The 70,914-nt window shown below is 35.7% G+C and overlaps 5 protein-coding genes and 1 long non-coding RNA gene across 19 annotated transcripts; 3 read left to right on the plus strand and 3 right to left on the minus strand.

Annotated features, from left to right (window-relative positions):
* The first annotated feature begins 2,203 nt into the window (after positions 1-2,203).
* On the plus strand, positions 2,204-6,025 carry LOC112289876 (two-component response regulator 24-like). Of its 5 annotated transcripts, none has more exons than XM_090252634.1 (6): positions 2,204-3,139; positions 4,137-4,329; positions 4,501-4,848; positions 4,935-5,114; positions 5,278-5,427; positions 5,536-6,025. In XM_090252634.1, the coding sequence occupies exons 4-6, from the start codon at positions 4,977-4,979 to the stop codon at positions 5,749-5,751; spliced, it is 504 nt and encodes a 167-aa protein (XP_090108760.1). In that variant the 5' UTR covers positions 2,204-3,139; positions 4,137-4,329; positions 4,501-4,848; positions 4,935-4,976; the 3' UTR covers positions 5,752-6,025. The 5 variants fall into 5 exon arrangements, with proteins under 5 accessions (XP_090108760.1, XP_024391342.1, XP_024391333.1 ...); XM_024535574.3 differs by having other exon boundaries at positions 2,205-3,139; positions 4,935-5,141; XM_024535565.3 differs by having other exon boundaries at positions 2,205-3,139; positions 4,954-5,141.
* A 207-nt stretch (positions 6,026-6,232) lies between these two features.
* Positions 6,233-12,761, minus strand: LOC112289861 (uncharacterized). Of its 2 annotated transcripts, none has more exons than XM_024535533.3 (10): positions 12,152-12,761; positions 10,371-11,915; positions 9,748-10,120; positions 9,383-9,575; positions 8,727-9,251; positions 8,403-8,581; positions 8,018-8,243; positions 7,276-7,833; positions 7,039-7,121; positions 6,233-6,892 (listed from the first exon to the last, which is right to left on the minus strand). In XM_024535533.3, exons 2-10 carry the CDS (start codon positions 11,725-11,727, stop codon positions 6,823-6,825), a joined length of 3,564 nt encoding a protein of 1,187 aa, XP_024391301.1. In that variant the 5' UTR covers positions 11,728-11,915; positions 12,152-12,761; the 3' UTR covers positions 6,233-6,822. The 2 variants fall into 2 exon arrangements, with proteins under 2 accessions (XP_024391301.1, XP_024391309.1); XM_024535541.3 differs by having other exon boundaries at positions 8,727-9,248; positions 12,152-12,760.
* Positions 12,762-15,600: 2,839 nt separating this feature from the next.
* Positions 15,601-20,021, minus strand: LOC112282916 (sphingosine kinase 1). 4 transcript variants are annotated; one of them, XR_016504566.1, is made up of 10 exons: positions 19,317-19,766; positions 18,901-19,023; positions 18,542-18,642; positions 18,210-18,282; positions 17,799-17,885; positions 17,601-17,678; positions 17,183-17,253; positions 16,678-16,965; positions 16,390-16,505; positions 15,601-16,171 (listed from the first exon to the last, which is right to left on the minus strand). XR_016504566.1 is itself a non-coding variant. In XM_024521221.3 (10 exons), exons 1-10 carry the CDS (start codon positions 19,624-19,626, stop codon positions 15,977-15,979), a joined length of 1,449 nt encoding a protein of 482 aa, XP_024376989.1. In that variant the 5' UTR covers positions 19,627-20,021; the 3' UTR covers positions 15,601-15,976. The 4 variants fall into 4 exon arrangements, 2 of the variants coding, with proteins under 2 accessions (XP_024376989.1, XP_024376897.1); XR_016504563.1 differs by having other exon boundaries at positions 17,601-17,681; XM_024521221.3 differs by having other exon boundaries at positions 16,390-16,512; positions 19,317-20,021.
* A 1,788-nt stretch (positions 20,022-21,809) lies between these two features.
* On the minus strand, positions 21,810-30,157 carry LOC112292128 (kinesin-like protein KIN-13A). Of its 6 annotated transcripts, none has more exons than XM_024540280.3 (13): positions 29,994-30,141; positions 28,857-29,139; positions 27,191-27,424; positions 26,616-26,810; positions 26,149-26,256; positions 25,916-25,993; positions 25,741-25,822; positions 25,233-25,395; positions 24,651-24,947; positions 24,184-24,402; positions 23,134-23,803; positions 22,781-22,846; positions 21,810-22,388 (listed from the first exon to the last, which is right to left on the minus strand). In XM_024540280.3, exons 2-13 carry the CDS (start codon positions 29,040-29,042, stop codon positions 22,200-22,202), a joined length of 2,487 nt encoding a protein of 828 aa, XP_024396048.1. In that variant the 5' UTR covers positions 29,043-29,139; positions 29,994-30,141; the 3' UTR covers positions 21,810-22,199. The 6 variants fall into 6 exon arrangements, with proteins under 6 accessions (XP_024396048.1, XP_073392192.1, XP_073392194.1 ...); XM_073536091.2 differs by having other exon boundaries at positions 28,857-29,029; positions 29,994-30,127; XM_073536093.2 differs by having other exon boundaries at positions 28,857-28,972; positions 29,994-30,126.
* A 2,491-nt stretch (positions 30,158-32,648) lies between these two features.
* Positions 32,649-35,088, plus strand: LOC149989924 (uncharacterized). Its single transcript, XR_016504577.1, has 3 exons — positions 32,649-32,780; positions 33,243-33,337; positions 33,603-35,088. It is a non-coding gene; the product is annotated as an uncharacterized LOC149989924 (long non-coding RNA).
* Positions 35,089-45,795: 10,707 nt separating this feature from the next.
* Positions 45,796-47,531, plus strand: LOC112280566 (ethylene-responsive transcription factor WIN1). The gene is made up of 2 exons (XM_024516199.3): positions 45,796-46,022; positions 46,442-47,531. Exons 1-2 carry the CDS (start codon positions 45,943-45,945, stop codon positions 47,019-47,021), a joined length of 660 nt encoding a protein of 219 aa, XP_024371967.1. The 5' UTR covers positions 45,796-45,942; the 3' UTR covers positions 47,022-47,531.
* Positions 47,532-70,914: the final 23,383 nt, after the last annotated feature.

Genomic DNA, 70,914 nt, shown 5'->3' on the forward strand with positions numbered 1-70,914 from the left:
ACATTATAAATTCTCAAAGAATATTGCTCATAAAATTTTTTATATATATATAGGGAAATGATAAAGTGACTCAAAATTTTACTAAATCAACCTTGATGCTCTATTCCTAGCAATTCTCCATTTCCCTTGTTTCCAACAATTGCCCATGTTTCCAAAGTTCCCAACCCCTTACCTCCATCTTTAGCAACAATTGAGGATAGAAAATGGCTAGAAATAGGGATGGAGGCTCAATGGAGGCTCCAAAGGTGCAATGATGCTTAAGATAGAGTAGGCCACTTTAGTAAAAAATTGGGTCACTTTATTATTCCTTTATATATAAATATATTACATATCTATTAATATGTTGATTTTTTTTGGAAAAAATTGACTATGTTTTAAGTCATGAGAGAGTCTTTCAAAAAAGAATTATGTGCTAGTTGGTTGTGTTAAGATCTAAATTGGTAATTGAAAACATTACCAAGTAATATAGTGAGTTAAGAAAAAAAAATTTGCTTAAAAAATATTATTGACTTTTTAAAGAAAGAATCTACAATAGTTGTAAATGATTTTTTTTAATGTTAATTATTTCAGTTGGAATCTCTAAATTGAAGTAAAAATAAGATGGTATTTGTAATCAAAATTATTATTGCCAACAAATTTTTTTTTATTTTTATTTTAAAGTTCTACTCTACACTTATAAACAATCACACTTTATATTTCTTGATTAAGATGGTAAAAAAGAAAAAAGACAAAAAGGAAAAACCTCAAAATTACAATATCTATTATTTCTACCTATGTGGCTAGAGCAAAGAAATTTACGCAATTCACCCACTATTGCCCTCTTTCAATTTAGAACTTAATTTACTATCTCTTCCTTGCCAAAACTAGTCAAGTTCTTGTATCATACATTTTTGTATTAAAATAAAATCAAAACACCATCAATGTCACCATCAAAGTCAGATATATTTAAAAAATCCGATGACTTGCTATTCCAATAAATAAGCAAATAAATACTTCTTGTGTTTTTCTTCAACAATCAAGTCACAAGTTTCTACCGATAACACCAGGCATGCGATCTGCTCTATCTATCTATATTCATCAACATCAACTAAAATAGAATTTTGTTTTGAATCTGCTTTGCAATGAGTCCAAGCAGATAGCTTTGTCAACATTCTATTTCAGGGAAATCTTGTTGTCCCTCTGCATCATTGCCACATTTCTTCTTCTAGAATCCTGAGTTGGTTAGCTATTATTATTAATGTTTATCACAATACAATTGTACATAGTTCGAATAATACTTTTATTATTATTATTAAGACTAGTAATATGAGTTAGTTGATGAGCTTCAAAGCGCAACTCCCCTAGCTCACCCAATTTTCACAGTGGAGACAAACAAGCTGGAACTGTTGTTTCTCATGATAAATGAAAATGTTCATTTAGGATTGTGTGTTTGTGGGTTGGTTTATGTTTAAATGATCAACTAATGAAGAAAACAGTAAATAGTTAGATATTGCATCAGCTTTTTGGAAAAAAATTGATGTAATGCCAAGCTAGATTTAATATCTTTCTACCTTACATTTAAAGTTCCATTATTAATGTATAAATAAATATTAGTAAATATTCTGACATATATTTATACAAGCCTTGAGCCCATTTCATAAAATACATAAATCTCAACTGCTTTTCTTGTGATAGAAACTTAAAAGATAAAACAGATTGGCAAAGAACATTAAATAAGTAGAGCGTATGAATTTCACTATATAATTAGTCAACAACAATGTCAAAATCTGCGTATACATATATAAGTATATATATGCAGTTTTTCCAAATACGCATGTACATGCAAACAAGTATAAAATTAGTAAAAAATGCAAGAGCATAGTTCAAAGAGGTTAACAAGAGGGCCAACATATGCTACTGGCCAGCCAAGCAAGCAGGAAGGCAACGAACGAAGCGGTGAACGACGACGACGACGACGAAAAGGACGTGGACGAGGATGACGGAGGACGACGAAGAAGGCGACGAAGACGGCGAGGATGATGAAGACGACGAGAATGGGAACCCGTTGACCCGACGTTGCCAGACTTCGGCGCCATCCAACAACCACCCACCCCTGAATAGACGGAAGGACGCCGTGTCTACGAGTTACCAGCAGTTGCTTTTCGCCATGGATACAGAGTCAGGGCGGGCAGCAGCAGAGAGGCGGAGCGGGCAGCCGGGTGGCAAGTTGTGGGCGGTGATCATTGACACTGTCGCCGTTGCCGAGATTCTCCAGCCGAGAAGGGTGATGAAGCTGCGAGTGAGGAACGGAATGAGAGAGCGAGAGAGAGTGTGAGAGCGAGAGAGGGAAAGAGAGCGAGGGAGAGCAATGGAGGGATAAGGAGGGTGCGAATGAGGAGGTACAGGAAGACTGCGGTGCGGAGGTGACGGCTGCGTTGAAGCTGAAGTTGGGTTCTTCCAGGTAATTCCCCCGGATTCCTGTTTGGACAGGAGCGGGTCGTGCGTGGTTACGGCGAGCAGTCGCGTGGATTGCGACTGCAGCGATCGTTGGAGGAGAGGGAGGAGGAGCTGCTGCTGTGAAAGGTCCTGTCGGGAGACGTGCTTCGTTGCGGACTGTTGTTGCCCGAGGTCGGTGGTGGGTTGCGATACTGGTCTCGTTTAAAGCGAGGACGTGGATTTTGAGGGGTGGAGCGGTGGAGCTGCTGATTTGTAGTGTGCAGGGACGGTAGGAACGGGAGGCTAGAAGTGTGGGCGATGCATTATCGATGTTGTTGCGGGCACGGGGACAGGTTTCTCGCGTGGCTCAGTATTGGCTACTCAAGGGATTTTTGTGTGCACTGCGTGGTGGATGTAGATTTTACAAGGTGAACAGCTCGATTTAGTGTATATATCCAATCTCAATTCGCTCGGGGTTTTAGTCTAGGAGCGACGGGGTTGAGGGTTTCAGGGCGTCATGCTTAGGATGAGGATTCAGCTGAGACGGTGATATGAGCGCGGGAAAGAGGATCATATGTTGAGCCATCTTTTAGGGGAGCAGAGTAGGTGTAATATAAGGAGCATTTGCAGCAGGATAAATTGATGGAAACTAATGATTCCGGGGACGCGGAGGCTCAAGGATATTGCTAGTATGCGAATTCAAACTGAGGGTCGAAGTAGTACGGTGAGCTACTTTCACTTTCCACGGCCTCCAATCCTGTTGCATTTACATTGGTCAATCGGTTTTCCAAGGACTGATCTAGGACACCAGAGTATTATCAGATTCCAGCTAATAAATCACATTCTTATTTTGGGAGGTTAAATTCACGGAATCCATGGCTGCGGGGTTACTCTTCCCCTTCGATATGCTAGAGCTTGCTGTAGGTAGCTGCATTTGCCGTTGAAGAAACGATGGGTGGCCATCCTGAGAAGTCCACTCCGACCGGCGTCTTTGTGATTAGATTTCAGCTCCGTTTGCAGACGTTCATAGTCATCCGCTCAAATATCCAGGTCCTAGAAATTCAATGTTTCTGGGCTTGTCCAAACACCAGTGGCAAGGTACACGTTGACGTAGAGGTCTTTTGAAGCATCCCTACAGGAAGTGCAGTTGTGCTCTGTCGAGCATGCAAAACAGGTTTATTTACACTGGGGCGTGGGCGCATGTTTTGGGTTTTCTACTGCCCGGATTTCAGGACTTCCGTAATGGCACTTGCGAAGAATGTGCACTTTTGGCAGGGATTTATCACGCAAAATTGGTTTCAAGTTAGATAATTAAAGCATGGCGAAAGAAAGTTTACTCTCAAGAAGCATATGTCTGAATTATTGGGTTTTGTATAGATTCGTGTCGTCCTACTCGAGATTACTAGATGTGGAGTTTACATTGGTTTTCTACTCGGGCATTCTTAATTTGTGCGCAAGTTTAGGGCTTGGCAGGAATGAACGGTGCAGGTTAAGTGTAGAAGGGATAGTCTGCACCATTGTACCTGGATCTCATGCAATGAGTGTGGACGTGATTTTTAGACTTTGCTCAGAAATCTTATTATGTTATTGGTTCCGATATCAGGTTTTCAAAACAGTTATGTACTAGATCTTTGAAGGGTTGAGGAAGTTAGAATCACATATGTTCGATTACGTTTTTTTATAAGAAAATCCTCTCCTCAAATTTCCTTTTCGTCTTCCAGGAGTTATAAGATTTGCGAAAATTGGTGAAGGATGAATCTTCCCGGTGGGCTTGGTCAGCGGGGGGTTTTCATATGTGACCATGAATCTAAGAACATATATGCAAATTCCGCGTACCATGAGATGACTGGCTCTGAACCGGGGGAGCTGCTTGGTTTGGGATGGATTTCTTTTGTTCATCCAGATGATTTGCCCGTGAGTTTTCCAGTTGTCTTATTCAAAACTCACTTATTCTTAATTTTGGTGTTTCTTATTTTATTTTGGAAGTATTCCATCATACAGAAACCATTGAGTTTCTTATGTGTTAGGTATTTAGGTTATCGACACTTGCAGACTTAGAGCTGGTTGAGTTTCTTTGGGATGCAGAGTGTGTGGGCACTTGCATTCGGCCATTTTTCGCAATCTACTCATGAAGACCGACAGATAATGTTGAAATTTGTGAAGTGGCAATTGTGGATCGGGCGTTAGTTGAACACTTCGGTTACGAATTGCGCAAAGCGTCACTAGGGATACCAAGCTTCAAAGGACCTCAGCTGATTATATTGGGTCACGTGGGGCAGAGCCTTCCCTCTCAAAAAGTCCTAGTGGAGCTCGGCTGTTGCGCTTGCTTCAGCAGGCCTCCTCGGCAAGCCTACTTACGAGACGCGTTGTCGGTGGCTTTGTCTGGTGGAACCAAGCTGATTCGTACCAAACCCGATTTCACACTAGATACAGGTTCGAAATGTGCGACACTGTTTGCTGCTTTAGTGCCTTTGTAGCAGAAATCATCGTGGGGGAGTTAAACGATTTGACGTCTCTAGTGTTATGTCATATGTGCAGGACATTTGATTCGCTCTGCGCCTATGAATGGGAGATACTCAACGGGGTCCTCCCATGAGAGCCCTGTGTCCGCTTCATCAACAAGCAAGATCACTTTGGAGCAACAGACAGATGCCTTGAATATTTCCACTTCACAAATTTCAACATTGGAGATTACTGCTGTAAGAAAGCCAAGGATTTTTGTAGTGGTAAAAAACTCTTTTAATCAAATCGCTTACCTGCCCCTTTTGGTATTAATTTATTGTTAGCTCTTGTTCGTTGCACGTCTGGTTGTCTTCGGTGTTGTAATACAAAGGTCACTAATATGTATCCTTGGCACTACAGGAAGACAACAAAGTGAATCAAATGGTTGCTCAACGCCTACTCAACAATTTGGGGTGCCAGGTAGACGTAGCCAACGACGGTGTCGAAGCTATTGAAATCTTAGGACGGACGAACGACTACGACATTATATTTATGGACTGTCATATGCCAGTGAGTTGCTGCATCTATCAACCCTGTCTTTTGCCTTAAGATGGCCATCACAGACGACTCATTTGACCTATCAGTTTTGTCATGTAATGAAGTTATTTGGTTGTGCAGATTATGGACGGATTTGAAACAGCGAAGATGGTGCGGCAGAAAGGGTGCATCTCACGGAACGTGCCAATAGTGGCGTTGACAGCAGCGACGGCGGAGGGGGAAGTAGAGAAGTGTATAACAGCGGGGATGGACGATTACATTAGCAAACCAGTGACAAGAGGGATTCTACATAGGGCTTTAGACGAATGGGTCGGGAAAAATTCGAGGTGGGTTTAGGTCAGCTGTACATTTTAGAATTCCAATTCCACTGTAGATCTTTTATGAGACCAGGACAAAGGAGCATGAAACTGATGCCGATTGAGAAGCCCCTCTTAGATGAGAATGAATCTTACTTTAGGTGTCCTGCGCTCCTTTGAAATCAGTGCTCCTCAATTGGAGGTCTAATTTCCCTCCTTGAGGTTGTAAAGTAATTTCATTGACGATACTGGGGATTTTTCTACGCTACTGATAATTTGACGGAGATATTTATAATATTGTCCAGATTATCTCACTACTTCCGCTTCCTGCTTAAGCCCAGTGTTATTATGTTTACAACTGTATTTTTCATAGTGTAATATTAGATTGCACGTTGGTATAGTGGTATTTTCCACATTTCATATTTGAAGTGTGTTACGGTACCTGTGGGTTGTTCTAATGTTTAGAACACATCGTTCGCTAGCTCACTTATTGTATACATCAAAGAAGAGAACATCATTCCTTTTCTGTCAAAAGAGTTGCTTTTGCTAATATAGCAAATTTACATTTGATTGGAGTTACTAAAGCTACTGTACATATCCTTGTTTCAACAATCATTGAATAGTACCAGATCACTTGTCTACAGGGACAGGACGATACTCCAACAAAGAAATCAGATGCGGCACCTGCATGTACCATCCTACAGTATTAGTGTAATTACAATTTAGAATACGACAGTGATTTGCCTTCTGTACCCTAATAATCATCTTCTCACCGCACAAATGGTTTGCCCTCCTCATCCGCGGTTGCACTTTTCTCATCCCCGTAGATTTCTTCTGAGATAAAGATTACAAAAGAGCTTGACGGCCGAGAGCGGCTGCTGAAGTTCACTGGTGGTCACGTGGTTGATGAACTTATTTTCTCTTCACTCGAGGAAAGACTAGTTTGTGTTCTTTAACACAGGGTTAGTCATCTGTGGTCGCCACTTCTCTCCAAAATTGTTAGCATGTGTTCCAGAACCTAGTGTCACACCTCACGAAGACTTGCCCCCATCGATCACGGGCTGATTCTGGGTGAAGGTTCACACACTTGCAAACGTCTTCAAATGCCTTTTCATCGCAGGTGCTCCAAGTCCATTCGTAGTGAATCCTGGGTGTAGGTTTTTCTTGTCCATTGATCATGCCTGATAATAAGAACAAACAAAATAGAGAAGTTTAGCAAACAGCAGAGGACGAACCCATGCGCATCTAATTCAAAAGAAACTTTGTCAACCAGGCCGAACAATAATCAATGTAATTGCTCTCGATTTGAGGAATTGAGAATCTGTACATTGCTGGCTTGGTCTCTCGCCTTCCAAAGGCAGCCCTGGTCCTGGAGTCGTCCTTCAAAAGCTCTCTCATCGTGGTTTTGGGCTGCACATGTGCAAGTCCTTCAATCAACTTACACTCTGAAGCAATGCAAGAGTGGTAACTTTGCTCAATTCAGCAATAGAGCATGGAAATAAAACCTGCGCAATCCGATCGCATTTGGAATTGTCCACACAAACAAAGCGAAAAAAACCCTTACAGGTGTTCGTATGGTAGCAGATCCTGCCCAACGCTCGGGAGGGCTCGATGCTTGTTTGGACGAAGTGATCCGCCCAGGAGGTGTCAATGTTTTCGTGGAGCAATATCGTTTTCCAGAGGGCGTTGATGGATTAGTTGTAGACGAGAGCTTGCGCGGAGTTAGAGCTTTGGGCGCAGTGCACTGGTTCGATTTCGAGAGTGAAGGCGACCTTGGTGCAGACGTTGTCTTTGTTGGCTTCGAGTTCCGAAGTGCTCCTTGAACCTGAAAGAGATGACTTCGGACAGTGTCCAGTAACTTGCCCTTACTATGCAAAGAAGGCTTGTAGTCCTTACAAAAACCTAGACTATTTTCCCTCTCCAGCTTGGCTTTTATCGCAGCAAGATTTCTACCGACTGTCTCCGCCCTTTTGTGAAGAGAGGCAAGCTCAAAAGCTGAAGTTTCCTGAAAGAACAAAGGGTTCTTTCGTAAACATAGATCGGACTGGAGGACTGGAGACGATTCTTTCTTCACCTCAATCGGGGGATTCGCTGCCACTTTCCGATTAGATTTTGTCAACCCCTAGAAGCACAAACAATAACAAGTCAGCAGAGTTAAGGGAGGAAACATTTAATCGGCATTCCAACTATTGTTTCTTGCTTTCCAACAATATAGCTTTCTCATAATAAGGGAACAAAACGAGGAAGTGAACATTAGTTATGCACCATTGTAGGAAACGGGCATTGAGGTGACTAACGGTTCTTACAATTTGTTTAGCAAACTGACTAAATTTCCCTGCAAGTCCACAGTATCGATTCGTTTGTTTTTCACCCATCTGTTGAACTGAACCTTTGACGCTCCTTGCTGGTCGCGGAGCTGGTGGCTGAGCATTTACAGTAGAGGTTTTCAATTTTGAAAGTTTCTGTTCTATGCTTTTCACTTCCAAAGCCAATCCCAACACCTGCATGTCTTCTCGTGTGCGCGACGTAGTCCTGTGTGTACCAAACCAAGGTGAGGAGACATTTTTCAAGACAAACCTAAACCCTGAAATAGTTCGGCGGAATCAGACGAAGTTGTATATAAACCAAATAACTAGTTTACAGCTATGCTGTTGCAAGTGCGTGAACACAAAAACAACGGCTGAGCATCACCTAGCTTCACCCAATGCCAACTGATCCTCACTCTCTTCAGTCACGAAAGTGGGGTTGGTTATTGGAATATGAGAGTCTTCTGGCTCATGGAACAAGATGCGTTGAGGCTTGTGATCCTCTAGCACGTCGAACATATCAAGTCTGGCGGGTCGCGTGCTTTTCTTGCCTTTCGAAGGCGCCTGCATGTCATCCACGTTCTCTCAGCAATTGTTCATATGCATGTTGACCCATATGAATCTATGACTACGTAAGTAGACAGAATAAAATTGGAAGTGCATCATCTTCCAGTACATGTTTAGAATTAGAAAAAGGTGTAGGCTTCACCTGTGTGAAAACGGCTTCATCCACAATTGAAGAATAAGTCCCTGCCTGGGGGCTTAAAGGTTGCTTGTTGACAGTCTTCTGTGGATTCGTCCCCATTCCTAGAGGTATCGTGTCCCTTTGGCACGGCGATTGTGGAGAGTTCTTCGAAATAACGACACCCTTATCCTCGCAAACGAAATGAGACACGTTTTCTGGCTGTGATCCCGACAACATTTCACTTGTCTTTGGTTCAGCGATCAACCAGCAATCATCTGACGAAAACACAAAATCATCGGAGCTGTTCAACTCCAGTTGCCTATGAAACCGCACTAAGGCCGGGGGATTGTCCTCTTTCAGGCACATGTCTTTCAGCTTAGTGAGCAGTTTGGCAGAGGCAGAGGCAGAGTCCTCCTGAAGGGCGGACTCTTCGGTGTGTAGTCGCCGTTCAGATACTTTCATTCTTGAATCCACAACGTAGCACGGAGAGGAAAACTGAACATCTTCTGTTTTTGGTTCGTGGAACAAGCCCATATTCGCCAAAAACTTCTTAATCACAACAAATTGACGCAATCAGTTCTAGTTCCTCGACAACAGCGGGTCCCAATCTCAACATATAGTACACGATCAAAACAATACCAATATACAGGAAGTAGCAGACGATGGATAATGTTATTTACCTCCTCTTCACATTTTTGAGATGAAGACATTTCATTAGCCAATCTGACTTCATTAAGCTGCTGCTGCACTTGGCACAACTTTGTTTGCAGATCAGTCAACTGCATATCCTTGTTTTGAAGGTCTGCCTTAGCATTCTCGGCCATCTTCTTAACGATAGAGTTGTGTTCGGCATTTTTCTGACTAAGCTTGTCCCTACACGGCGAAAACACAAGCTTAATCAAAGGGAAATAAAAACAGGACAGTGATCGAGGATGAGAACAAGCGAACCACCAGTGCAGTCTCATGAATATCCCCACAGTTCCATCTCACGTTCAATAGCACGGAATGTAATCCAAATTTGAGTATGATTGAAGCTAAGCCTTACGTGACATTTTTAAGCTCAATCAGTAGCTTTTCCAATGACCTTTGATATGTCATTGCCTCTCCGGTATAAACCGCACGCTCGAGAACTTCCATAAGATTCGGCGAGGTTGATCCAACTTGTTTGCTTTTGATTCCCGTTGTGCAAACCTCCACAGCTGTTGAAGAATCCCACTCATCTCCTTCCTTCCGTGATTGAGCCAGTTCTGACTCGAGAGCTATTAGCTTTGACCTAAATACGGATAGCCTCTCGTCTTTGACTCGCAGTTGCCTTTCAAAACTCTCAATCTGAGTCCAGTGCTTATCCTCTAGGTACATGGTTTGCCGCCGCTTCACCATCTCAAACCTTGCGACAATTTCCGGATCTGATGACGGATCTGCTTTCAATAGTTACTCTTCATTAGAATACCACGAAAATCTACCCAACGATTGCTATTGCGAAAAACTGCTCTGCTATTGAAAAACTCATTAATTCACGACATGGAAAATCCAACGAATCTTGGACCGATCAACCAACAAGATTCCAGGAAACAGCTACGCGTAGCACGTTGAAATCTGATCATGCGGTCGGAAAGGATACGCAAGTTACGAGGAGATGTGACATGCAGGATTGTTCAAAGCGTGTACCTTGAATACCTGGCAACAAGGCCCCATTAGGTGTTGAACCTGCGCTACATGGGGCGAGAAGACTGTCTATCTCCCAAGGCTGAAATCTCTGAAGAGCTGCAACTTCCTCCAGCTCTGATGGATTTCCTAAACTGCGATGATTCCGATGTCCGGACCTACCCGCATATGGAACTCCGGCAAAGAGGTTTCTCCGAGTACTATCCTCAGCTACTCTTCGCCATTGAGTTGTTTGAGCGTTACCTAGTTCTTTTCCTGCCTGAGCACCCGCAATAAGCCGGGCAAGATCCTCTTTCTCTTGTTTCTCAACTTCTGAACGCTCCAGCATGGTGGAGATCATAACATCCTTGTCCTCAGTCTCTTGCCGGAGTATCGCTAACTCAGATATGAGACTCCGAGTCACTTCCGAATGCTTTTCGGTTACTAGACTCAAAGCTTGAAGGTGTGTTTTGGTGTTATCGAGCTCCTCTACCGCTTTCGCCAATTGACATTCGGCTTCGTGTTGCCTGTTTCTGACTTCATCAAGGATAGTTTCACGGTCGGCTGAATTAGCCAACTCTATCCTTAGTTGCTCATTCACCTGGACGACAGTCTTAGTAACAGCTGCAAGATTAGAGGTCAGCACACGAATTTCTTCACCTTTGGTTCGTACATTCTCCTTTGCCGTCAACGCCACATCCTCTTTCTCTAGAATGGCCTTCTCTAGCTCTCTTATCCGTCTCTTCTTAGCATCGCACCCTTCGCATTGTCTCTTTCGCAGACTAGCTTTAAGTGTGTGAAGTTCACTTGCCTCTTGAATAGTCGGATCCTTCTTCAGGATATCGATCTCATGACGCAGCTTCTTCTTCTCGAACTTCCATCCCTGTTCTCGAGTAGCGTATATTTGCGCGACTTTGTCATTGGCTTTGGCATCCTCTGCCCTTCTGACCCTCAATTCTTTGATCTCTTCCTCGGCAGTGTTTAATTTCTGCACGAAACTTGCCTTCACGTGATCCCAGTTTGTCAGTCTCTCTTCTAGGTCTTGCGCGTTCTGGGCTAAATACTGCAGCCGTTCCATCGCCCCTTTCAGCATGGTTTGGATAGCTGGTCTCTGAGGTTTCTGGAAATCATCGTTCACTTCTTCTTTCACTGCGGTGCCATGTGCATCTCGTATAAGAGCGCCTAGCGCTGCAAACGCCAACGCAACTCCCAAATACTCAGCCAGCAGAGGCCAAGATTCTCCTCCTGATAAACCGAGGTACTTCCTCATGGTATTCTCGTGATCGGACGTGAGATCCATCAGAGGGTTCATCAGATCAAACTGTCTGGAACTGTAGGGCTCTAATTCACTAAGTAAATCCTTTACCTTCAAACCCGCCATTGCTTCAAAAGTTGATGATAATCAACTGCACAGGGCCTGTTGTGTAGACGACAAACTGCTGTTGGAAGCAATTATGAGGTACGGCTCGCAGAATTTTAGTTTTTACACTAGATCTTTCGCAATCTAGGATTCGGATTAGAGCGTTTGCTCCTCTTCCAAGTTGGGTTGAACGCTTTCCGTCAAAAAATCTGAAAAGGCAATGAGAAATTAGTTGTACATTAAAAAAAATTATAATTTTTGGCAACTGGATCGATGCGGTGCTAAAGCATTTTCTCCAGATGTGGACGCTATCCACATAATGAAACTCACTCCCGTTCACACACATAAACTGACAATGAAGTTAGCATGAAGCGCTACACACTAACCTTCACAGCAGACTCTAGATATTCACAATTGGGGGATGCGAATCATCAGTCCAACATACCAAATGGATTCAATTGTGGCCCAGGTCGGCGAAGCAAGAAGATCCAGTCCGCAGCCTTACAGCGCAGCAAGTGATCTTGTGACAAGTAGCTAACTCACTAAATCCTTCGTCTAGGAACCGCGCACTCAGCATGGCACAAAAACTAGTGACTTCCTTCGCGGAGAAAATTGCTGAAGCGCGGCAGGTTGAAGGTTCCAGAGAGAGGAAATGCTAAGCCTGCTACACTGGCTGCAACCACTAATCAGGTGCTCCCACCACAAGACCGTGAACTGAGACGCCCTGTGACTACACCTACACTCGCCGCATCCCCACTCACTCTGGTTCAGAGGCACACAAGCAATGCACATTCTCAAGAGAACTTCTCCCTATCATGGCTCAAACTCAGAACCAGCTTGATCGCTCCCGAGATCCAGCTTTCCTGAACGTTTACTTGAAATAACAAAGCATCCTCCTCGGTTCTAAACCGGGAGGGTTGAAGCACGAAAAATGAATAATGAAACTGCCTCCGTGCGCTGGACCACCATCGCCATGCCAGAACTGGTGCTCGGCAAAGCATACGCGCTCCTCCGAGCTTCCGTGATTTACCTACACAGAGTTGACTGCTAGTTTCTAAATTTTCCTGGTCATCGAAGGACACCCACCGAAGTCAGAGTCTCCACCTAGGCAGAGCGATGAATCAAGTCCTCTGGGAGAGTGGAAGTCAGCACATTCAAGACCCCTGTTGCTTCCAGTCGATGAATGTGAATGGGGCACACATAAGCCGGTTGCGGAGTCGCCATTTTTCATATCCATGGGCGCTGAGTCTCCCAGACTTCCGCAGCTATTTCAGTTGATCATGCAGAACGTGCTCAGTTGCCAGTGGGATATCTGATTAACCCAACTGCGCTTCTCCTCAATTGCGAGAAGAATCGAGCTAAAGCCAACAGTTTTTTCCTACTTATTTTTCTCTTTCTCTCTTATTTTCATAAAACAGTCTTCGTATACGAGTTGCAACCCAATGTAAAATAAAATTACTGTTGAGTTTGGAATACAAGTAGGGCACAAGAAATATTCACTGAAGTGGCAACAGTCATAATGCTGAAGCTTCGATCAATGAGAAGAGTAAGAGGTGTCGAAAAATATTCCAAACCTGTGATAAAGCACACTTGGAAATGGCCCCACCTCTAATGAGGCTCACTTTGACGATTGACTTGCGTCATTCAAACCAAGGGCTTAGAAATATCTATATATATATATATATATATATATATTACTGTGTTTGTGGGTCTTGGTTTGTAAATCAAGGTAGTTGTACCAAAAGGTGCTCCGAAACAAGTATACAAGTTTCTAAGCCTAAAGGTGATTTATTTCTTTCGTGCGGTTAATTTGCGCTACCACCCAACGGGTTCACTTACAAACATACCGTCTCACAAATTCTATTCACATCGTTCATGCGCAATCAGCAATTTAACTTGTAGTAAATGACTGAATTCGTAATTTTCGGATGCAATTAGACGATGACTGTGACATTAAAGTGAATAGGCTTTAATTGGTCATGCAAACGCCGTCTTTGTTTGAATCGGGACAACAGAAAAGCCGTAACCTATCTCCGATCAGTCCGTCCGCTTTTCTTTTTCATGGTTTAAAGCTTTAATAGAACTACTAACGGCTCCTTGAGAATGGAGCCTTAATGCCAGCTTCATTGTTCTCCTGAAAGCCAGCTTCAAACGGCTCATCCCATACTCCGTTCCAAGCCAAGCCTCATCAACAGGTTTTCTTCTACTCAGGAACTTAGCCGCGTCGTTTTCAAACTTGCCAACATTGTCGCCAAGGTTTCAGAGGATGCTCTAGTGCCGCCATATTCAGATATGACCAGACAATGTATATTGTGTATAATCAGAAACAATCATTTTAATCGATAACCTGGAAACGGAAGAACCAGGTCAAATGTTTCTGGATCTCATCGACGGTATATCATCTTATTGCAGCACACTATGGCAGGAATCTTTGGTCAACTATAGGTCAGACGTTCATAGTTCGGACATACTAATACTCAATTTGCTCCAGCTAGTCACGAACACTGCATGTACATCCTACACCAGCCGAGACAACCAGCTTCATTTCGCTGTTCTTAGTACAGCAGTTTTTGAATCGGTTATCAGCCATGTATTCCTTGGCCACCTAACGTAATCAACGTTGAAGAAGTGTCAGTATTACTCTCGGTTCTATGAATCCAAGCACCCAATTATCCCTGAACCTGCAAGAGCGGCTGGTGTGTTTCCTAAGCACCATTTTACGAAGTGTTCATAGCCAAGTTCCTAAGCTTTCATCATGTCTGGCAGCTTGAGCATGTTTCCTAGCAAGTCATCCATACTTGTCACATGAGGAGAATGGTGGTCGCAAAAGTCCACAAGAAACACAAATGAAGTGAATGTGAAGGGTGGATGATGAGTATCATCTTAATATGATGTCCGTTAAAAATTCTCAAAACAAGAAGACTAACCAGTTCTACCCACTGTTCCTTTCTTCCAACAGAGGGAACAACCATGGCCGAGTTTTGAACCGTCCGACTCTCCCGCAAAAAGTCGGTCACAAGTTAATTGTGTCTCTCTCAACCTGGATGACTAATGATCCATATCGATGTTGCTACAGTTGCAACAACTTGAGTCGAAAGAACTTCGTCGCAGTGTTGTCTTGTCACTGTTGATATCAGAAACGTCATAAATATCAGGTTCCTCGATGGGTTCCTCCCCATCTACATTTAAATGTGCTGCTACTACCATACACTTCAGTGTGAGATCTTGGAGATCAGATATTTCTACCTACACTCCCATCACTGAATACTGACTTGCTGGATTCACCTACAGTCTGAAATCCAGTCGGGTTTGCCTCTAATGGAAGCCTTCTTCTCTGAATACGTGCGGTGTTTCAGAGCGCTCATCTACGGTATCGCACATCTGTTGCATTCCAATAGCTTCCATGTCACGACGTGTACATGGTACGTTGCCACATCCCTTTCACTGTCTCTTTCATCACATCTTGTTATTGCTCACTTGATTTGTTGAGCGTTTCTTTCCCGCAAGGCATATGATTGAGCAGACATGTTCCTATCTTCTTTGTCATCGTCCAAATCTGTTGCACATTCTTCATCCCCAACTGCAGCACGTGAGTTCTGAGTAACAGTGATGGCAGGAACCTTGGAATCGTAATCAGTTCGTAGTTCGGTCACCTCAACTACGGCTTTTGCTGCTGCCACTGCACAATTGGCAGACTCAGCTGCAGAAGCTACATCTGATCTTTTTGTACATCAGACTTGTGATGTGGCATCACAATTATAGAATGCGTATCAGTATGAGTGTGTTAAATTAGAGCATGTCTGACATGTGTAAGATCAACACATTGTGATGCTTGTTAATATCAACTATGCGATAACATCTTTACACCCCAACAAGAGGATTTAGAGGCGCAGGTAACAAGTTTTGGCATAGTTCCAGTATTACGAATATTTCACAATTTTACATAGTGTCCTAGAGGTCTTAAAGTTTCCTGATAGTTCTGAGAGTTCTTGAAGTATTCTTGTTATGAATACTCCTGAACTATGTTCTGTTTGTGAAGGATGATCGCCAAAATATACTTCAAATAATCGTTTCTCTCTGAAGAATGATGAATCAACTTATTCCTGTAGCCGTGTTAAGTTGTCAAACATCTCTCCCGCTTGTATACGAAGCTTGACATGGTGAAATTATTTGCTATAAAGACTTGCCATCGTTCACAAGTCGAGCCGATTGTAAGCTGCAGCATACATACTTGTGTATAAGAAAGCACGCACCGAGCCAGAGAAATTTGTCAAGGGGGGCAAAAGATTGTTGCCAACCCTGGTTCAACCGTAACCTCTATAGGGGGCCCATATGACATTGGGTAGTTGCTTCCATCACCAAATGAGCCTTTGTCTCGTGCAAGAATTTCGCCATCTAAGTCAGTGTAGCCGCCTTGAACGTCACTTGCATGCCGGCCAACAGGATCAAGTCGAAACGTCTTCACCTGTTTTCCGAACAACGGAGTCCACACTGGCCTCATTATAGCTATGCAAAAACAGGAATTCCGCATTCACACAATTGTAAAGGTCTTCCATCAAAATCTGGAATAATACAAATAAGTGACTACGTTGGATAAATGCAGAAGTTTCTGCACAAAATTAGAACAAGCAAGGTGAACATTGTAAATTAAAACGATGAACTCTGCGTAGGGCAGTAAATTACCTTGAGGTAATCCACATACTTAGATTTGATGTGTCCTCCGGTTTGCACCTTAAGAAGTAAGTTAAGCAAAGCCCAGCGAGGACAATCCTTCAGAATTATTAAGTCCAGATATCCGTCTGCGAACTACAAAGCCACGTGAATAGGAAGATTACATCCACTAAGTCTTTTCGATAAAGTAGCGAAGGTGTACGTGTGTGTGTGTGTATATATATATATATATATATATATATATATAAAACCCCTAAACAATGTATTCAAATGAAATCATTAGAGTAATGACCAGAATACCTTGGCATTCGGGGCGGCATTAACAGACTCGCTAACGAACGGTACATTATTGAGCCAAATAAGAATGAAGGGACCCTCCATCTCACGCCACTCCGAAAAATTCTTTTGCAGGGATCCAGGGTCCCCATGCTTCTGCAAGCTACTGTCGCTGTTAGCTTCACCAGATGTCATCAAGGTTGTTCTTGCAAATTCTTCATTGAGAGGGGTCCCTGTCCCTTCATATCCAGGCGCTGGAATGTAGTAAAGCTGTCCATTGTACTTCCGTAGATTGCTTATCCTGATCAACGTCTGCCAAAAATTTGAAGGCATGCAACACGTTTTTCTAGATTGGGCGCGTGAAAGAAACAAGTAGGTATTTCCAAACCCTGATGGCTAGTTACAAGTCATGGAAAAAATATTCTAGAAGAAAAAGAACCAAAATTTTCATGTATAATATCTATTCAAAAGTGAAGACCAGGAGAAAAGCAACGCATGGCATGTCTTGACAAAGACTGAAATCACCTACGTAAACGTCCAGACGTAATGCACCCATCCACCTCAATCTTTCGGATTCGATGTCCACATCAGCAACAAGACCTACAACAACCAGATCGGAGTAAGTTACCAGCTAACTGTTGCAACGCAAAACTGAACGATCCGTGTCATGGTAGACTGCACACAGCGCTCTTGTAACAGTTGAAACAATTAGGTTTCAACCATGAAAATTATAGTGAAGAACTAGAAATCTGTAGATTTCTTTACAGCAGGAAATATGCTACCCAAATCTAGTAGTACATAAAAAAAATAGTTGGATATTAAAAAAATAATAATGAAAAACAGAAAATAGGAAGAAAAAAAATGAAAAACGAGAAAAAGAGTTGTCGTAGCGTTGAAGGAAACACGACCAGGAATATACAGCAGGTTTTAGTGAATAAGAGTCGTACCCCATGTTAGCATCAGAATGCTGTGAAACTTGACATTTGACTGCTTCGCTGTAGCAACGTCAAGCGGCTGCGTCTGCCCTGCTATGCATCTTGTATCATTCAACTAAGGGCAAACAGAACTTAACAAATCATAAGTTAACCTGAAAAGTAATTACCGCCACGACATTGACAACTACGTCAAGAAATATATCAAGTTACCTCGGATGACGAGAAAAGTAGCACTTGCAGCATCACAAGGCTCCCCTACATGATCCAACACTGACTTCGCCAAACCATTTCCCGTCCCTGTATCAAGAAGAATTTTGACCACAAGATCAAAAAGAGTGCATGAAGCAACTTCAAGGACCTCAAAATCAACAAAAAGGATAGTACAAAAAAAAAATGAAGCCATATATTGCAAATTCCATTCTCTAGCACTACTGTCTACTTGGTTCACAATTGATAAAATCAAGTTTATGGTATCCAACAAAATAGACAGTCCTTAAAAGTGTTTAAAATGACAAATTCACAGGATCCAAGCTCGCACACGTGAAAGAATGCCTGCAAATGACATTCTAAGCTGCAGGTTTGAAAGAAAACTAACGGAAGAGCCATTCACAGCAACTGTACCAGCGGGAATGATGCCAATCGGCATCTTAATAGCGCGCTCCCAATCAGATCTTTCCAGCAGACCATTTAACACCTGCACTTTAGACCGATCTCACATCAGTGACTTGCCAGAGAAAGGCTACGTCAAAGAAAAAGTTAGTATGTGCTACTGCACTCACACAACATCAAAAAAAAATACGCGTATACACACACACACACACACACATATATATATATATATATATATATATATATATCCTTTAAAATATGTGAAATTTTTCAAGAGAGAGGATCTACACATCACACTTTGTTGAAAGATCAAGCAGACTATCTCAGTCTGAAGCGAAGCACACCTCAACTAACACTCCGTCTCCACTGACGCAGACGATGCCATCCAACTGCGAGAGATCCGATTCTTTGGCCAAGTCTAAAGCATGACGTTGGAACTGCGTTTCTGCATGCAGATATTCAGCAACTTCAGAACTCCTTCCTCAGGCTATTTATAACGAAATCATCATTCTTTTTCATGCCACAAAGTGGATGCGCGCTTGCTTTATAAGATGTGTAAAGCTTAGACTGAGACCCCTCAGACAAATATTCCAGCACTCATAAAATAGAGACATAACTCACTCAGTCCCCAACATCTTGTGACATATCATGAAGAGTGTGATTGGACAACTTAACCAAGCCAATCTGCGAGAAAGGATCGCACCTTTCACGGTGTAAGTGATGCCAGCCGCTTTCAGTAAAGGCTCCACACTTGCACTAAACACTTTCCTCCCAGTTTTCCTTCCACCAAAAGGGTTAACAAGCACTAGAAGCCGCTTCGGTCGCCCTGACACAATCCAACTCATTACTACTTGAAAGTACCTGCGCATTCCCTCAATTCTCCAGAATCTCGAGTTGATATTGGGAATTCGTTTCGTACGGGCAACTCATTTCTTCACAAGAATCCTTTGGTTCTTACTATTATGAGATTTAAAAATCGATGGCCGAGTAATTACTCAGACTGTCACCCAAAGCCTTGAATTCTTAGCATGTTACATTCTTAGTATGTCAGGGAATTCTCGAACGATTGCTGGCTCGCGAGTATCATGGATTTGGAAGGAAAAATCAACGAGACCATACCAGCTTTGTCTAGAATTCGCTGGAGGGAATCACACCAAAGCCTGCGAGCCCCGTCGTTGCTAAACTCCACGACCATGTCCTTGCGTTTCCGTCCTGGTAAGCCCTTCCCACAATAACTCGAGCTCTTCGTCATTCTGAACGTGTACAAACAAATGCCAGACTCAGAGCTACAGAACCCAATTAGGTCGTTCTGCAGAATCAACTGGCCATCCCTCTCTCCGCGCCATTGGAGCACCCCAGCAGCCGAATCCAACGTAACCAGCACCCGCTTCCCATCTAACACGACTTGCTCGTTCAAAACCTCCTCCATCCCTTCCCTTCCAGAATCCCCGACTCCAATCCAAAATGCCCACAAACCACCCTATCAGCTCTCCAATAGGCCACTCCACCTAAGGAATATATACATTCTTTGTGAAACGGAACGACGAGTCCATGAAGCAGCGCCCAGTGGTTGCGACGTAGGGAAGAGAGGAGTGAGTATATGAATGTGTGTGTGTGTCTCTCTCTCTCACACACTCTCTGCCTGTCTCTTCTTCCTCCCACTCCTGCTGACCGCATTTCACTCCCATAGACCAACTCTACTCGCACCCACAAACACGCTCAATCGGAGTCCTCCAGCAACACCACCACCACCACTATGACCAAGCCATGCAATCAATGCATATGACTCTCCGTGAACCCAACAGTGTGAGTGAGTGAGAAGAGAGTGAATGAGTGAAGAAATGAGCTTTCCTTTGTTTGATTCTTTCACTTCATTCCTAGTAAAGTTGGAATGAGAAGCTCCCATTTCTGCCTACCCCACTAATGTTACTACTTCCCAGTGGCTGCCCCCTCCCTATTTCCACACTTCACTCTGACTCATTCTCTTCATTTCCTCTTGTGAAACCAAGCATTATGAGGCTTAATCATCACTCTCAAATTTACATTCTGTTGATTTGTGTCAAAATACTTCTTAAAGAGAGTGTACATGACACTCAAATACCAACTCTTTTATTATTACGTGAGTGTTGAAACATTGAGGAACCTCTAGCACGAACTTCTTTTATTTTGAAATAATTTATTCATAAAGTGTTCTAGCCTATCTTAAAAATCAAGTCATGTGATAAACAATAATAATAATAATAATAATAATGATATCGGTGTTATGTATATATATGTACATAAATATTTATATACATTCGGTATATAAAAACAAATAAGTATTTCTTATAAATAAAATAAAATAAAATAAAACTTAGAATGCAAGTTTTATAACATCTAATAATCTTCAAGTGGTATACAATTAATTTAGACATCATCATAAAAATGCTTTTATGTACATACACACATTTTAGCACATAGAAAAGAAAAATTCAAAGTAATTCTTCATTCAGGAAGCCAATTTTGAATAATTGCAACATCCACTCGTAACACACTTGAAAACTTTCGGCCTTTAATAATAATGAAAAAAAAAAAAAAAAAAAAAAAAAAGCCAAGAAGGTCAACATCGAACGATGTTGTCTTTGAAGGCAACTGTGGCAAGCATGGAAGATTTCTAGTCAATTTTTCAGCCTCCGGAGAAACGAGGATACGAAAAAATCATTGTTTTGGACCCCATCGCCAGCTCAGCTCGTACTTTTGTCCACGTCGTCGAGAACGTGGCGCTGTGATCTGACGTGGATACCCGACCACGCTGGACAAGGGCACGGATGTAGGTGATCCTTCCACGGTCTAAGACCCGGAGTACCCATGAGCAACCACACCGCAGTGGGGAGCCTATTCAATCCCATGACCGTGCCCTCCACGTTTTCCTTCCCTTTGTTGCCCTGCATTCAACCTTTGCAAAGTTGAATTGTTTACGACATAATTTTTGGGTATTAATTTGGTTTTGAACATTTTGGATGTTGTGTACCCCTTTTAAGTTCTTATTAGATGACCATTTTGTCTGTTAAATGGATGATCACTACTGTTTATTATCTCTGTTTTGTAAGAAAATAAATAAACAAATCCACTGTGCATTTCCTTGCAAGATAAGGTCATCTCTGATAAATTATGTGTGACAGTCCTTTCAAGTTGGTCATTATTTCAATGTAGTGAAAAATGTGTCTCTTTCAGTAACCAAGATTTTAATAATAATCATTAAATTTTTAACAAACTGTAATTGAAGTTGGTTTTGATCATTAACGTGATAATATCCTCTCTAGATTGATTTTTCTTTTTGAGCTTTTGCGATAGATTGTTAGTTATTAAATGATTATACACACACAAACAAATTGCTTCCATTTATCATTCACCGAAAACGCATCAACCATCAAAATGTAGTATACGTAGTGTTTTTGTACTTAAAGTATTTTACTCAACTTTCTTTAACAATTACAAAAATACAAAAATGATATATTTGTTAAAAAACTGTTCCTACACATGTAGGAGTTCCATAAATGACAAGTCTCACTTCCAGACTTTAGGGGAACAAATTGCCGGTCTCGACAAGTAACAGAAGGATCGCGAAAAGCGTAGCAGTAAATGAGGTTTTGTTTTAATGTATGTTACAAACATAAAGTTTGGCTACTTTTAAGTACAAGCTACGTGGCTGAATGTAAGAACTTCGATGTGCTCCGTGGGCAGGTTCAACGGACACCTTCAGAGGTACTGCAAACTACTGTGACCTCAACAGCTATGTCACCATTCGGGCCAGACTATAGGCCTACAAACGACGCTCTTGGTCCAGTTCAATCACCTTGTCCAAAAGCCCACAACCTTTTACTTAATATCCCAGCATCATGCCTTGTTTCAAGACCCCTAGCCAGATTCACGTCCTCTCTAGAACATGTGGGAGAGAACGTCGGACAAAAGGCATGCCAGACCACGAAGAAAATTATAGCTCCTGAAACGGAACCTGCGAGGTTACATTTGCCGAAGCCCACTAGTGCGGCTCAAGATTTCCTGTTCTTTCATATGCCGTTGGAATCTTGCCAGTCGAGCTTGAAGGTTAACAATACCAGCAGCTTTGCGAGAGAGAACATAATTTAGCTGAGAAACATACCGGTCTATCCGGCTGCCAGGTTGGTCTACCTCAGCGAGCAACTTCATCTCCTGCATGCACACACAGTTGACCTTTAAGGATCCTTGCCAGCACCTGTACCCACAAGACATCTTCCTAGAATAAAAACAGCCATGTCACTATAGTTTTTTCAGGTCATCATGTTTCAGGTATTGCTATGCTGAAGACAGTCTTCTGTGAAGGCGAACGTTTCTCTCGTTGAACCACCAGCATATATTTCAACCGATCAGTATCCGCGCACCCAGTCTCTAGGTGGCAGGTGCTCACTAAGAGAAGATTATTCCGAATTCATTTCATTGTTTCCTAACTCAATCCATACTCAATTCTTCACTCCTTCTGATAGTACAAGTTCAACATAACAAACATAGGACAACACGACGCCACACTCAAAGCTAGCAACTGTAAAAAGGAGACTGACTCGTACCTCTCGTACGATCTCCATAGTATCCTCAACCTCCTTTCGATGGGCTGATATCACCTCTTCCTCTTCCTGCATAAACCAACCTCTTCATCCTCAGTCACAGCAGAAAGACAATACTAAAATAATACAGCATTCTTTCCAAATCTACTCTTTGCTACCAACAAATCTATTTGGTGCTTATCAACCACTGCAGATTGTTAGGTATCCATGTGCTTGACAACACTTCTTAAGGACACTTCCAACACCAGGCAATTTTCTGATGGATAACAGAACTCTTAAGGAGAAACGAATAGTCACTCTCACAAATACCACCTCTCAGCACAAATCCAGGTCAATCAAGGAAATCAGACACAGACCTCAAGAATAGCATTGATGTGGCCTTCGCGATTGTATTGCGCAGGAATGACTTCTGGTTCGGCTTTTGCGAGTGTGAGGGTGTTTGGGATTTGATCTAATTGACGCCTTGAATTTCCATCCGGTTTTGACGCCTCCTCGCGATTGCCGTCATACTGATGCCTGGAGCTTCCATCAGGCTTTAATAGCTCATCGCGATTGTTTTCAGTCTGGCGTTTGAAAACACCGTCAGATTTATGAAGTTCATCACGAATAGATGGACGGTCAAACTTTGCCTCCCTGCCAATTTTGCGTCGTGCTGAAAAAATTCCCTGAGTCCTGTCGACCTCCTGCGGTTCGTCAATCGCACTTAATTCGCTTGTATCTGTTAATCTTTGTCCATCCCTATCATTCCCAATTGAATTCACCCTACTGAGTTCTCTTCCTGAGTAGCTATACTCTATGGATTGATCGCAAAGTTCCCTCTCACCCTGCTGCAAATACCGCCCTGGATCAAGGGGTGGGCGTCTACCATTTTCTACAAGTCTACTATCTTGTCCAAACTCAAACAATTGTAGGGCAACTGGAGCTGCTGACGACAGAGGTGGAGGAGATGAAGCAGATTCTCTAGGCACCGACGTTGATGAGTTCGGATCCCTTTTGGAATTGCTGTTCTTGGACAAACCCTTTACCCTGGGAGTACACCAGTATCAATGAGTAGTGACTTCAGTATTACGAATTAAGATATTTGTCTTAATAAATACAATAGGTAATCACTAAATTTTATTAAATATTACACTTGGAAACTATCTTTCTGCTCTACTTTCAATGTTCTCGACTTATCGTAGGCTTGTTCCGATTCTACATTTTCGCAATCAATAAACCATTATGTCTGTCTATTGATGAAAGAAAGGAAATCTTTACACGCAAGCCACTGTGAGACCTATCATTTACGTGAATAAATGAACCAGGATCTATCCGTATCTAAACCCAAATTCTGAGAAACCTTGATGGAAATAAAAAGCTTGAGGAGCAAGTTGACAGAGCGAACAAGGAAAATACATGTTGCTTACCTATCTGCATATCTGAGCGTGTTCAGTGTGTGTTCGCAAGATCCTGCGTTTGGAGATATACAAGAGATCATCACTGTGCGCGAATCACCCACGAAAGAATCACGGAGGACCTCTGTTAGCTTGCTTCCACGAAAAGGGATGTGACCTTGGTCATTGTCAAGCGCCCTGATACACTCCTTCAAGGCCAGCAAGCTCTTGTTGATCTCTGCTCCTTCCATTCTACATCACAGAGCCAGGTAGCCATCTTACAACCAATCAAAAGAATGCAATGTAAACAAATTACAATAAGCTTTGACGTCACTCAAATATCAGCAAACAGTAATGAAGCATTTGTTTACGAACTAATGTGATGAAAGATAAATCCGTATTATCACAATGTCCCGAGTGACAGATTGAAGGGACATGCAGCAGAGAACTGCGAGAAACAAGAAGGAATTTTACTTGCCAAAAAAGAAGCGTGTGCTAACCTTGTCTGACGGTCATTATCAGTAGTATCCGCACCACGCTCACTGCCAGCCAGATCAATAAATGAAATTTTGCCAACTACTCGACTAACTTCCTTTCCTTCCTGGGCCTTTTTGACAACTAATTGTAAAATAGCATGAGACCTAGAAGATTCCTCATTGGCACCAGTAGAGCCAGTGCTCCGAGATGCGTTGCCTTTGTCAATATACTCCTTAACCAACTCAACGTCTGATACGCGAAACTCTTTCAGACCAACAATGCAGACTTGCTGGCGACCATCCTCACGCATGCAAAGCTTCCTGCATCAGAGTAGAAAGTCATTCTGTTCAAATCAATAACTATTCAATTACGATGGATCATACAGCTAAATAAGCAGAAATCCAAGATACGCCATGCCGATACTAGAATCAACACAAAGCTAGCAGCATTTCCAACTCTGCTTTATAATTTATGTCTACTTACGCGCTCTTAGTCAACTTTTCAGAGAAGAATCTGAACGCGTATATTCGCTAAAAGATTCACTTCAGCAACTTAACACACAAACCAATTTAAATAGCAAATAATGAGTCAGGGTCTGCACCAACCTCCTTTCGTTGAGAAGATCATAAAGTTTTCCACCGTAAATTTCAAAAAAACTAAGCCACAATTGAAGGCCCTGGTTGCGATGACTAGGCTGCTGCATGATGCTCATAATATCTTGGCATGCTCTAAGAGGCAAAGGCTGCATCGTATAAGTCTTACCACTTCCTGCCACCTCCAGTTGAGCATTTGTTAATACTAGTTTCCATACAACTTGAAAAACCAGCACGGCGATTCACACGTACACACGGGATACAGTCCAGATTCCTCCAGGTAAAAGATCATTTCATGCAGAATATATAATAGTGAGTACATAAATCAAACTTGAAAATGCCTGCATGTAAGTGTAACGATCTCTAGTTAATATGACATTAGTCCACGTGAAGATCAAAATCGCTACAAGTTTCACTTGGCCTACCATTTGAAATGCTTCACTTCACATATGTGGGCCTTCAACAGACTTAAGAAGGTGGCCCAGCGTGGCTAATGATCAAGAGTATATAGACGCAATACCTGTTTGTCCGTAAGCGAAGCAGGTTGCTTTGGTGCGGTTGAAGATAGTGGGTACGATGGGCTCAACGGTAGAACGATACACCTACGAAGCCAAAGGCATTAACTCAATGTTCATTACAGTTTTATAAAACAGAACCCAAAGAGATGCAGACCTGCAGAGTTGCAGCATTATTACCTCATCATTGCTGACATGTTGATTCAAAACAGCATCAAATACAAATTCGTGTCTCTCAATATACGCAGTAAGGTCCACCTGTCAAGTAAATAGTTGTCAGTTAAACTGATCGCATACATCACGAACAACACATTGGATAAAAAGTAGGGCTACATTAACACGATGTTTTATAATGGCTTATCAGGAATCAGCCATCTAAGTCATCACACTGACAGGCAGACAGTCAAGCTGACCTTCACTTTAGGCTCGTTAACAGTGAGGGAGCTCTCCACATCGTTTATAGTGATGATATCTTCCTCCTTTCGTGAAAGCTCTTTCTTGTTTAGGGGGCGTTTGCGAACCTATAATCAGAAACCACAATCATTTTACGCAAGCAGCTCACACCTTCTACATCAAAACTTCAACTGAAATTTCTGTAACACACCGCTGATGATGGTCTCTCTGTTAGTGGCTGGCCGTCCCTGCAGAGAGATTCTCCGACAGACAACCAGAACACTAGAAAAGACTAACATGCGCTGCATTTCATATGTTCAAGTTAAGAAACAGCTGCTATTACAGACATGTCCATTCAAATTTCAAAATTCATGTAAGCCATGAACATACTTGTTTGTCCAACAAAGCGCAAAAAATAACAGAGTTGTTGAAGAAGCTTCTCGACCAATTGCAAACAAACTATTACTGGGAGTTGCAGAAAACCCACCACAACTCGGATCCTTGCAAGATTACTGTTGTTCCCAGTTTTGTCCCTCTCATTCGAAGAAGATCTAAGAGGGCTGCTCTGTGATAATCCCTGCATCCGGCCTTTAAAGCTATTCGATGATATATCAGGCTCAAATCCTTTCTCGACAACAGGAACAAATGATGGTGACGATTGAAACGGCTCTGCCATTGCAATCTGCAAGAGAAGTACAAGTGGAAACAAGTACAAGTCCGCCAGATTAAGAACCTGCACATCATCTGAAACTCCGAATTGCAACAGTTTAAGACTTCAACCTGGCAATATGATATCTACTTATGTAATGTGGGCAAGTTAGGTTTCTGGATGTAACCAAAAAGCAACAGACCATCAACTAAATGATTTGAAAGCGAAATTGCTAATACCCACAGAAATGTAGCTATTACTTAAAATCGACTGAGAGAAACATGTGATTGACGTTCCACAAGCAAATGCCACATATTTAACCTATACTAAAGTACAACCCCAAGGATTCACTCTGTTTAAGTGTTCAGGTATGGAAGTTGAAACCAATATTACAAGCGGTTCAAAAGGATTACCTCGGGGAAAAATTCGGTGTCATCGATAGAGTGCAGATCTAATATCCCGGCATTGAAGTCACCCCTTAGTTCCGGAGGAAAATAACCGTCCATCCCACTTTGACTTGCTGAAAAAGAGAAAACAGGTGGGGTCGAGGACTCAGATGCTGATTCCGCACCACTACCAATTGACTTGACCAATTTGAACAATTTCTGCTTCTCTTCTAACGATTGAGCTCCATATCTGCCATATTCCTGCGTCACACATGACGATCCCAACCCACCAGAATCAAAAACCGAAAGCTGGTTATTGCAAAATAGTGGTGTGGTATGCATCAAGTCATACGAATGAAATGCAATCCACATTCGAGGAGAAATACACGAAAGCAATTACAAAGAACATTTTAACAAGAGAAACCCGAGGCTTCCAGTAACAATTAAAAAAGATGACGAGAGAAGGAATACCAGTCCAAGAATTAGCAAAATTTGAAGGTAACAAACAACAAAAGAGATGCATGGTAGAGTCGTGTCACCTTTCAAAACATGTTGTCTAACATATGGACAAATATATCTCAAATCATCAAACTTCCAGGTTTGTGCGCACTACAGGTGGAACAGCGAGAAACAGAGTCTGCAAAAGCTGCAGATTGTTGGAGATCATGCTAATATCCCATGTGTAGAATGTGCTAACTACAAAATCCAACAGAGACAATGACTAATAATAACAATGATAATAATAATAACAACAGTAATAATATTATAAGAATATCTAAAAGGTAGGTAACCAAAGAGTCCTACGTGCAATTTTAACCAAAAGTGGAATGAATAACAGAGAAGAAAACCTCCAGAAAGTCGAGAGAGAGATCAGACACCCTACACTCTAAGCAAACCTTTATGAAAATCTTGAAGAAAATCGAACATGTAGGACGTAGATTTGCGAGCTTCGTTGAAACAGTTTTAATTAAAGCCTCTCAGCAAAAGCTGCAATAGATCATATCCTCGCAACTGACAACCATTAGATCCAAACCAATACTATGTGCAAATGGCCCAAACAGGTCGACCATTATTACCAGAAACAATTTCATTGCCAGTAGCCGTTGAGAATAAAAGTCATATAGTGTGCTTGTTATAAAAAAAGGATTGATAAAAGGAAACTCTAGACCTGATTTATGTTGGATTTCCAGAGGTCAAGTAGAGACTACCGACCACTGAAGAGCCTCGAAAAGAACAATTTTGCTAACTGCATTCTACAGATAAGGCATGTCAAAATGTAAAGAAAACTATGTCGCAACAAACTCCATAAGCACAATCACTTCGAGATAGTCGTATACGCCATGCGATCACAACAATAAAAAAAGTGCAAAATATGACTTTTATACTACGATACGCTGGCAATTAAGCTCTAGAATATGTAAATGGTTCGGAGTGCTGCGAGCGCACTGAGGACGATTAGAACTTACGAGAGACTCTACACGGCCAATCTACTATGTTGAAAGAAAGTCTGAAATTCAGTTTTCAATCGAGATCCATTCAAAGACTTCGATTGTATGGACAGACACTGCCCGAATAATCAATACGACGTGAATATAAACCAGGTATGATCGTGCCAATTGCACCCTACCACTTCAGAAGTAGAAACACATTCGATGAGATAAAGGCACTAAAACATTGTGATTCTGGGAGGCACCTGCATGAGCAGAGAGGGAAGTATCTGATGATCAAGGGCTGCCGCTGATAAAGAAGTTGTCAAATGCTGGAGCCCGGCTGTCTGCAACCAGCGGACCATCACTGCATCTCCACCATCTGATGCGCCCCCAGCACGACTGCTATTGTAATTACGATTCTGTTCCATCTGAACCCCTATGGTTTTCATGCAAGCAATTCGTCTATTTAAGCATGTCTCAGAGTGCTGTGACTCCACCCCCAATATCAATCTACCTCAATCCACAGCGCCTCCACTAATTTCCACCCTGCAAAGTTCGTGATTAGTGCCAAGACAGACCTGCTTCTCTGATCCAAACAGCAATGAGATCCAGACTTAGGTCTCTACACTGCATCGAAAAAAATTGTATATCTAAGGACGCAAATCCGCCAACAGCATGGAAAATCACCGCAACACCCTATGACCGCCATACTTTCCGTTTATGATAGAGCTCAGACATCATCACTCGCTTTCTCAAAACATGGAGAGAGCCCCGATAGTCTAAGAATCTCAGTCGGCAACTTTCTTTCATCACCGAACGACGTCTGAAAGAAAAGTCAAGTGCGCTGAGTGTAGGTCACGCTTGAACTCTGAGAAATCAAAAATTCTGTGAACGACTGAGCGAAGAGGATGACATGGTCCGATCTTCAGACATCAAAATTCAGGATTACAATCCTGATGCACACCAGCAGCCACCAATGGTGAGAGGCCGAAACTCCAAGGTTCAAATAACCTAGAAATTCCGATCAAGTACAATGCTACCGACCGATTGGCTCAAAATCGAAGTTCAATCCGCGCGATGCGAATCGAGAAACAACTACAACGCACCGCGAGAAAAAAAAAAAAAAAAAAAAAAAAAAAACGAACAATGCCAAACGTCAGAAGATTGGCCCGAACATCTTTCTAAAGACCAAAAAATCTCAAAAACAAACTAACAACCGGTGAAATGCAATGAGAAACTACCACGCATTCATCGCGAAGCAAAATCAGAAGGAGTCGCAAGCACAACAACGCCACCAGAGAGCGACCACGCGAACTGTTCTCCACAAGCTCCAACCAAAACTCCACTCAAACAGCGATCGGAAAGCATCCAAATCACTGCAGTGAACAGCCATCACATACCATCACAGCAACACAGCACGGAGAAGGGCGAAACAGCAGAACATCCGTCGAATTCCTACGCGACAGTGCTTGGAATGACAAGCGAGGGGCGGGCGGGGGGCTGCAGATGATCATGAAGTCCTTCGCTGCGAAGGAGAGAGAGGCTACTTACCAGAGGCACGCAGCAGCAGGGAGACGACACACAGAGAAGAGAGAAGAGAGAGACGGAGGCGCGGGTGGGTGGCCGGGTACCCGCCCCTGGGCACGGGCGGGCCCCTCCCCCTCCCCCCGACTCGAGGCGCCGCGATATCGAACGTTCGATTCGCCGTTAGCAGCGCGGTTTATTTTTTCCCTCATTTCAATTGAACGTCGGCTTCGTGTGACCATGCGGCCGTTCGCGGTTCCTTCGGAGCAGCCTAGAGTGTGAAGTTTTGGCCACGCGCACAGAATTCCTCGTTGTGAACTGTTTTCTTCTGCAGAAAATTGCAAGATGTTAGGTCATGTTTGTAAAGCGCTCTTTGGTGCACGCCGTTATATTGACTTACTTACACATGGACGTGAATGTAAGTGGCGAGGGGTGAGGGATTCTCAAAAGCCCTCTCATTGTTCATGATTCTTTTTTTTAATTCTCAAATTCTCAAATTCTCAAATAGGATATCAATTGGAGTTCATATGAAGAGTCCCTGTAAAAATAAAATAAAAAATAGCGGTAATTAAAACTCACATGAAGTTCACATGAATTGTTGTTGAAATAGTTGGTTAATTGGAAATTTAACAAACTCTTTTTGTGTTCCATGGCACAAATTGTTACTAAATAGGATATGAGTTTATATATATATACAGAAAGAAAGAGCTTCTTAGATAACCTAAATCAAAAGCTCTTCCAAACATAACCAAACCTACATTACCCAAATCATTGTCCATGTAGATACCCACATTCTATCATCCTTTATTGTTCAAATTTCTTACTTCTCTCCAAATATGAGTTGACATCATAATGATTTACAACTTTCCAATAGGTCCTATCACAATTTCGTTATTGCTTATTTGTTTATTTATTTATTTATTTTTACATTCTATTCATAGTTTGGACTTTGTCATGATGGCAAAAAGGACGGCACCGACCACTACCCAATGAAATTCAAACATTGGGTATGTGCAGGGCTGTGCCCCATTTTGAAGAGCCCAATTGAACAATCAGATACATGTATTGAAGTGTCAAAGTGACTGATTCCCCAATTTGTCCCCAAATGTTTGCATGGCATGAACAAGTCATGCCATGCATTGGATTATGAAAACCCATCACTGGAAAAGTTCAGAATGGACCCAGTTGTTTTCATGACTTTGTTTGCTTAGAGTGTGAGGTTTCAAATCAATAGGGACCTTCATGTCATTTGATGGGTCCAAAGATCTTTCTGTGTTACAAATCAGTCTGAAGACAATTGTGTAGAATAATTCTTTGGTTGGAAATTATTCTTAAATGTTGGTTTTTTGATTCTGTAAATAAATAAATAGATATAGATAAATGAAAAATAAAATTATCACATTCTGAAAGGTGATCTTTCAGACCACATCTTTTTTATACTTATTTTCTAAAACATCCCACAAAGGGTATCCTTTTTCAGTATCACAAATCTAACCTTTCAAACAGAATATGATAGACACACTACCAAAAAAAGAAAAAAAGAAAAGAAAAGAAAAGAAAGTATCTATGAAAGTATAATCGTGCAAACATGTAGTCTTTAGCAAGTAAAAAGCTATGAACAGTAAATAAATTATTCCGAAACATTTGATTCAAAATTTCGGCTTAAATAACTAGAAGACGGTATATATAAATCTATGGTTTTTTTTTAGGTTATATTTCGCAATTTAGAAGAATTTAAAATTGTGTGACGTAAAAGCTAGTTTTCAAAAAAAAAGAAAAAGGCATATTTCTTTAAATTCTTGAAAACATTAAAGTAAAGAGTCTACCCATAAAAATAGACTGCATGTTAACAATAAAAAAAAACTATCAAATCTGTTCATAAAATTAGAACATCCATGTCTCATATCATAATTTCATCGAACGAACGAAAAGAAGGAGATAATGGACGAAGATAGAATGAAATGTGGATGATTAGTCCATTCTTCGTGGATGAGAATCAATGCAGAGGGTAAAGACAGGATTCATTCCACACGAGCTTCGAAGAAACGGGTACGCCGACATTCCATGCCTGTTTTTGTTGTCGCAGATGCTGCCAGATCCAAACGGAAGCTCCGCTTATGCGCGTGGCATTGTGGCGGCGATGGTGGATCCGACACGAGTGAAGCCTCCTCTTCTTAAGGCTCTTCAGAGAGACGTGCGAACGAATTCTCAGGAGGAGGCATTGAGCAAGAGCGAGAGCACTCCGACGGCGACTTGAACAGAGAGGAATGAACCTGTTTCTGCGTGTGCCGGGCGAGGCCCATGGCGATGTTGCCTCGGTGCACGTTTGCTACAACATGGAAGTAGAGGATGCGCCCTTTGCCGCAGCAGAAGTGAACAACCATCGCAATGCTTGCACGCTGCTTAAGTGACTGGCCAGTGACGACACTGTACTGGCGTAGCTTGGTCAGCGGATCCTAGTGGTTTCATGTCTGCGTTCTTTTGAGGGGGTGAGGGCTTGCAACGCGCCGCATGGAGAAGGTGGATTGAGCGACCGGGTGACGACGAGTAGCCACCAGGAGTTTTACAGTTTCTGCGTTGGATGAGGTTCCGCGATGAAGTCCGAGGCGGAGGAGAAGCATTGCCAGGATGTGAGCACGCTCACAACACATTTGGAGATCCTGGTACATCTTGACGTAACCCTAGCGTGGTCCGATGGCTTGCAGGCATAGTATTAGTTTGTAGTTACCAAGGCAAAGTTGTGCACGATGTATGCTAGCGATTAGTGATGGGGAAGGCACGCCTGATCGATCTCAACTACTTTGTCACGATGGACAATATTTCCACTCAGTTTCATGCATGTGATAGTTTTGAGAATGTGTCATTACACATACAGACATTCCTGAAAGAGAGTTCGAATCTAGAGGGGAGTGACTGGCTTGCCATAATTGTAGGGTACAAAGACCTCATTGATGTATGTGATGTCATAAAAGCTGAGGGTAATTTTGAAGAAAAGACGTAGTTTTATTGCGAGATGCTGAGGGTGCGAAAAGGGAACAACTCGCACCCTTTACAGCGTTGGGCTGTGCATGTCTGGGTTAGATATTTTTGCTCTGTTCCAGGACCTCAACTGACGTTTCCTGCAGAATCTCTTTGCTACAACGAGGTGTTGGCTGATAAATTGTACCGCTCAAATTGAAGTGTTTCGTTGTTTACATTTGACACAATGCCCCCGTATCTGGTGAATTTCGACTTCGGGTAACTCTGGGGTGTCACTCTGTGTTTATAAAGACGTGTTGAAAATGAATATCTTGATCTGATAGTGAGAGAAGTGACCGTTTCATTAATTCAAGTCTCGAATTTTCAGGTTGAGGAGCTAGTTGCTGTGTGTTTTTCGATCGGCAACGGACCGATTTTACTGCTTCTGTATTATGTAATATTTGGACAAACAGAGTCAGTTGTATGTGTTGCAAATCCTTACCAGTCCTGTTATCTGTTACTCACAGGTCTGTCAACTGGAGCATTAACGAAAATTCTTTCTCTTCTTCGGTAACTCTTGTGCTGAATATTCAATGTGACCACATGGACTCGCTTCATATATGCAGCAGACCGGAATTTCCCTTGTGATGTTGATGTATTAGTAGGCGAGGTTTTGGATGAACAATTATGGTGACGACGGGAATCTGTTGCTAGTTTGCACTCTATATTATTACATGATGTGGAAGAAATCCTCTGTTTCCGAGCAGAATCCCACGTGATAGATGTATTAGCAAATTCACTGCCATTTGCAGAAGGCCTACATTGTCCAGCGAAGTTGGAGCTGCTGTCCGAGACTTGGAGAAGGACATAGACTCCCACTCACTTGCTATGTGGCCTTGAAGAAGACTCTTTTTGTCTTTGTAAGCCGGATCGTTATTTAGGACCAGCTATTTTTACTGGACTTGCAAAATCAATTCTCTTAACCTCAATCCAAAGGTAAGCAAGTTGATCGAGAGGCGGGCTTCTCAAATAAGTGTTCAGATTTTCCTCATCCAGGATCTTTCGATACTTCGAAGCAGATAGCTCTCTTCGACAATCCTTTCAGAAACACAAGGATCTTGATTTAATACACTTTCTAGAACTCACCCACTGAGTTCTGAGAGCTAGTCTATATTTTGGAGCAGCCATGTCCTAGCCAAGATTCTTCCTCTGGGACTTTCACATCGGCACAAAGGAAAACTTGAAAGAAATTTTAAGCTCATTCATCATTTTGGTCACAAAAATCACTGTTGTGCCTTCACTAACGTTCATGGCGGAGGTAACAGCTCTTGCGGTGGTCACACTGGGCCGCTTAGTGAACACAGAAGTGCCTTCCTTAAGCTTTTGAAGATGAAATTGTTGTTACACCATACTAGTTGCAAAAAAATAAAATTGAAGACTAAAGATGTGAAGCAGCAAGTACCTAAGATCGTGTCAGATATAAATTCTTATCTACAGAATTCTCTTGCTGGGTTGATTCTACTGAAGCCCATGAAATTTAACATCTTGGAAGCTCACGGACAGGTGCTGTCTATTTCCCGTCAAACGTACAGTACTGTACACCAGAAGAATGAGCACATATCACTCTCATGAAGCAGTCCATTTCTAATCAGTTCTCACTTGATTGGGACGGGGTACAGTAGTTTGATATCCTAGTCTTGTTGCAACTACCGCAATCTACGCTACATGAAGCAACTTTCTAGACACCAGTTTTGTTTCGTGTAAATGTTAGCGCCGTTTTTTGAGTTTCCTTTTGAAAATTCCTTGAGCGGAGTACTTTTGGTTGGAGTTAATTCTCCAGTCGCAGTCGCAATATTTCTGAAAGGAGGCGTTTTTCTCAGTACCCAGCAATGATTTCTAGCATAAATTTAATGCGAGCCATACGGAACTAGTTTTTTGTTTGTTGGATTTTTTTTCTTTCTGAAGTGGCAAACGAAAGATCACCACTAATGAATATTGTGATGACGTGCCCAAGGAGATTATCCACACGTTTGTTATCTAGGAAAGATAATACGGAACTGTCAAGCCCAGCTTCTGGATTAGTATTAGTGTTGTTAAATCGAAGCTTCTGAGCCTACGAATGTGCAAACAGCTAAGCTGGAGCGTCAAGTTTTGTTTCACCCCTTAACTCAGGAATCGTAGTGCATTGAAGTTGCTATTCTCAGTACCAGTTTCAATGGCACCCACCCTACGGATTTCTTCAATGCAGTTTTCAATGTGTAAAGATAGGGGCCATTTTTGACAAAAGTACACGTGCAGAAACATCAAACATTTATTAAAAAAGAAATTTACATTCTAACACTGACAAAGAGCGTCCAAGTCAATGTCTTCACATGGAAAAAGTTGTATTCTAATCCAGTTTTGTTGTGATAATATCATAACATTTATAACTAATCATGCCCTCGTGTACATCATAATGAAACGGACGTAAATTATTTAGGACATTTAATTGTTATGAAGAATTTATAATGAAGTTTAATGAATGTCGATCCGTAGTCCATGTTAATATAAGAATCCATGTTCTTTTGCGTAATTCGCGCATGATTACGACGCTTTTGTTGCGTGTGTTTTATACTGATCATATTTTTTAGACATATTTTACTTCAAACAATATCAAAATAATTGGGTACTTATCTGTGTAATCATAACTACTTAAATAATAATTAGTTGTTTACGCTATTACATGTCATTGTTTCTACTATTATATTTCATATGCATCATATACTATTATATGTCATTGTTTCTAACATGCTGTAACTAAAACAATGTTGCTCGCACCACCTTGCTACTCTTGGTTGTATCCATCGTAGCTGTTCTACCTGGTTGCTATTCTTGGTTGTATCCATCTTACCTGTCAATGATAACTGCTCACCTGAAATTATCGCTTAATTTTTTTAAAATAATTGATTAAAAGTGTGTGTGTGTGTATATATATTATAATTTATTTGTATTCAATTTATTTATTTCATGAATAGACTTTAGTAGTTTTTATGTTATATGACTATATTTTAAAAACATATTGATTTAGGAAAAAATTAATTAATGTAATATGTGTTGAATATACCAAGAACATATTCAAACATGTTTAAAATGAATATTACTATAATTTTATATTATTACTAATTTAATTTTTTACAAAACTTGAAACAATATGTTATAGATCATGTATTTTATGTATTCATTTTTATTTGGTTTATATTAAAATTGTGTATATTTTTGCACACTATAAAACAGGAAAATTTAAAATTTTCATATTGAATTATGTTATTTGTACAATAAAATTTATATAACACTAAAAGAAAATATCATTATATTGATTCATTATCAAGAAATGAATTACTGTTTTTAAAACACACATTGTCAATTGTGTCATTAAACTTTATGTGAAACATATATCCATTTTTTAATAGTAATTATGAATTGGTAAAAGAAATATTTATAACAAAAATCAACATATATGTTTAAAATATGAAAGTAGATTTTGACCAAAAAAATATAGTATTAAAAATCAATAACAATAAAATTTCGTAATGGTTTATACAAAAACGAAATTATTTATGTTGTATATATTCTTAAATAATATCAACTTAAATATAAAAACATGTTCTCAATTCATTTGATATGTTGAATTTTTAACATGTGCTTAAGCACACATTATCATATATATGTACATACACATCCATTTTACTATACTGTTGCACAGATCTGTGAATATTGATCCCATGAATATCAATTGGAATGTGATTTCAAGTACATCAACACAACTTAAGAATGGGATCATGTTTTATTTAGAAAATGTACCTACAATTAGATAGATTAATAGAAATTGTGCATTAAGAGTAGGGTAAAAGAATTTGGCCATAAGAATTTGGACATTGTATTTAAAGGAAATGCTACGAAGAGAAGTATATATATCTCTTGACAAGACAGTCTCATTCCCTTTCTAACACAAGTTCATAGAACGAGTTTTCAAATCTAATGTTGAAATCTTAACTTAATGAGTATGATTATTTTTTCTGTATATATAATATAATTTTTTTATAATTTTTTATTTAATTCGTTAATTTTATTTTTGAATAGAAGAGAGTGGATACTTATTTAGTTGGAAGAATAGAAAATTTTCATGGATTGGAATTGATTTCTTAAGAAATAGCAGAAGGTATAAGAGTTTCACCTTTGTTCTTACTCGAGGTTTCATGTCAGCGTTTTTAAATTTGTTTTGATGTTGTATACCAATTATCTTATTGTGTTCAATCAGTCTATGTGAAAATTACTTTATCCATTTTTTCTACGCTCCTTATTAATTGTTTATAATATTACATCAGTAATTTGTTTTTATATGTATTTGATGCAAATATCTACAAATAATATTTACAATAGTTGCAAATCCTTAGGTTGATGTGATTATTGTTTGTTATATGATAAAAACATTCTATGTTTCATATATATTTTTTATTTTAAAATAAGCTAGTACATTATGTTTATTGATAGAATTGAGAAACACTCCTAAAATTTATTCTTCAAAATTTCCACCATTGATGTGTGGCTAAGATTGCACTAATTGGTTGTATTACTACATATTCGGTTTTCCATATGTTAACAACAGTTCTTTTATGTTCAATTAGCCAAAACATTACAAATTTATTCTTGGATTTATTTTTTAAGTGATTTTCAATTCAAAAGAACATATTGATATTGAATTTTATTCTATTTGGCCATATACAATTGAATACAGAAAATGCATTTTAATAATAAATGTTTGTTTCATCTAGCATTATATTATATCAGTTTGTACTTTCTTGCCTATAAAAAATTGTTTCAATCTTTTATTTATATACAGATTAGTACATATATGATTGGATGAACCACCTTTATTGTTTGAGGTCCTCCCCATTCTTCCATCTTTCAGAACATTAGATATACATCAAAACATATTTTCTAATCGATGTGAGTGTCTTCACGCATTATATATATATATATATATATATATATATGCTATTATATAAATCACTTGTAAAAAGACATGTCATTGTCATACCTTCCAATTTTTTTTAAAGAGCTTTTAAAGTTGAATATTAGCAAATACTATTGTGTAATAAAGAAAGTTCAAAATACCAAAGGTCTTTGATTTGTCTAATTTGCAAATCATAAAATTATTAGAAAATAATCGTAAAATAAAAAATATAATTAATTAAAGAATGCATGTGCTCTATTATAATAAATTTAGTAATAAATATTTTGTTGTTGGAAATTTATGTATAATTTCTATCTCTTTTTTATCCATGTTTTGCTTCTTTTTTTCTTTTTTTCTTTTTTTTTTATAAATCTTAGGGATTATAAATAGTTTTGAAAAAGATTTTATTATTCGTTGAATATCTAAACACCATATTTTTATATCTTTAAAGATGTAAACTTATTAGACAAAATATATAAGAATTTTAATAAAATTAGATTATCTTAATATATTTGCTTTTAATAACCATTTTATTGCTAGAGTGTTAAAATTATATTTAATACATACTTTGACTAATTATTTTCCAATCAATCTTAGTTTCTAATCTACTCTCTTTATTTTTTTAAAACTATTTTTAGTTATTTCTACAAATTGTTGATATTATTTTAAAAACAAATTTACACCATAATAAAATGTATTGTGGATTTCAAATACATATAATTTATAATTACAAGTCTACATCTTCAATTGAGTTAAGTAATTTACCAATATATATATTTTTTAGAATTTAATTGCCAACCCAATTAACTTGGCAGTAGATCCCAACCAATAGGATTCAAACAATAGAAAAGCCCACAATTAATAGGATCCACATAATAGGAAAAGCATGGAAAAATGAGCCAAAGGCAGATTGGAAATATTCAACCTAACTAAGAACCAAACCACCTAATTAGATTAAAATCTAGATTGTAAAATATAAGACAAGATGGAAGTAATAAACACTTTATGTTTAAATCAAGTGATACTAAGAAGATCTTAATTATATTTGAGATGATATGTGTTTTGTTTCTTTTCCTTTTTCTTTTCACTTTAATTAAAATCAATGATCAGTTATTTTATTCCTTAATGGATTAAAATATTTAATAATTGAGAAGCATTGAATAGCTTAATAATTAAATTGAAGTCCATCCTAAGTAATAATGAATCAATAAGATACCAATGAATATCTTTGTCTAAATCCTTACTGGAAAATAAATCTCAAATAAATATTTTAGCTTATGTTTACTACTATCTTCACTACATTAAAAGGTAATCTAGTTATTTTGATAGATTAGGATTTAAAACCCAAAAACTACTTTTGCCTTGAAAGAAACTCCTATAAAATGCTATTATATACTTTAAGAATATAAAATTTAAAAATAAACATATTATGCTTAGATTTGATTGTCTACTAGGTGGCCCTATGAGCTATTATTATATTATGTAAGTGGGTTGTAATTAAAAGAATGTTGGTTGGATTTTATTCATTGAATCCGCAAGAGTATGTTGGAACTTGTGTTGTAATGTTTTTCTTAAATATCTTATATGTGGTGCTTAAAAGAACAGTTGGCACATATTTTTTTAATATCTTCGCATTTTTATATTTTTTCTTTATTTATTTTTAAATGAGTAGAATTAGACTACAAATAATTGATTGGAAGTAAGTATCTCTTTTTATAAAAGTTGTTTATAAAATTAATGTATTCTTGCTTTATAATTAGATTCTTTTTTAAATTATTATTTTTTTGACTTAATATTTGATATTCTAATGTAATTTATTAGATGAAAACAATTATTTTGATAAAATATTTGATTCTTTTATCTAGTTTTTTTAAGATGAGATTTTCAATTTTATCTAACTAAAAATCTGTATTATAATATTTTTTTATAACTATATAATTTAGCAAAGTCATATAGTCAAATTTAGGCCATATATTTAGAATTTATAATGCATATTCTAAGATATTTTTGAAATTAAGATATCTTTAGTTAGATGTATTTTTCTTTTACTGCTCAATATATATATATTTTTTAAAAGAATTACATACAATAATTCACTTATTCTAGTTTTAGTCTAATGTTCATTTTTTTTTTCTATTGTTGTCTGAATGTTGTATAGTCTAACATGATTTTAAAATGACTTCATATTTCTTAGATGTTAAAAAATATTTTATATCTATTAAGTTTTTTTTTTTTTTTTTTTTTTTATATTGGGCTAATTAGAATTTTTTTATCCATTTTTTAATAAAAGATAATTGGTTTTATCTAAACACTATCATTTCTTATTGTATCATGTATCTTAGATGTTTTTTTTGGCTTTTAAATTAAGATTAAATTAGCAATTAATTAGAGTGAGATAATAGAATATTAATAGTCACTTGAAGACAGTCTTATACCATGGCATCTCTACATTATTTTGAATATTTTGAATATTTATATTATTCTAAAATTAATTAATTAAAATTTAAAAACTATAATAATTATAAATGACAAATTTTTCTTTTAAATTATTTTTCATGTGTCTATGTTAATGTGTTTGTTGTTTTTTTTGTTTGTAATGAAATTTACATAAGTTTTGCACCTATTTTCTTAGTCTATCTTTTAGTCTATGACTTCTATATTTTCTACCTAATTTTTTATCTTATTTATGAATGATTTTTATTGGTATAATAATTTGATTGAAAACTTAATTTTTTATTTTGTATTTTTATATTTTAAAAATTTAGATTATTAATGAATCTAATTTATATTTAATTTATGTAATTATCTAAAAAAACTTTTTTACTATAATATCTATCAAACCTTTAAAAAATTACTAAGCACATATCAAATATATATCTATTATATAAATAAGTTAGGAGGGACAAATCAATGAGATAAAGAAGAAGAGACAAAAATCATCTCTAATTGGTTGTATCTCTCATTGTTTTTATGAAAAGTTCTTATCAAAAGTGAAACAAAAGTTGAGTTCAAGGCCTTAACATAACCAAGTTAACATTAATTATATCAAAAGATTGTGTATAAATATATAATAATAAGAACAATATAATCTTAAAGCACAATCAATTGGAATTTTGTCTTACAATTGGTAAATTTATATTATTAATTCAAGGAGGGCATTGTGAGAGGACACACCAAGGAGAGTATAAAAACAAAGCACGGAGGAGGAGATAGAAAGATAATAGGAGAAGGTAGGGCTTAGTGACCAATGTTGATTGCACTTTGTAATTAGGTTGGTATTTATAACTTTGCTATTGCTTTGGCTTTACAATTCTCAATTAGAATAGTTTTACAAATTTTTAAAAATGAGTAAGAAGATATCACCTATTATTAGAATAAAAATGACAACCTATATTATAGACTATGTTAGAATCTCTAACAAAGGCCTTCATTTTGAACCCAATCGATAACTACCTACTTTGAGGAGGTAAAATTTCATTTCTTAATCTATGTTGTAGACTATAATAGAATTCCCAACCATTTGAAATTGATTTTTGGAAAGAAAATTCTAAAGTTTTAAAAAGATATCTTATAAAGTTTCATTTGCAAGCTTTTATGATCAAACATAGAGTCACCACCAAATAAGAGAGTAAGTGATTGAGTGATCAAGTGAGCTACAATTTACTAAAGATAAGTAGAGTATTATGCATGTACTAGAAGATGATAAAGAAGTTCCAGCAAAGTCTAGAATAGAAGAGAGATTTGTTATAATAATAAGGTGATGTCAAAAGTAGTTGATGCATTAGATAGAGAATTGTTGTGTGACATTTTTATTATGTGTAGGTTTGCAAAGAACAAGAGTTGTGTGTGGTTAAGAAGCAAGTGATTTTTTTTTTTTTAACTTAAATTTTTTAATTATTATAGTAAATATAAATCATATTTTCTAATTACATTAAAGAAACATAAATAATTCTATTGTTATGTATATATTATTGATTTTTATTTTTATTTTTTTAGATTAATATTTCTTTAGAAGTAGTGAATTTTTGACTTAGCAACCACAAATTAAACTTTTATAGTTTTTTTTTTGTAGCTAATGGCACATGTAACCACTACTATATATATATATATATATATATATATATAGTTAAAGATAAAAAATGAGATATAAATACTTATATAAATGAGATATAAATAAAAAATTTAAATAAAAATTTTACACAAAAAAATTTGTATATATATATATATTAATGGAAATCTATATTATTGGCTATAAAATAAATAATAATATAATAAATACATTAATAGATGGAATCTTTGTAATGATTAAGTTGTAGCTTACTAAATGTATAACTAATAAGAAAAGATGATTGTTCTAGTAATATTTGTTTATATACTATAAATTGGCCATTGATGTACACCAAATTAGAAATATCAGAATGAACAACCTTCTTTATGCTAAAAGGCCTAACTTAGACTTTGTTATAAATCTTCTTTTCTTAATTCTTAACTTGCATGAACTTAGTTGCTCCACCTCTTTCAATAGCCCCATTCATAGTTAAGATCATAGGCCTATAACTTGAATTAAACCACTACCAATCTTTTTAGAATTACAACTTAGTTATAGAATCAAAGCATGTCCTTCTAGTACAATATCCTACATACGCCAAGAATACATATCTTGAAAGGCATTTCTTTGTTGTCTACACATTGTCGTTCTCTAGTATTATTGGTCGTTGGTTAGGAGTACTATGAGAGTGCACCTTAATTATGGAACCAAATGAGAGCTTGCCAAGCTCTTAACAATTGACGTACATCATAGAACAAAATACCTTTCAAATCAAACTAGAATAAAAATCTTAAAGTAAAATGAGATAATGAATGGTTATGCAAACAAACTTGCACAAAAGAAGCATAAAGTTTTCTTTTTGAGATAAACTTGACTTCTCTTTGTCATTGTGGTCAGGGCCTTCAAATTCTACTTGATGTAGTACACGTCTAGACATGTGATGTTATCCTACATCAACTTAGCTCATGTGCTCCGGAATTCCAATTTCATTATTTGATTCTATTCTACCTTAAATATATGTCAATTTACTCTCATGAGATCTTTATGTTGCAAGAGCTTCACAAAAAAAATGCATACATGATACCTTGCAAACATAATGTCTTGCAATGATTTATACATAATGCACTCACATGCACACATAATGTCTTATAGTATGAATAGAACATTATATTGATATCCCATAGTATAAGTAGAATATTCTAATGCATGTCAAGGCCTTTTGAATTGGCAAATTAAGTTAAATTTTAATGAGAACAATGAAGCAAAACTTTTGATGAAAACAATGATGATTGAGTGATGCATGCAGCTAATCAAAGATTATTTTTATCTCTTCTTGTTTATCCCGTTGGTTTGTCCACCTTGAGTTGTTTTATATAATAGATGTATCTCTTTAATTGTCCTTCTCCTAATAATCATTTTGGAGTTGTTGGAAGCACTATTTTCAACAGCCCAAAATTCTACCCCTAAAAGTGATAAGCGATAGTAGGGTTGAGGAGAGAGGGGGAGATGGGTGGTGACGGAAAGAAGAAATGGTCCGCTCGAGGCGCTTGCTTGCATGTATCATCCTCTCCTTTCGGGTGGATTGATTAACCAGTATCCCGCAACAAAGCTATAGTCGCAATGTGGGGATGAGGGAGCTCTTTCTGCAACGATAACACGATTCCGAAGTAGGTGGCGATGCGCAGAGGTGGCATTTAAGAAGGGGCATTTAAGAAGAGGAGGGAAGATGGGGGAGGCAAATCCTCCAATCAATCGCACACTGCTAAAGAAGTTTGAGAAGCAAAAGGAAGCCAAAAGGAGTTGCGGAGATGGAGGCGGATGGCTTTGTCGGGGGGCCACTAGGGCTCCTACCCAGGATAGCTTCCTTGCATTCATGGCGACTTGGTTTTCACTCCTTCGCTCTTGCCATCCCTTGCTTTTGCCTCCCCCCCCCCCCAGTCTTTTTTATGCTCCAATTTGTTGAATCGAGCATCCTCTTCCTCTTCGACTCTCCGGTATTCCGGGAAGGGTGCCCAGGACAATGCGGGAATTTACATGATGCTTCTCCCCATGATTTCTGTGAGTTTGAGCTTGGTGGGTCCAGAATTTACTACGTTTTTTTCAATAACATAAAAGAAAAGGAAACGTCGTTAATGTTGGAGGGGGGGGGGGTAATAAGAAAATAATAGAAGAACAGGAAAAAAAAATCTAGTTTCTTTTCTGTTTTGGTATCCTCTCCCCACCGTCCACCATGGAACTTAACTTTTTGACAGTTTAACGAATTCGTCATTTCGGTAATTTTCCCTCCTTATCGATGCATTATCTGATACTCATTCACCTGTATTCGTTAGACAGTTGTTAGATTTTCTATGTGTGCGTGCACCAACAGAATCGCATCTGATATTCAAAGTAGTTACAAATGAAAATATGACGTTTTCCAAGAAGTTTTTCACTATTTTCTTACATTTATATATATGATTTTATGAATTCCTATTATTTTCCTCTTTCCCTCTTTTTAAAAAATGCTGGGTATTCCGATGTGAAGAATCAAAGAGGACATTGGAACTACAGAGAATCTAGGTAATTAAGTAAACAGGGTTTATCGATCCTTGTTAATCCGTAGAAGAGTGTATTACACCACCTTGTGAGGATTCATCTTGATTGATTCCATTAGAAGCATGGCGGACCAGGCTGGTGGAAATAGGGTGCAGAAAGCAAATCTAGAAAATACGATTTCTTCCTTCATGGTTTCTCATTGGAGATAAGGATCCAATTAGCCCTCATATGTTATCCGAAGAAGGCGCAGTCCGTCACATGGATAATGAAAGTTGCCATTTCTTTTTTACTACTTTCCAAAAGGTGAGACGAGTGATTCTTCGGAGACAGAAGCCAATGCCACTCTGGTAACGTAAAACGGAAGCCGTCGGAAGCGTAACCTCACACAAGCAACAAAAACCTTGAAGAATGGTGGGATTTCGCCGAGGATGGGTAGAGTCGTGCGACGAGGTGCAGTGGGGAAGGTGGGCTACCACGCTCCCAAGCCAACTCCCGCTCCCGCCAATCCAATGAGAAGGGAGAAACGAAGAAGGAAAAACTAAAATCCAGCGGAACAGGCTCGAATCTGGTGCGGTAGCAATGCCAAAGTTGCACTTGGTATTACAAAGCTTCAAAAAAATAATCGGAACTCGAACCGAAGTACAGTAAGTGACGACTCTGAATGTGCGCAGTTGTAGAAGATGGAGGAAATTGTCGAGAAAAGTGGAACCTAACTAACTTCCGCTGAAGATCTCGTCGTCTTAGTCTCTCGCTCTCTCTTTTGTTGACCGACTCTCAAGGTTTGACCAGACTTTGTGGCCGGAAATCGGGGAATTCCCCCGCATCTCAGAGGGCATTTAAGAGCTCTGTGATTTCCACTTTCAGGAATCACAGCCTCATATTTTCCATATGAGGCAAACTGACCCCAATTTACTCAGTTAGATGTCGTCAATGGCGCCAAAGTTTTCATCTGTTCATCGCATGATTTCGTATCAAATTTAGAACCACTTACTTATCTTAACTTTGGTGATCCAAATTTGGAAAAGTGACCCTGCGAAACCACGGCACAAGTAGAAAAAGGCTCTGTAGAGGGAAACCTTGGAACTCGCAGAAATATGATTTTTTTATGGAAGATTTTTCAGGACTCTTATACTTATACGAACATTGATGTTGTCAGTGACATAGTTCTAGTCTTGCGTAACTGCGCCCTTCGCTACTTATCTGCTCCAATATTGGTACTCTCTGAACTCTGGGAGCTTGGTGGTTCTCCATTCAGAGAGACAGAGAGTGAGGAGAATAGCATCCACAGACCATGGGCAGGCCGCAGAAATACCGAGGAGTGCGACAACGGCACTGGGGATCATGGGTCTCCGAGATCCGCCACCCTCAATTGTAAGCATCAGTCATCTTATCACTCCGTACCTTGTTCGCCCTCCTCAATGCACCGTGTCCAGATGTGTGTTATGTATTGGGATAATGTGGGGGGCTAGCTTGTATAGTGCGAGAATTTGTGCCCTTGTTTTCAAAGATATGGAGTCACATCTGCGTCACTGCGAAGTAGTGCTCTCTAGTGCGAGTCTGGAGTGTCTCGGAATCAGCTGAATGCATCCGCAGTTCCTTGGAAAACCAAAGGGAATTCATTGTTTCGTTTGCTACCACCGGCATTGCGGTTGAGGATGGGCGCTAGTGGTGCAAGAGTACCAATTCTGCACAATGTGGGAACTGATGTGCAATTCTACGGAGAGATGTGGCGTTTGCACTTTGTGAAATTGATAGAAATGTGCATTAGCTGATACTTTGTCGTCGTGCAGGAAGACCAGGGTGTGGTTGGGTACATTCGAGACTGCTGAAGATGCTGCGCACGCATATGACGAAGCGGCAAGGCTGATGTGCGGGGCGAAAGCGCGCACCAATTTCCCCTACGACCCGCACGCGTCCAAGGGACCCAAGTCGCAACTGCTGTCCGCTACTCTCACGGCCAAGCTCCAGCGCTGGTATTTGCAGTCGCTGCAACCCGACGCTCAGCAGGGAAAAAAGTCTTCCTCTCGAATGTCTCAGTCGTCGCTTCCGTGTCTTTGCCAACTCAAGCATGCGGAGCAATCCAATCTAGGATCATGCCAGAACCAGATTTCGAGTTCGCAGCCACTAGAATCCAACCTGGTGAGAATTGAGCACTTCGATGACAATGCCGACTCGTTTCAAGCTCAGCCACAACCAGCGAGCTCCAGCGATAGCTGCATCTCGGAAGAAGACAAGTTCGCAGCTGAAATGATCGAAGAGCTTCTCAGCTGGCAAACCTCCAGCCAATTCTACGGTTCCTTCAACTCACCGACGATGTCTGATTCCGGTTCCAGCAGCCCCTGCTCTGTCCTTACAGCTTCGGGATACTAATCCCACGGTCGTGGTTTTTACTTTTTGGTTTTCTTTTCTTTTGCACTTGCGCCAAGACTAAAAGGTTCGAAATGCAACAATGTTGAGCTGGAGAGGAATGGCGCTTACACAGGGCGACTTTATCAGTCCTCGGTCGATCCTCCATGCGAAACGAACCGTGCTGCCTCTGCAACCTGCCCACCTTTTTGGAGATTTTCAATAGTGATTGTTCAATTACGACACCAAGATGAGAGAGAGAGAGAGAGAGAGAGTATCACAACCCAGATCGCAGTGTAGCTAGTTAGTAGCGAGTGAGGGGTGGGATGGGTTTGGGAGTCTAGAATACCGTAATCGACACACGGACACACACATGGACAGACACAAATACACAGGGAGTCCTCTCGCCGGAAGCTCAATAGCTAGCTTCTGCGTAGACGAGACTCGGACGTGATGCTGCAATGTACACACCTACACACACAGATGTGCGGCATCGTATCCTAATGAAGAAATACTGACACACTTTCACATACACATATCTATCTAGCCCAGCATGTGTTTTTATTTTTTCATTCCTTTTGGCGTCGAATTGTTTGTTTTCAATGCGGGGCCATACGATTGGAGTATTGCCACAAGTTTTGGATTTCAGTATGATCTCATCTGAAAGCTTGCCTGCAGAGTGCATTGCTTCTCAATAAGAAAAATAATGTCAATGATAATTGGAATGAGGTTTCGTAAAACAGTGCAAAACCCACATCTTCACAATTCAGCACTGGGAGAGGATATTAATTGGGGTGTTTCAGAGCTGAATCAAGAGCTTAATTAGGGGGCTATTGGACGAGTGAAATGGTTCAGAGAATTCATTTTGGAGTGTGGTAATTTGGAAGGAAGCCGTCGCGTGTGCTCATTCCTGAGATTTCATTCTAGAGATTTCATTGTTGAGATCTTTCTAAAAAGTTTCATAGCTGAACTGCATTGATATGTGTTAGTGGCCAACATTGCTTTATGTTAATGACTAAATTTGTGGATCTGATTTTTGCTGGACTAGGGGATGGATCCAAGCTACTACACAGTTCACCATGTTGTTTGAAATAAATAAACAAATAAATATAATACTCAACTGGTGCTATGAAATGGCTTTAGGGATCACAGATTGGTTTGCCAATCTCATGGGAAGATATTGGATTCCATGTTTCCTTGAACAAATACTCTTCTCAACCCCATTTCCTCTTGTTTGATACCCAATAGTGACACAAGACCATCCTGTCCTTTTTTTCTCCCTCATAATTTTAGAAGATAGCATTGAAACCAATCTTTCTAGATGCACGATACACTTTTGAAAAAACAGAATAAATTTGCTTTTTAATGTGAATGTTCTCAATTAAATTAAGACAGCAACAACAAAAACAACAACATGAAGGAAGCCTGCAGCAATGCCTTCCTCATTCCCACAACATGGTTTGGTTTGTTTTTATTTGGAAGGCAATTTGGGGGCAAGAGGGCACAGTGGGGCAACATAGGACTATATATATAATAAAAACACAAAGAGGGGGGATCACCATCCTTTTGTTCTTCTGTGTTTGTTATTTTTTCCCTCCCTCAATCCCATCCCCATATAGAAACCTAAAGATCCACCACCGTGCCGCCACTCACACACAGCCATGATTTTAGAATGTGCTTGCCTGACTGACAGACTCCATGTTACATTTTCTATTTTAGGGCTTTCAAGGGGGCAGTGTGAGGGATGGGCAGACAGATGCGCTCACGGGCAGCGCTGAAGTGAAAGAGGGGCAGCTGATAGGACTGTATCGAATGCCCGTTCGAAAGTGGACCAATCCAAAGACGCCACGCAAGCCAGGGGCCAATGTGGAATATCCCCACTCGGCCCTCGCACTTGCCACGTCGCATCGCCCAGGTTGGAGGAAGGAACGGATGGGGGAGGCCCACCTGGCCTCGGCTCTGAGGGGATGCAGGAGGACATGATATTAAAGGGGGGGGGGGATATTGTGGGGTTCTCTAGTTTCCTTTGATATTGCCTTGTTTCATGGTAGGCCATATTTATGGAAAGAAATGGAGGCCCTCTCTGCTAAATCATGCTTGGGGACAAACACACCCCCCCCCCCTAGACTTTTAACTAACACCCCCCACACCCACTAGAGCTTGTATTGTTTATGTAATGTAATACGAGTTTGATTTTTCATTGTTTGAATTTGAATTAAGTGAGGGTTATTTTTGGGTGTGGGGATTGCAGAAAGATATATAAAACAGAGTAAAATAAATAAATTCATCAGTGGTTGTAAAAATTTGTTTTGTTTTGTTTTGCTTGGTTGTTTTGTTTTAATTGATGGGATAAATACAGGTGTAGCTATGAGTTTATCTATGAGTGGTACAACATGAAGTGCAATGAAGAAGTTGATTGACCTTGGTAATTTAACTCTGACACATGTGGTTGAATTGTGTTCAAAAACCAATTTGATGAGTTTAAGTATGATTATATTTGTTTGTTTTAAACACAACACAATAGCCTATTTCTCCAAATGGATGGAAAAAACTCATGTCATGGTATTGTTTTAAATGCCTAATTGATCATTTGTTTTCTCACTTTTATTTTCGATATATAAATATATAATCATATTTATATACATATTTACATGAAGTCTTTGGTTGGTGGGTTTTGACATTTTTTGTTACCTTTACTTGTTTTTCTTTTTCTGAAGTTCTGGTTCCTTTTAAACCAGTGGTGATTTTCAAGTATTTTATAGTATTTATTTTATTTTATTTTATTTATTTTTCCACATAATGTGAAAACGGCCTTGAATGTTTATGTTGGTGAATGTCATGTTATTAATGATTTAAAACACATTATAAATGTTATGAAAACTGAAGCATTGAATAAAAGCAACAATAACTATTGACCAGTGCAGTGTACTTAACATTTGTAGAAACAATCATGGAGATGAACATAATTTGTTTGTTTCAATACCAACAAATGTTAGCCATTCAAATAAAGTATACAAGTTATATGGTAAGTTCAGTGCATATACATAAATATATACAAAAAAAGATTGAAACAAATTTTTTTATATAAAGAAATGAAAAGAAAAGAAAGTACAGAGCAGTATAAATTTGTTACTTATTTTTATATATTTTTTTGTTAATAGAGGTGCCTTGAAATCAAGGACCATGTGTATCAAATTTTTAATTTAATATAAAAAAATTGAATAGGAAAGAAGAAGCCTAAAAGTGATTAGAATTGTTTTTAATATTTTTAGAAGTAAAATAATTACACATAATTGTATCCATAATTTATTCTCAAAATTTTATTTGTAAAATATTTACAAAATATTCTAATTGTATTTGGATTTTAACAAATGTGTAAATTAAGTATTTCATGATAAAAAAATTAAATTTTTTATTTTTGTCTCATAATTTTTAACTACATATGATTATCAAGCATCTTAAATATAATATCAGACTATTGTAGCACTTTGGCACAACTAAATCATTAGACTTTAATGTAAATAAATATTGTCTCATTCACCATTATTTTTAGAATCAAATCTTAGAAGGATTTATATATCCTTCATTCTTTTCTTGTCATTTCTTTCCTCCCACCACCTATGCTTGAGATTCAAAATATAACAAGTGAGTGAAAAAAATCTTTTGTGATGTATCTATTTTTAAATTTTATAAAGATACATAAAGCAAAAAAATCTTGTATCTATGGCAAAGATTGTTTATAGTATGCAAAAGATCTTAAGCTCTTATTACCCACTTAGTGTATTGTGAAGATAAAATTTACCTCTCACTCTAAATTAGAGGCTAGCTTCACTTAATTTTTGCTTATTAAAAAGACTCACAAGTAGTATGTACAAGGGTTTTGATGCCTTAATCTTATCCTTCAACCTACTTCCAAGGTGTCATAATCCACATAGAACTCATACACCCAATTACCTACCAGTTGTTGGTCATATTAGTTTTCTTTAGTAAAATTGACATTTCAGCAATTTTGATATCACTATGGTGTTCCAGAATTCTCATTTAGCCAGGGAATCTCAGAGGGCCAGTAAATCTTGCTGTAGTTCTTCATAATGGGCTCTTAAAATTAATTATTTTTTTCGTAATTTTATAATTAAAAATTTAAATTAAGAAGGTTAATTCATTTAACTAATATTATTAAAATTTAGAAAACATTATACTACTAAAAAAATATAAAATCAAACTAAATATATTCTACCACACTTAGGTGATTTTTATATAGTAATAAAATTAATAAAAAATATTTCTATAGCTCAATAAAAAATCAGGTTTTTTCTTTGGATGTTTTACTTACTTACAAATTCTAATAAAAATCATTCTAAAATGAATATATCCGTAATTTAAAAGAGAAAGGATAATACTATTTATCTAAATATCATATATAGGCAAAATTTAGATCAACCTCAATCTTAGATTTTTTTTTTTTGTTTTTGGAATAAGATAATATAATATAGAATGATTTTGATATGTTTTTAGCAAGATTTTATTTAATATATAAAAAAATTTAAACATGAACTTATACAATTTAAATCTCACAATGAAGACGTTATTTTTTCTACATACACATACTAAATAATTTTAAAAGTTAATAATTAATATGAAAATGGTATGATACATTAATTGATCTATTTTTTTATAGACAATAATATGAAATAATATATTACTAGAAAATTTACTTAATTATTATACACTAAATCAAGAAATAATCAACTTTCTTATAAAATATATCAATATATTTTTTTATTTTTTAAAGATTATTATACAATTTCATTATAATATTATATAATTTTTTAAATAAATTTTTATAAATTCTAAAAATAATTAATAATAGAAGTTATAAAATTTGATGCCATTAAAATTGAAGTTTATTGTAATATATAAAAAAATTTAATAATAGTTTAAAAAACAATATTTATAATATATAAACTTTAGAATCAATATCAATTTTATATAAGTATATAAATAATAATATTTTTTATAAATTTATAAAAATAAATTAATTCATCATATTATAAAATTTTAGATTTAATTTTTTTAGATTTATTATATTTATTAAATAAAATTATTCAAATAAATTAAATAATATATAGTTTTAAGTCACTTTTTGATTTATCTAATAATACATCAAAACAAAAATATATCTAATTTTTAGTAAAATAATTTTTTTGGAATAAGTTTATTTATGAATTTTATAAAATATAGATATTTTAATTTATATTTATGCTATATTTAATTTTTAATTTAAGACTATTTAATTCTTTATATTTTAAAGTATCTATTTTAATTTTAAAAAAATGTATACATAAAATATTCTTTAATTTTTTTCATCTCTTTTAGTTATCTACAAATATATTATATTTTTAAAATTTTGTCAAGATTTATGTTTTTATTACATCACATATGATCTATTTTTATTTATTTTTAATCAATATCACAATATGTGAGAGACATACACATTTACTTATATGATTAAGTAGAAGTATGTAAATATAGATTAATTTCATAATATCTTCTACAAAAGCTTTGTAGAAGCTTCATAGATGCGGTTTTGACTTTATACATATTTGTAGTTGATTGGTAGGTTAGAAACTTGGTCAACAAGTTAACCACATACCACATGTGTTGGTAGATTGTGGAACAAGCTAATTATGTGGCATACATATAGATAACTTATCTTGCAAGTTAAAACATGTATCTAGTAAGTCAACACATGTTGAGGTCCTATAGAAGATTGCCATGTAGCTCTTAGTTAGAGAATAAATATGGAGGCAAGAGTGAAGTCTTCTTCATTCTTGCCAATGCCTTTTTAGTCCTTAGTCTTGTTTTAAGACTTTCTAATCTTCTTATCTTCGGAAATAGCCATTCTAGTTTAATAGTATATCATTTTTGAGTGATTTTTTAGTTCTTTTGAATGACACAAAAGTATATTGAGGATTTCTTGCTTCAAGATTAATGCCCTTGACTGTTTGACAAGAGTGCTAATTCATTATTTTTACCTTGTTTTATAAGTGAATGGGTTATCTTACTTCTATTGTTGTATTTTGAAGGTTGTCGATTGTCCACCTTAAAAAAAATTATTTAGTTTTTTAACAGTAATATTTTCTTTTAAAAAAGCAAATTATTCTTCTTTGTAGAAATTTTCATTTGATATCAGAGGTTATAGATTATCTTCTTCTAATTTGACTTATGGCTTTATTAAATTGTTTGAAATGGAAGAAAAAATCATGGATGCTATACTTAGCAAAAGTAAGAATAGATTTGCAACTATTGTAGATCTTTATGAACTTATCACCATTCTTAGAATGGAAATTTCACACATCATAAGAATCAACTACAAAAAGACTAATTCTACCCCTAGAGAAGGAGTTCAGAGTCTACATTAAGAAATTGTACAATTAAAAGAAGCAAATAGATTGACTTCATAACTAAATCTAGGAAGTTTTATTTTTGTAAGTATGACAAGGAGAGGACTAGTATGCTCAAGAAGTTTAATGGAAGAAGATCAAAATTTTGAAGATTTCTTTAACAAGTCAAGCTCTATCTAAGAGTGCATTCCTTCCAATATCTCAATGGATTTATTCAAGTTGGATTCATGTGCATACTTCTATTTGGAAGTGCTCTCTCCAATTTTGTATCTTTTTTAGAAAAGGAATTTTGACTATTTTATGATTTAAATTCATTCCTAGAATTATTTTTGGCCACATTTGAAGAAAATGATTAAAAAAGAGTAGCAAAGATCAAGCTCTTATTTTTATAACAAGGATCATAATTAACTACCATATATGCTATTGAATTCCAAAACCTTGCATATGATGTGGATTGGAATGACAAAGCCCTTATTAATCAATTTTGATATGGATAGAAGGATAACATTAAAGATTTGTTATTAATAATGAAAAAAATCTTTAATAAAATTTATTGCTCAAGCCATTATATATGAAAATTAATTATTTGAAAGGTGTCAAGAACAAAGTCTTGGTTGGAAAAATAACAAGTTAAGTAATGACGGCAGCTTCAAAGTTTTCAAAAACTTATTCATCAAGGTCAAAACCAATGTAAATTAATGTAGTATGTAATAAATCCCTCACGAAGCAAAAAAAAGATTTGATGTCATCAAGAAGGTTTGTACTCATATTCTAAAGAAGCTAAATATATTACTTAACATTGTCTAAAAAAACAATGCAATTACAAAATAAAGAACATAGTTGCCAAAATAAATAGCTGTGTGTTGGAAAATAAATTTTTTGAGCTACATGATGGACAGTGTGGTTGAAATCTTGGATAAATCCTAATAAAGGTCATATTTTCTCCTCAAATTCTTGATCTTGTTTTATAATAGAAGTTTATTTAGGACCAAAAAACTACAAAGTCTTAGCTTTGTTAGATTCAAAAGCTTCAACATGTTTTATGGACAAAGACTTTGTCAAAAACCAAGAAATATTGTTAATTAAGAAAATTAAAATTATACATGTAAAAGTCATAGATGGTCGTTTGTTGTCTTTTAGAGATATTACTTATGATATTGTTCTTTTAGATGTAGTAGTTAAAGATTACAATAGCATAGTAATATTTAATGTGATAAAATATTTTTTTAATTTGATTATTTTAGGATTATTTTAGTTAAGAAAGTATAATCCTCAAATAGATTGAATTTCTTATAACCTTAAATTTTTTAATAGCTTGATCCAAATTTTTCTTGGTCAAATAAAAATATATAAGCTTGATACATCCAAATCCTTATTGATAGGTGTAAGAACTTTTATACATGTTGCAAAAAAAGGGTCATCTTTTACTATATATGCCATGCTTATTTTTGATGGTGGAAAGATGTCAAATGGTATTTCTAGTCAATATCAAGATTTTTAGGATATTTTTGAAAAAAAGAATGAATATATTTTTTAAGAGAATCAACCTTATGATTATTCAATTGATTTACAAGAATAAGCTCAACCACTATGCGGACCAATATATAGCTTATTGCAAAATGAGTTGATTGTACTAAAAGAATATATTGATGAGAACTTGGCTAAAAACTTCATATGCCATTCAAAATCTCTAGCAAGATTTTGTATCTTATTTATAAAGAAAAAATATGGATCTTTGTAGATGTGCATATAGACTATTAAGGATTTAACAAGATTACCATGAAGAATAGGTATCTCCTACTTGTGATTTTAAGACTTCTTCAGTAACTCAATCAAATAAAGATCTACACAAAAATAGTTCCATGAGAATCATACAACTTAGTTTGCATCAAAAAAAAGAAATGGAGGACTACTTTTCAAAATAAGTAGGGACATTTAAAATATATTGTCATATTTTTTGGATTCACAAAGAGACTAGCTACTTTTGAACATCTTATGAATGAGATTTTTTTGTGAGTTTTTTATTTGCTATTTAGATAATATTTTAATTTACTCTAAGAATACAAAATAATATGAAGTTCATGTTTATCATGTGTTATAAAAACTTAGAGATGCAAGGTTTTATACTAATATGGAAAAGTGTGTATTTCTTATGACTTAAGTTGATTTCTTAGGATACATCATTTCCAACAAAGGGCTTATAATAGATCCAAAAGAAGTCCAAATTATCATGAATTGAAATATTCTAAAAATAATAAGAGTTATGTAATATTTTTTGAAATTTGTCAATTATTAAAAGATCTTCATTAAGAACTTGTCTCAAGTTGTGGCTCTTCTTATATGCCTAACATGTAAAGTTAAACTTGAGAGGAACATGAAGTATTCAAGGTTTAATTTCTCTTCTATTCTTCATACTTGTCATGACTTTTTAATAGTCAGATATTTAGATACAACAAGATTTTAGATGTAATATCTAAAGATTTTTAGTGGCTTGAAATATGAAAGAAAATCAAAGACTTTATTTAATCATGTGATATTTGTTCAAGATCTAAAACTCTTTATCATCAACTTTAAAGACTTTTTCAACCATTATCTATTCCAAAACAACCATGGAATTCTATTTCTATGGATTTCACTACAAATCTTCTTGTCTTAAGTTCATATAATTCTATATTTATAATAATAGATTTTTTTATCAATATCTATTTTGTTTCTTAAAAATTTCTCTTGTTTTAAGGATTCATCTACATCATGATTGTTTGTTATGGATATACACATGTAAACCAATAATTACCTATATGATTAAATAAAAGTAGGTTAATTCCATAATGTCATCTATAGAAGCTTTTTAAAAGCTTCATAGACGATGTTTTGATTTTATAGATGTCTATAATTGACTTTTTAGGTTAAAAACGTGGTCAACAAATTAGCCATGTGCCACACATGTTGGTAGCTTGAAGAACAAGCTAACTATGTGGCCCTTACATAGAAAACTTGCCTTGTAAGCTGAGTTATGTATTTTGTAAAGTCAACACATGTTAGAGGTCTTATTGAACATCAAGATATAGCTCTTAATTAGGTAGTATATATAGAGGCAAAAGTGAAGCCCTCTTCACTCTTATCAACTCTTTTCTTGCTTTTAGTCTAGATTTAAGAGTCTCTAGTTTTCTTGTCTTTTGGCAATAGCCATTTCAGTTTTCTTTCAATATACATATTATTTTATTGCTATTTTGTCACTTTTCTTTTAACACAAATTTTTCAAGTTTATGCATCTTCTTCTAGTTCATGTCTTGATAGATTGACAAGAGTATATTTATAATATTAGAGTTTTTTTTTTTTTTTATTTTTTTTTTTTTTTTTTATTTTTATTAAGAGTAGATTATCCCTTTTTCTTGATAAGAAATAAGCTTATTAGAAGTTGTAGATTACCTTCTTCTAAACTAATATTATTTTTAGTATCTTTTTTATTCTCAAGTTCCCTCTTCTAATTATCTTCAATAATATTAGACATTTATTTTCTGAGTATTATCATAGTAGAGCCTATTGAAATGAAGAATGCAATAGCATAAATTTAAGAATAATTGAGAGAATTAATTCTTGCAATGCATTATCTCAATTTACCACCACAAGGAACAACAAAAATGACATTAAATGAAGATATAGATATGATTGGAGCTGCTTCAACATCTACATCTAATTACGTTCCTTTTCCTATAGTGGAACATCCTTCCGCTACTAGAAAACCAAGAGTTATTATACTTGAGAAGTTTGATGGCTCAAGATCCAAGTTTTAAAGATTTATCAATCAAGTAAAACTTGTGATTGAACTTCAATCCGAGAGCTATTCAACTCTAGGATCATAAGTTAGATTTATTAGTACACTTCTTTCAGATTCAATATTATTTGGTTTTTATCTTTTTTTAAATGATATGATCTAATATTGGATAATTTGGAGGCTTTTTTAATGAAGTTTTGATCCATATATAGAGAACATGATGCAACTCGTGTTGCAACCAATAAGATCCATATTTTATGACAAGACAATTGATCCATAATATTATATGCTTCATAATTTTGATAACTTGCAACTAATATCAAGTAGGATGATGCTCTATTTATTAGCCAATTTTTCCATGGATTATAATATGACGTAAATAAATTGATGCTCAACTTACCTGATCTTCAAACATTAAGTCAAATAATTGACTTTGCTGTGAAGTATGATAATTGATTTTTTGAATTTTGATTTGAAAGTCGGACAAGTCGATCTCAATATTACTATAATTCAATAGCAATACCAACGCCTTTTCAATACAATCATTCAAAAGTAGAGGATATATAAATTGATGTGATATGTTTTAAACCTCTTACTGTGCAAGAAAAGATTCATTGTTGTTAAGAAGGATTATACTTATATTATAGAGAATGTAAGCACAGTGTTCAATATTATCCAAAAAAATGATGCAATTATAAAATGAAGAGTATGAATGTCAAAGAAGAAAATATATTGAAAAACGAGTTTATCCAACTAAAATAGGGACCTTGTGGCTGGAACTTTGTATAATACCTAATGAAGGTCTTATTCTCTCCTCAAAACCCTCTCCTTCTTTTACATTAAACATTATTTTAGGACATGTACATTACAAAGTCTTTGTCTAGTTAGATTCAGGAGCCTTAGCGAATTTTTTAGATGAAGAATTTATTAAAAGACTTAACATATCTTTAGTAAAGAAAACTAAACCTATTCACATAGAAATCATAGATGGTCGCCCGTTCTCTTTTGAAGATGTTACTCATAAAAACCTTCCCATAGAAGTAATAACTAATGGTCATAATAGCTTTGTGGTATTTCATATTATCAAATCCAATCATTTTAGCTTTATCGTGGTTAAAAAAATCACAAGTCTAGTACGATTTAATCTATGTTTATAGTACAATAGCTTTCTTGTATGTTGTAAAAGAACAATCACCTTATTTCATTTATGCCATACTTATTTCTAATAGTGCAAAGACTTCAAGTGGTATTCCAATCCAATATCAAGATTTTAAAGATGTATTTGAGAAAAAAATGTGGATACTCTTCCAGAACATCAATCCTATGATTGCTCAATTCACCTTCAAGAAGGAGTACAATTGCCAATTGAACCAATTTACAATTTATTACAAAATGAGTTGGCTGAATTCAAGGAGTATATTGAAGAGAATCTAGCCAAGAACTGCATATGCTATTCCAAATTTCCAATAGGAGCTCTAATTCTATTTATGAAGAAAAAAATGGATCATTGTGGATGTGTATTGATTATCGAGGAGTCAACAAGATCACCATCAAGAACAAGTATCTACTACTTTTAATATCTAAACTTCTTGATTAATTGAATCAAACTAAGATCTATATAAAAATAGATCTATAAAGAGCATACAATCTGGTACACATCAAAGAAGGAGATGAATAGAAGATTGCATTTCAAACCAAGTACGGACATTTCGAATATAATGTTATGCCTTTTGGACATATAAATGCACCAATAGCTTTTTAATATCTTATAAATGATATTTTTTGAGAGTTTTTGGTCAATTTTGTTGTGTATTATTTAGACAACATCTTGATCTATTCTAAGAAAATAGAAGAACATGAATTTCATGTTCGTTGTGTATTAAAAAAATTAAGAGATGTGAGATTCTATGCCAAGTTAGAAAAGTATGTATTCTACACTACTCAAGTTGACTTTTTTGGTTACATTATTTCAAACGATGGATTTATGATAGATCCTAAGAAAGTTTAAACTATTATAGATTGAAAGATCTCAAAATCGATCTGAGATATCCAATGTTTTTTAAGATTTGGCAAATACTATTAAATCTTCATCAAAGACTTCTCTTCAATTCCAACTCCACTTACACATTTAACTTGTAAAGACAAAATTCAATGGAATTAAAAAGCGGAAGTAACATTTGAAGCTTTATAGACAACATTTGTTTCTGCACCAATCTTATATTATGTTGACTTTTTTAAGGCATTTTTTATGAAAATAGATGCATTAGACTTTGCTTTGGGTGCTGTATTATTATAAACGGGAATAGATGATAAATTTCATCCAATAGCTTTTCATTCCAAAAAATTTTTAACAGCCAAAATTAACTATGAGATCCACAACAAAGAGCTTTTTAGAATTGTGGATTCTTTTCAAGAATGGCATTATTATATAGAAGGTGCTTTTAGTCTAGTCATCGTGTATATTGATCATAAGAACTTCAAGTATTTCATGTTAGCTCATATTTTGAATCATTGCCAGGCTTGTTGAAGTATGTTTTTGTCACGATTTGAGTTCAATATCACTTATTGACTAGGAAAATAATAAGGTTTTTCCAATACCTTTTCTAGACATTCTTATCTTATACCTAAAGAAAGAGATGTAACTTTTTATCAATAAAAGATAATTTTATTGACACCAGAACAATTTCATCTTCAAGTAGTGAAATCAACATTGACTATTGATTCAACTTTTCTTAAAAAAATTCAATCAAGTATATCCTTTGATCTTCTTGTTCATAATATTAAGAATATTTCTTCTAAGTCTCGTGATATTTCTAAGTTTGAATTCAAGAATAGCCTATTTTATTTCAAAAGACACTTATATGTGCCAAAAAAAGAAGCATGTTTATGTGTTCTTCAAGTACATTACAACTTTCTAGCAGCAAGATATTTTGGATACAACAAGACTCTGAAGCTAATATCTAGAGATTTTTAGTAGCTACAAATGTGGAAGGCTATAAAAGACTTTATTCAATTGTGTGAAATTTGTTCAAGATCAAAAATTCCTCAACATTGACCTTATGGACTTCTTCAACCATTACTTATTCCAGAACAACCATGGTCTTCTATTTCTATGGATTTTATTATGGATCTTTCAGTCTCAGATTTGTGTGATTTTATATTTGTGATAATAGATTATTTTACCAAAATGATACATTTTGTACCATGTACAAAATCTATTATATGTAAAAAAATTGCCAAGCTTTTTTTTGATAATATCTATTAATATCATGGATTGTCAAAAGATATTATATTGGATAAGAGAAAACAATTTCTATTAAGATTATGGAGAATTCTTTTTAAAATTTTAAAGGTAGACATAAAGCTTTCTTCAACCTTTCATCCTCAAACTGATAGAAGGATAGAATGTGTAAACTAAGTTTTGGAGCAGTACTTAAGCTGTACCATCAATTATTAATAAGACAATTGAGAAACTCTCTTGCCTTTGGCAAAGTTTATTTATAATAATATGATGCATTCTTCTACGTAAGAAACATTTTTTTTTTTATCAATTATGGTAACCATTCATAACTTGATAGTTTATACTTTTTAAAAATTGATAATCCTATAACAAAAGGTTTGGCAAATTGTTTATTAGAGCTATATGCAATAATAAAGGTGTAATTAAAAGAAGCTCAAGAACAACAAAAGATCAATATAAATGCTTATAGAGAGGAACAACTACAATTTAATGTAAGAAACAAGATATAGTTGCTTTGTTGTAATATCAAGCCTACTTGTCCTTGTGATAAGTTGGATTACCACAAACTTAGACCTTTTCTTATTTATAGATAAATCAATCTAATTTCTTATCAATTATATCTATTGGAGGCAATGAAGATCCATCGTGTCTTCCATATGTCTCTTCTTAAAGCATATAAGACTATAAATATCCCAAGAAGAACACAAGTTCTACCTCCTTCTATAGAAGTAGACAATATTGAAGAGTTTAAAGTAGAAGAAGTTCTAAACTCAAGGCAGTACCAAAATAAATTAGAATATCTTGTCCATTGGCATGGATATGATATTAATTAATGCACACAAGAGCTAGTAAAAAATCTTGCAAATGTTGCAAAGACGGTGGAGGCTTTTCATCAATGACATCCATCCAAATCAACATGGAGAATAGTATGTCTTTGCTATAGAAGAAACAAGGTCTAAAGAAGATTACATTCTATCTTCTATCTTTCTTTATAGCTTCTATTTATTTAAGATATTAGGAAGATGGAAAACCAACAACCAACAAATTCAATTCAAAAACTTTTATTTGCAGACTTAGTATATGAGACATTGCGATTGTTAGAACCTTCACAAGGACAAAATTGAGATTAAGATCCTTAAGAACGACAAATTCTTCCTTGAATGAATAGCAAGATACCACATTTTTGGTATCATGACTTTGGAAGAGATTCTCTATGCTTGGTGATTTTATAAGAAATAGAAACAATTCCTGACGGTATTTCAAATATTTTATTTGAATGAAGTTACGAAGGTCTAAACAACAAGCAAATAAAAAAGTAGTTTTTTTGCCTTAATATGAAATACTATTGATGGCTGAGAAGGCATATCAACTATCTTCAAAGAGAACAAAGATTGGAATATGTGGCAAATATAAATTGCTACAACTTAGATTTCTTCAATATATGAAGATTGCTTCTCATGGAACTCATCACTAGAAAAAAGAATAATGTCATGGACATATATATGTAAACCAATAATTATCTATATGATTAGATAAAAGTAGATTAATTCCATACTATCATCTATAGAAGCTTCATAGATGCTGCTTTGACTTTATACGTGTCTATAACTGATTTTTTAGGTTAGAAACGTGGTCAATAAGTTGGCCATGAGCCACACATATTGGTAGCTTGAAAAACAAGCTAACTATGTGATCCATGTGTGAGTCATCAAATTGATTCACTTATTATTTTAGGATAAAAATATACATTTAGAATACTTTAAATTATAATATATAGTGAGTAGTATAGAAATCCTTAGAATAATAAAAAAATTAGAATGTTAGTGGTGGAAATGGAGTTTTAGTAAGTCTTGGAGGTAATTATCCTTATTGATTTAGTATTTTTATTTTATTATTGAATATTAAGGATTATTTATTAAGACCAATATTTATATTGGTCTTCTATCTATATGTACTTCTTGTAAAAACTATAAATGTTAGTAGTTAGAAGAAGCATGAGAAATAACCTCATGTTATTTTAGTTATTGATATAAAAAATAGGATTTATAGTGGATTTAAATTAATTTTTATTATTATCAAAAACTATCAAGGTAGAAAAATGTATCTTTAAATGGATGTTAGTATTATAGAAATATATTGAATTTTTTAGACTTTATTTAGAATTTATTTAGAATTTATTAGGAATTTTTAGAGTAATTTTTAAGATCTTAGTAAAAATGAGTTTTACCACTTTGGAAGCCTTTATGAAGAAATGGAGTAAGATTTGAGGATTACACAAGTTTCCTAGGCTAATTGGGTATTTTTCAACGCCATGGTGAGGTCAAAATTGCAAAAATGTTGGTCCTAGTAGAAAATAGGAGGATCAGCAGTTAGTGTAGTCCTTGTAGGAAGGGGAGTGTATAAGTCCAATATGGGTTGTAACACCTTGAAGGTGGTTAGGAGGATAAGACTAAGGCTTTGTGGCCTCTCTAAAACACCCTTATGCACTATATGTGAGCCTTGGTGAGGCTCGAACCCTTGATCTATAAGTAAGTTACCTTTGAGATAAAATATTTTCACTTCACTTTTCAATTATTTACTACATATCTTTAAAACTTCATAACTTACTCATAATAATTCGGATTTACATGTTTCTTACGTCATTGGAAAGATAATAAAATTAACTATCTAAAAATATAATTTTTATGTTTTTACTTTCATTTTTACTAGGTAAAAATACAGTGAACAAACTATGACTTAATTTTGGGTGTTATAATTGCTTCATGTCATTTATTTCAATTGCTTTGTGGTTGTTCTTCTTTTGTTCTTGTTATTTGCTTACTTTACTTCATACCACTAATTACAAGCATCTCTGAATTGAGACCATCTTGTAACTTGGGTTGAAGAGTGAAAATTTACACTCACATTTTGGTGCGTTTGCTGGGAGATGGTGCTTCTAATGGGTGTGTGTGGATGTGAAGTTGCTTGTTATAATTGATTGTGCTTAGTTTTGTTGAGTGAAAAATTCAAGTAGCTCTTTATCATTGATAATTGTTCTACATCTCTTCTTTATTAGTAGAAACAAAGCATTTCTATTTCTTACTTTACAAGATAGTAATTTTTTTATTATTTAGTTGATTATTGGTTTACTCTCGGATTTTCATCAATCAATTTTAACTTGGTACGTGTTTCAAATTCAAACTTTTTGAGGTTGTGTATCTTGATGTGAACTTTCTAAAAAGCTATTGCATGTTCAAATTGGAATTGATATGACTTTAAAGTGAGTTTTAGACTAGAAAGGGGTTCATTGTGTTGGTAGTTTCATGTACCTCATGTTTAGAAAGGCATCTCTTAGTGCCTGGTGACAATTCAATATTGGAAAATTTTAAGTACAAGAATCTTAGAGTTGAGATTTTAGTGGTGCAAAATTTGGTGCTATTGAATCAAAATTAAAATTATGGCGATTTTTGGAGTGGAGAGGGATTGCTGCCTTAAGCGGAATACAATTAAGGTTAGTGATTTCTACCTTTTCACTCATTTACATTATAGATTTTTTGTTATACTTGTAAACTTTGTGTTTTAAATTTTTTGTCTTAATTATATTAAATTATATAAAAAATTAAACTTAAATTAAAAATATAAGAAAAATAAACAATAATAATAAAAATAAAAATAAATAAAAATAAATAAAAATTAAAAAATATTAAAATAAATTAAAATTAAAATTAAAAAGATAATGATAAAATAAATAAATTATTTTAATAATAAAAATAAAAATCTATTAATATTTAATTTTACTTTTAACTTTTAATATCACATTTATTCTTAATTAATATTATTTTGTTTTTAACTCTTAATTTTATTTTTATTTTTTAATTTTAATTTATTTTTAATTAATTATTTTAATTTATTTTTTTACTTCTATTCTATTTTAATTTGACTTTTATTTTGAATTTTATTTATCTTTTTATATTTTCTTTTTTTGTTTAATTCTTAATTTAATTTTTATTTATTAATATTAATATTTTTTATTTTTTATTTTTTATTTTTTTTCATGCATGATAGTTTTATGTATTGAAGTAAGTTAATTTATTTTTTATTTATTCATTAGTTTATGTCTTTGCAATAGTGTTATTTCTAATCCTAAGTAGAATTCGAGTAGTTAAATGTTAGTATTAGCATGTTTTGGTTGTTCTCTTTAGGTGGTTGTCACTTGCAAGTATAAAGGGTGGAGTTTGCCTTCAAGGTTTCATCACCCCCTTCCTTGTAATTTTTCTAGTTGAGGGCTTTTTATAGTGGTAGGAGGATTTAATCACTCCTTCGACTCCTCGTATCATTTCTTTTCATCCTTGTGAACTTTTAGTTCAGGGCTTTTCTTTAGTGGTAGGAAAATTTAATCACTCCTTCCACCCCTTGTATTCCTTCTATTCATAGAAAGTAGTGTAGAAGAAACTCAACAAGAACCTCAAGAGAATTCTTCATCAACAAAAGAAGAAGAGATAGGTAGAAAAGTTAGCTAGAAGGAATTTGGAAAAAACAAGTAAAAAAGAAGAATAGAAGAAAAGAGAAGACCAACAAGTTCAAATCATAATCTAAGGTGAGTATCTTTTCAACAAACTTAATTGAATTTAAATTTATTTTGCTAATACAGATTGTGGTTGAGGTAAAAGTGTACAAGAAGAAAGAAAGAAAGTATTAATAGCTTGCAACTATGTAAGTCTTTGAACCTTGTCAATTATTCTTTCTTTGAAAATTTAGAAAATTACTTGAATATAAGGAGTGGGAGCTAGGAATTGGAGGGTAGAATCTAGGAGGAAGACGCAAGAAAGATAAGTTTTCAATCTCTCTTATAGATGTGGATGGACGAAGGTAGATAGAACCTTTAATCCATTATCTTTACACCTTAAACCCTTATTTAGAATGTTTAGTTTGAGATCGGCTAAGAAAAGAGTCATATATTTTAGAAGTTTATTAACAAGTGATAGGTTGGTTAGAGATGCAATTAGGTGAATCCTTCTTCAATGTGATGTGATTTGTTTGCAAAGAATTATTTTTGTAATGTAACCTTTATTTTTAATTGTTATAGTAGGTAATTTCTTAATTGTCTTATTGTGAAAAAGTAAGAAAAAAAGAGAGCTTAGGCTCCTTGCTGTTCCGGTATGAATTTTTTTTTCACAACTAAGATTGCTTAGGATCACTCACACACAATAGTAGTTTTGTATAGCAATTAAAGTCGGGAATAGCCTTGCTTGAGGTCATACTTAGGCAAGCATTCTTCCTTTAGTTGTTTCTGTTTTGTTTCTCTTCCTTGTTAGAAGGTACTTAAGTAGATTGCAAGTGGAAGAATCAAGCATTTAAATTGTTGAGAAATTAGGTGGATTAAAAATTATGCTAAGTTGAATGATATGTTTATAGTCTTGTAGATATATCGTTCCACTAGATCTAAGCAATCCAATCTATCTTCACCTATAGGAAACGTTGGATCTATTGGCCAAAAAAACAAACCAAAGCTCAAAAAAGTACAGATATAACAATTAGACATGCAATCCTCATCTCCAATATTAGAGGATATTTTTATTTCAAATTCAATTGAATCAAGTATGGACAAGGAAATAAGAGAGAAATGATTGGATCTTAACTCTCATAACTTAATTGTAGAGGTAAATCAAGAAAGAGTAGGGTCAACACCTCCTTCTCCTCCAATGGAATGTGAAAGAGAATCTATGTTGATCCTTATACCCATCAATCCCTTGGTTCAAAAAAAAGACTCGCCAATAGTAATTCTTAAAGATTTACAAGCAACTCCTATGTCTTACAACCTCCCTATATTTAAAGGGACTAGAAACAATGATTCATTAGCACACGTGGAGAGATTCATAGAACTTCTCATGACATGTTTAATAACCAATTCGGGTTATTATCTTGTATGATTTTCAAGTATTCTAAAAGATGGAGCTTATGAATGATATAGAAGCCACCTTCCTCAAATCTTTAAGAACTGAAACATGCTCATGAGAGCATTTTTAGAAAAGTTCAAGCCAAAAGTAGGGCAAAATAATGCCTTCATAGCCCTTTTTTCTTTGAGATAAGAAAAGGGAGAAGAAATATTTGAATATATTTGGCAATTTGAACTTATAGTGATTAGATTTGTGAAAACTCTTCTTACGAATGATACTCTCATCCATATCTTTATTTAAGGATTTAATAATGAGGGATGAATTCGAGAGATCTTCAAAAGAAGACCAGATAATTTAGAGGAGGCCAAGAAAATAGCTTGGGTAGTAGAAGACATTAACAAGCAACAAGAGTGAATGTGGACGAAAGAAGACCATAAAATCTCCAATTTTATTTCTATACATGCTTAAAATATAGGAAATTTTCAAGAACATTTGTATAGGAGTGTGGAACCTTAATATGGCCAATAAAATGAGGGAAGAAATTCACAAGATGTAAGGTATTTGAAAATACCAACTGAAGAACAAGATTCTCAAATTCTTAAAGATCAACAATTATCTTCTCACATACATTACATCTCTTATGAAGAAGTATCTAATAAGGATAAATAGCTTCTTAAAATGCAAGCTTTGGTAATTATGACAAGGTCTATATATACTCGTCCTCCTGCTTCAATTGATAGTGAAAATAATTCAAAAGATTTTCTTCACTTTTTGGATTTGAATGAAGCTACAAAAGAGGCAATAGCTAGTATCAAAGATTCTAAGGAATTATTTCAAGTCCTTGAATCTAAGCCAAGTAGATTTCCAAGAAATTCAAAAGAAAATATTAAGACAAAAGAAATTTCTTCTAAAAAAGAGTAGAAAGGCCCTAGAGTTTCCGACTTTGAATTTAATTTTCCACTTCAATCTTAAAGTAAGAATCAAGTTGGATCATATGATTTATGGGAGGATTTGAAAAAAACCAAGGCAAACATAATAATTCGTCAATTGTTGGAGATTTTTGCAATAATGAGAAAGAACTTTAAAATAGGCTTTCTCATTAAAAGACACCAAAAAATTTTTAAAAAAATCTAAGCCAATATTAGAACTATTCAAGAGGCACAAGAAGTGAAGGCAATTGAGTTAGAAGTATCTATAGTGGATAAAATCATACCTTAAATCATTGTTGATGGAGGTAGTGGTTTAAACATTATGCTATTGAGAACTATGGAAAAATTAGGACTTAGTATTATTGGACCTTCTCTATTTGTAATCAATAAGGCTAATTAAAGCCAAGACATACTTTTTGGTCAAATAAATGTTATAGATATAGACATGTAAACTAGTAATTACCTATATAAATAGGTAAAAGTAAATAGAAGTAGATAAAAGTAAGTTAATTCTATAATATCTTCTATAAAAGCTTCTTAGAAGCTTTATAGATGGTGCTTTGACTTTATAGGTGTCTATAATTGACTTTTTGGATTAAAAAAGTTGTCAACAAGTTGGCCATGTGTCACACATATTAGCTTGAAAACTAATCTAACTATGTGGCATACACATAGAAAAATTTTCCTTGTAAGTCAAGGCATGTGTCCTACAAATTCAACATATATTAGAAGCTCTAAAGAACATTGCCACGTAGCACCTAGTTAGATAGTATATATACAGACAAGAATAAAGCCTTCTTCACTCTTGTCAACTCTTTTTTTGATTCTAGTCTAGTTTTAAGAGTCTCAAGTTTTCTTATCTTTTGGCAATAAGCCATTCTATTTTTTTTTAATATACGTACTTCTTTATTTCTATTTTAATATCATTCTTTGACACAAATTTTATTAATTTATGCATCATCTTTTAGTTCATGTCCTTTATAAATTGATAAGAATACACTTACAATACCAGAGCTTTGTCTTGTCTTGATTAAAAGTAGATTACTCCTTTCTCATAATAAGACATAAGTATATTAGAAGTTACGGATTACCTTCTTCTAAATTGCTATTATTCTTAGTATTTTTTTTGTCCTCAAGTCCTTTCTTCTACTTATCTTAAGTGGTATTAGATATTTTTTTTTGAATATTATTATGGCAGAGCTTGTTGAAATGAAGAATGCAATGGCACAAATACAAAAGCAATTGAGGGAATTGATGCTTGCGATGCATCAATTTAGCTTACCACCATAAGAATCAACAAAAATAGCAAGAAGTGAGGATATAGAAATGATTAGAGCTACTTCAATATTTGTACCAAATCATGTCCCTCTATCTATGATAAAACATCCTTCAAGTATTAGAGAACTAAGAGTTACTTTGTCTAAGAAGTTTGATGGTACAAGATCTAAATTTTAAGGATTTATTAATTAAGTACAACTTATGATTGAACTTCAACCTCAAAACTATCCAACTCCAGGATCACAAGTTAGATTCATTGATACACTTCTTTCACGTTCAGCACTATCATGGTTTTCATCTTTTTTTGAAGGACCAAATCCAATATTGGATAATTTGGAGGTATTTTAGGCAAAATTTTAGACCATGTATGGAGAACATGATGCAACTTGTGTTGCAACCAACAAGATCCATATTTTACAACAAAAAAATTGATTTGTAACATTATATATTTCATAGTTTTGACAACTTGTAATTGATATCAAGTGGAATGATATTGCACTTATTAGCCAATTTTTCTATGAATTATAATATGAAGTAAAGAAATTGATGCTCAACTTACTTGATTCTCAAACATTGAGTTAAGCAATTGACTTTGCTATAAAATTCGACAATCAACTTTTTAAATTTCGATTTGAGAATCATACAAACAGACCTCAATGTTACTACAATTTGATGGCAATACCAACATCTCTTCAATACATATATTTAGAAGTAGAAGATATACAAATTAATGCAATATATTTTAAATCTCTTACCGAACAAGAAAAGATTTGTCGCCCTCAAGAAGGATTGAGCTTATATTGTGGAGAATCTAATTACATTACTCAACATTATCCAAAGAAACAACAAAATCACAAAATGAGAAGCACATCTATCAAAAAAGACAATGTATCAAAAAAAAAAAAAATTCTAACTATAATAGGGACAGTGCAGTTGGAATCTTGTACAATTTTTAATGAAGGTCCTATCCTCTCTTCAAAACCCTCTTCTTGTTTTATAATAGATTTAAGTTTAAGATTTAATAATTATAAAATCTCAACCTTGATATATTTAGGAGCCTCAGCTTGTTTCTTAGACGTAGAATTTGTTAAAAGTCATAAAATACTATTAGTATAAAAAACCAAACTTATTCATGTAGAAGTCATAGATGGTCATTTGTTGTCTTCTAGAGATATTACTCATGAAACACTTCCCATAGAAGTAGCAACAAATGATCATAATAGTTGCATAATCTTTAATATAATTAGATCTCTTTTTAATTCAATTATTTTAGGTTTATTATAGTTAGAAAAGTATAATTCTTATATAGATTGAATTTCTCCTACCCTTGACTTTTCTAAATGCATAATTAAGAGTGAAATTAATCCAATAGAAAGACATAAGTTTAGCACAATTAAACCTACATTTATAGGTATAAGAGTTTTTTTACATGCTGCAAAAGAAGGATCACTTTGTGTCATTTATGCCATACTTATTTTTAATGACGCAAAGACTTCCAGTGGCATTCACAGCTAATATCAAGAATTTCAAGATGTATTTAAGAAGAAGAATGTGGATACTCTTCGAAAATATTGTCCCTATGATTGTTCAATTGACCTTCAAAGAGGAGCATAATTGCCATTTGGATCAATCTATAGTTTATCACAAAATGAATTAGCTGAATTCAAGGAATATAGTAAAGAGAATCTGACAAAGAATTTCATATGCCATTTCAAATCACCAGCAAGAGCTCCAATCTTATTTGTGAAGAAGAAAAATAGATCATTGCGAATATCTATTAATTATTGAAGACTCAACAAGATCACTATTAAGAATAGTTACTTTCTATCTTTGATATCCAAACTTTTTGATGAATTGAATCAATCTAAGATCTATACAAAAATAGATCTATAGAAAGTATATAATTTAGTATGTATTAAAGAAGGAGATGAATAGAATGTATTTTGAATTAGGTATGGATATTTTGAATACAATGTCATGTCTTTTGGACTTACAAATGCATTGGCAGCTTTTCAACATCTAATAAATGGTGTTTTTTGAGAGTTTTTAGATGATTTTTTTATCTATCATGTAAACGATATTTTAATCTATTCTAAGAATACAGATTAACATGAACTTCATATTTGTGGTGTGTTATAAAAATTAAGAAATACGAGACTCTATGCCACGATAGAAAAGTATGTATTCTATACTACTCAAGTCAACTTCTTAGGATACATCATTTCAAATGATGGACTTATGATGGATCCTAAGAAAGTTTAAACAATTATGGATTAGAAGATTTCAAAAATGATAAGAGATGTCTAATGTTTTTTGGACTTTGTCAACTATTATCGGATCTTCATCAAAGACATTTCTTAAGTTGCAGCTCCACTTATACTTTTGACTTGCAAAGACGAACTTCAATGGAGCAA

The sequence above is a fragment of the Physcomitrium patens genome, chromosome 1 (assembly GCF_059467195.1).
Source record: "Physcomitrium patens ecotype Gransden chromosome 1, ASM5946719v1, whole genome shotgun sequence".
Lineage (NCBI taxonomy): Eukaryota > Viridiplantae > Streptophyta > Bryopsida > Funariales > Funariaceae > Physcomitrium > Physcomitrium patens.

Bases quoted from the DNA above. Each gene is read 5' to 3' on its own strand.
- LOC112280566 (XM_024516199.3), top strand. From the start codon at position 45,943: ATGGGCAGGCCGCAGAAATACCGAGGAGTGCGACAACGGCACTGGGGA. The intron at 46,023-46,441 runs GTAAGCATCAGT...GTCGTCGTGCAG, and splicing joins GAGATCCGCCACCCTCAATT to GAAGACCAGGGTGTGGTTGG.
- LOC112289861 (XM_024535533.3), bottom strand. From the start codon at position 11,727: ATGGCGGGTTTGAAGGTAAAGGATTTACTTAGTGAATTAGAGCCCTAC. The intron at 8,244-8,402 runs GTGATGCTCAGC...TGGTACACACAG, and splicing joins TTGGCATTGGGTGAAGCTAG to GACTACGTCGCGCACACGAG. The intron at 7,834-8,017 runs GTAAGAACCGTT...TTGTGCTTCTAG, and splicing joins GTCAGTTTGCTAAACAAATT to GGGTTGACAAAATCTAATCG.
- LOC112292128 (XM_024540280.3), bottom strand. From the start codon at position 29,042: ATGAAAACCATAGGGGTTCAGATGGAACAGAATCGTAATTACAATAGC. The intron at 25,396-25,740 runs GTATTGCGTCTA...TGGAGGTGGCAG, and splicing joins CTTCGCTTACGGACAAACAG to GAAGTGGTAAGACTTATACG. The intron at 23,804-24,183 runs GTAAGCAACATG...GTGTACTCCCAG, and splicing joins ACGCTCAGATATGCAGATAG to GGTAAAGGGTTTGTCCAAGA.
- LOC112289876 (XM_024535574.3), top strand. From the start codon at position 4,977: ATGAATGGGAGATACTCAACGGGGTCCTCCCATGAGAGCCCTGTGTCC. The intron at 5,142-5,277 runs GTAAAAAACTCT...TTGGCACTACAG, and splicing joins AGCCAAGGATTTTTGTAGTG to GAAGACAACAAAGTGAATCA. The intron at 5,428-5,535 runs GTGAGTTGCTGC...TTGGTTGTGCAG, and splicing joins TTATGGACTGTCATATGCCA to ATTATGGACGGATTTGAAAC.
- LOC112282916 (XM_024521129.3), bottom strand. From the start codon at position 19,626: ATGGAGGAGGTTTTGAACGAGCAAGTCGTGTTAGATGGGAAGCGGGTG. The intron at 18,283-18,541 runs GTGTGCTTCGCT...TCTAAAGTGCAG, and splicing joins GAGACGGAGTGTTAGTTGAG to GTGTTAAATGGTCTGCTGGA. The intron at 16,172-16,389 runs GTAATTTACTGC...TTCGGAAAACAG, and splicing joins AGTATGTGGATTACCTCAAG to GTGAAGACGTTTCGACTTGA.